Source organism: Falco biarmicus, chromosome 10 (assembly GCF_023638135.1).
Source record: "Falco biarmicus isolate bFalBia1 chromosome 10, bFalBia1.pri, whole genome shotgun sequence".
Lineage (NCBI taxonomy): Eukaryota > Metazoa > Chordata > Aves > Falconiformes > Falconidae > Falco > Falco biarmicus.
In genome coordinates, this window is record NC_079297.1 from 9197621 (window position 1) to 9269709 (window position 72089).

The 72089-nt window shown below is 40.6% G+C and overlaps 2 protein-coding genes and 2 long non-coding RNA genes across 6 annotated transcripts in view; 3 read left to right on the forward strand and 1 right to left on the reverse strand.

Annotated features, from left to right (window-relative positions):
* Positions 1-1309, forward strand: part of TSHZ2 (teashirt zinc finger homeobox 2) — a 232039-nt gene extending 230730 nt beyond the window's left edge. For both annotated transcript variants that reach the window (XM_056353791.1, XM_056353787.1), the window contains exon 3: positions 1-1309. This exon is cut by the window's left edge and continues 8205 nt beyond it. The gene's annotated coding sequence lies outside the window, so the exon portion shown is untranslated.
* A 9011-nt stretch (positions 1310-10320) lies between these two features.
* ZNF217 (zinc finger protein 217) lies at positions 10321-39124 on the reverse strand. 2 transcript variants are annotated; one of them, XM_056353879.1, is made up of 6 exons: positions 38968-39124; positions 22526-24282; positions 20196-20321; positions 17719-19317; positions 13723-13851; positions 10321-12452 (listed from the first exon to the last, which is right to left on the reverse strand). In XM_056353879.1, the coding sequence occupies exons 2-5, from the start codon at positions 24024-24026 to the stop codon at positions 13742-13744; spliced, it is 3336 nt and encodes a 1111-aa protein (XP_056209854.1). In that variant the 5' UTR covers positions 24027-24282; positions 38968-39124; the 3' UTR covers positions 10321-12452; positions 13723-13741. The 2 variants fall into 2 exon arrangements, with proteins under 2 accessions (XP_056209854.1, XP_056209856.1); XM_056353881.1 differs by lacking the exon at positions 38968-39124 and adding an exon at positions 38297-38478.
* A 13534-nt stretch (positions 39125-52658) lies between these two features.
* LOC130156590 (uncharacterized) lies at positions 52659-58307 on the forward strand. The gene is made up of 3 exons (XR_008824483.1): positions 52659-54084; positions 54753-54859; positions 54971-58307. It is a non-coding gene; the product is annotated as an uncharacterized LOC130156590 (long non-coding RNA).
* Positions 58308-68737: 10430 nt separating this feature from the next.
* LOC130156481 (uncharacterized) overlaps positions 68738-72089 on the forward strand; it is an 8862-nt gene continuing 5510 nt past the window's right edge. The window contains exon 1 of the long non-coding RNA XR_008824437.1: positions 68738-69379. This is a non-coding gene — a long non-coding RNA (uncharacterized LOC130156481). The remainder of the gene's footprint in view (positions 69380-72089) is intronic.

Sequence of the window (72089 nt, forward strand, 5' to 3'; positions counted from 1 at the left end):
AGGATGTTTTTAAAATTACTAAGATTATTGAGCCAACAGGCTGTTTTAATCAAAACCATGTTTCACTTGGTTTTGATGATTATGAATGGTCCTTACAGTGGAAGAGCCCTTTCTGCTGGGGGGACCATACCACCTAGCGGCCCCCAGGCTCAGCACAGCCAGCCGCCTGCCCAACAGTTACTGCCTTTCTCAAAGCCTAGCTGGCAATTTTGCTTCAAATTATTTGCTTGTTATAACTAACTTAAACTAAACAAATTGATAATGTTAATGGCATATTTTTTTTTCCTTTGGCTGATTGCTAAATAAATTCGTATAATTTATACTAGAGGAGATTACTGCTTTTATTGTTTTGGGTTCCCCCAAACCAATTATTAACAATCAGGACTATGTATCTCATTAAATTTAAATCAGGTCAAACCTATTTATCTAAGGCCTTTTCTGATTTACAAGAAGATGACTGTATTCCAGTGCATTTAAGATGTATTTCTGTGTATGATTTTGCAGCATTGAATTCTATTAATGGTGATTTTTTTTGTTCTGTATTTTTACCATGGTAAATACATTGTAAAAAAAAAAAATTCTCTCAACTTTGCCACAGAAAACATTACTTTTTATGCCCAGGGATTTTTTTTTTTAATAAAATCACTGCAGTTTTAGAACTGTAATTAAAGCCCTGAATAATAGATCACACATCTTTATCTGTTGTGTTTAAAAGAAAAAAAAATAGCCCAAACTGTTCACATAATCCTGAATGCCTCATTTCCATAAAAAAGGTTTCTATACATATATTATTTACATTTTTAAACATGGTAATTCTTTCCTTTGTGGCATAAAATGTCTCTTTTCCACTGCAGCTATTGGAAAGCGACTGCTCACATCTGAAATGTTATCGTAATTTGCATCAGGAAACCCAACTGCAGACATTAAGGACTTGGGTGTGTTCAATTATGATTTTGCTGGAGGCTGTCCCTCATTTTAATGCTGCACTCATTGAACTACCTTTCTGAAATCTAGCTGATATGGTTCACCATAGACATGCTTCACAACATCATTAGCTTTGCAAATGGCTTCATTTCAGTCAATGCAGACTTCAGTTTTGGCCAATTGTAAAATGGAAATTTGAAAAGGAAAAAAAAAAAAAAAACAGATGCACTTAAAACATGAAAAGAATTATTTATATGATAAAAATATATTTAGATTTTCAAAGCACAAGACTGAACAGAAGTGCTCTTTTTATGCTTTCTGAAGATGTTACTGTTAAAAGTCTTTCTACATCAGGCTTAATAAATCTGTAATGACATTTGATGGATTGATTTTTGTGTGGGTTTTTCTTTTCTTTCTTTCTTTTTTTTCCCCTTTCTTTCTCTGCAGAGAAAGAAAAAGACTGACCTGGAGAGGCTGTGGGAGTAAAAGAAAAAAACCACAGGAATGTGCCTGTTTCAGTAAAACTCACGAACGATTTCTAGCAGCCTCCTTTCCCTTAAATAATAATCACTTAGAGTAAGAAAAAGACAGGAAAAAAAATCCAACTACACCACCCTGCATTTGTTTCGACAGATCTTTTTCCTTCCCTCATCTGGCTCCTCTGACCACTCCATGCCTGGGTTATTTATGGTGTAATCTACAGCGAGGCATTGGGCTGCTGTCACACAAATTCAAGGCTCGCTAGCCATAAACCAGGCATGATTGAGATACCAAACACCCTTCTCTCCAGCGCTCCACCTCAGACGGATGGCTCTGCTTAACACTTAGTTTCCCTAAGCACTCCCTGGTCCCCCGTAAGGTCCCCCCGCGCGGGCTGGTGCCTCCCGCACCCCATCACCGCAGCACACGCCGCTGCCGCCTGGCCATGGCGCGTTATTTACTGTCGACGAGCCGAAGCTCCCCGTGGCAGAGGTGCCTGAGACTTGTACTCATCCAGCTTTGCTGGGTACAGTATCACCCGTGAGCCGTATTTAATTCCTGCTGCTGCTCCTTGCCGTGATGACATGTACGATGCTGGGCAGCGGAGCCCATCGCCAGCCAGCGCAGCCGTGCGGCTGCATCCCGGGGCAGAGCATCCTCCCACGCTGCTGCCAGCCCTTCTGTCCCACCCACACGCTCTCTGCTCACCGAGGAGAGGGCAGGTGTCCCCACTGGGGACTGTGCAGGGGAGGAAAGAGCTGAATGTCTCCCCCTCGCTGCCATCACCCTTCTCTGATCTGCTCCAAACGCCCTGCCTTTCCCATGCCCTCCTTGGGGTCTTTCCAGCCTGGCACGGAGGACACAGGCCCCCGGGGTATCACTCAGCCCTTCTTCAGCCGCCCATCCCCACTGTGCAGAGCCAAAGCCGATGAAAGGCTCTGCGCCCTCCTTGCCATGACCATCCCACACCCACGGCCGATCTGCAGGAGCCACCCTCCAACTTCTGCACGCCGGGCACTTCGTTAGCAAATGCACTTAGGAGACAGTGCCTTGGATCCTACAACACTGACTTTTTTTTTTTTAAGTGATTTTTTTTTAAAAAGGAATATATTGCACACATTTCAAGACACCCCTCTAGGGTAAAATAAAAAATATATATAGATGGCTAAAATAACAAATGAATCATAAAACTTAGAGATGGAAAAGGACTATTAGATCATCCAATTTATCTTGCTGTCTGCCAATACAGGTTTGTTCCCCGCAGACCGCTCCCCAGGGCTTTGTCTAGCCTTTCTGACTTAACTCCAGCACGCAGGGTCCTCTGCCACTTTCCTGGGAAGAATAGTTAATGGTTTAGGCATGTTTTATAGGTACAGGGCCAAATCCTGGCCTGAAGGGAGTCTCACCTGCAAGGCGCACGGGCGTTGACCCCAAATATTTTAGTTACTCCACGAGCAGCAGCACATGCACCACCGGAGCGTGTTCACCCCCTGCCCTCGCCCACGGCCACCGGCCCGTGCCACCCGCAGGGCTGCGAGGCCAGGAGCGCGGTCTGCAAGGAGCCCCGTCCCCTCCGTCCCGCAGCCCTGGGTCCAGCACCTGGCAGGATGAGCACCTCCCTACCCCCGCTGCAGCGTTCTCCTGTTGATGGAGACTGCCAAACCAGCTCTCAGCAGGCTTAAGAGACTGCTCTAATTTATTCCAAGGGTTTGAACTTGTATATATTTTTTTTTTTAATTATTGGTGATACACTTCAACAGAAGAACAAACAAACAAATAAAATCAACCCTTCAGCTTCTCAGATGGATGTTTTGGCTACGGGGCAACTTTGAAAGCTGGTTCAGTTGTTGGTTTTGCTTTCATTTTTTGCTGCTCCTTAAAACTGTCTTGATTTAATAGAAGTTAAATGTTTTCATAGGAAAATCAGGCTGGGTGGTTTGTGATTCTTTTATGTACAACACGAATATTACATTATTCAACAATTCAGGAATAAATTTAATTCTGTCTACCTTTGCTGAATGTTTTACAATTTAAATAGCTGGTCTGACAGTGAAGTCTGGGTACTAAGGAGAGATCGATTAGCTCCAGAAGGGCACCAAGGTCATGGTACAAAGGACTCCAGGTGGGACATCACCAGGTCTGCGCGAGGCAGGCAAGGAGAGCCTGGGACCAGGGGCTGGGGTTTGCCACGCCAGAAGTGGGATTGTCTGACTCACCTTCCTGAGACGGCACAAAACAGGAGGGACCCACAGTTTGCTCTGAAATTTAAAAGCCCAAAAGTGCCACTTGAGCTTGCTGCCCTACACAGACAGCCCCGCTCACCACCCCGATGCCCTCCGTTGGCAAGGGGTACCTGGCCGGGGACATCCCCCGCATGGGCCAAGCACGGGCTGAGCTTCCCCAGGAGCTGGCACATGCTGATGCCCCACGGTTCTGAGCCAGTTTGGGGCACTGCTGTGAGCACACCGCGCTCGGCACAGTGGTTCGAGAGGTTTATGTCACTCAGGGCAGCTTATTAGGAAGATTTATGGTTGGGAAAACAAAAGTTTAGAGGAACAAAAGGCAACACTACATGTCCTCAGCATCTGTTCCTGGCTCACACTGACTGCTCAGCCCCAGCTCAGAGGCAATTCTGGAGCAAATCAAGCTTTTAACTGGGCTCCAGGCTTCAGGTTGTCCTCACAGAAAGAGAAGTAACAAATTTTGCAAGAAAAACAATCCAAAAGGGAGTATAAAAGTTCAGGCTGTATCAAGTTGCTCCCTACTACCAGAAAGACCTTTCTTGGTCGTGGGAGGGAGTCAAGCTCCTGAGGATGATGATGGGATCCTCCCGGGACACAGCACACACAGACACCCAGCTGTGGGTGCTTACCCCATCCAGGGCAATCAGCTGAGAGACCCCCTCCTCCCCCACCCACCAGATCCCCCGGGGCAGCGATACAAGGCCCTCCTCAAGTGATGTCTGCTCATGTGCCTCGGTTTTGATGGTCAGCAGCACACTGGGCACCATGAATGAGCAAGCAGGAATGGGATTCAGTCCATATGACACTACAGTGGTCAGGTAAAGAAAGCACAAAACAGAGTGAGAGCTCTCCGCAGGTACCCAGCTCCCCACTGCCCCGGGACTGCGCAGTACCTTCGACACCAGCCACGTGCCCTAGAGGGGTGCTTAACCAAGCTGTGCTTTGCTAAAACACAGTTCAAATAGCGCCTTTATTTTTTCTCAGCACATCAGACCGCTGCAGTCTTGTGGAACGAGGTCCAGACCACTCTATTTTGTCAAATTTAGGACTTCGGCAGAGTTTCTGCAGTCCAAACAGCAACCCGGGCTAAGCCTTTTGATATCTCCTCTGGTTGTCCTGAAAAATATACCCCAGGCCTTGAAACATCAAGTGCACAGCGTGTCTACAGGGCCTTGGTGAGGAGGAGGAGGCTCCTTGCAGAGACAGATAAACCTCATCGCTAATGAGAGCGTTTGGGAAACAAAGACTGCCTACACACCAAAAATATTTACTGCAATGGTACTGTCACTGGAAAGGTATTTACAACGTCTTTAATAAAGAAAAGACATACCTTTGCTGGTGAAACGGTGCTTTTATGGCTGTAACACACTTAGGGACTTTGCATAGCTGTGGCGCTGAGCGCCGCCTTTGAGATGCTGGAGAGACTCTGGTCCAGTGTTCGCTCCTGCAGCTACCCAGACGGAGCAGCGCTGCAAGGCCAAAGTTGGACATTTCAGGTGCAAAGAAAACATTAAATTACATAAAACAGAGAAATGTACCTTAAATATGAAGTTTCTCTTTTTTAGAAATGGATGCCAGCTTTTTGTTAATACTCCACTTACAATGATGCAACAGAGCTCCGGTTCCTCGGCTGCCAGAGCTGGCTCTCCACCACAAAGTCCTTTTTGCTGGCAGACTCTCACCAACCTTCATTTTTAAACAATTGCAACAAAATTCATTGAACCTGGTTTTCTGAGCCTGCAGGTCAGTGGTGCAATTAGGGTGTGATTAGGGAGCCCCAAGACTGGGCTCCATAATTCCAGTGCCAAAAACCACTGACAAGTGAAAAAAACAGAGAGCCAGAACGAAACCCAAACCCAAAACATTCATTGTACCAGGACATTCAGATATTCCCATTTAGTTGACAAGAACTGAGCAGCATTACAAGTATTTAAGAATTTTGTTTGCTTGTTTTTCCAAACTAACTAATGGAATATCAATAGCACTGGATAAACTCATCCCAGAACACACTCAGGCTAAATTAACAAAATGAGAAGCCCCTGAGCTTGGGAAAACAGCAATAATGCTAGGTTAGAGGAGGGGGGGAAATCACATTTTTTTATATAAAAATCCATCTGTAAGCAATTGTGCTAATGCTTTAAAGATGATCAGCTCAGGCTTTTGGAGTCAAGCAGGAAAACAACCAAAACTCTTATCGGGAAAGAAATTTTTCAACCTGAAAACAGATTCTGTCAAAATGTCAAAGGCCCAGATTTAGGTTCTGCTAAAAGAGCCTTTTACAAGACCCAATTTGAATAGAAATGTTGATTTCGATTACCTTGTAACCTCAAGTAACAGTTGCAGAGGGAGCCAGACAAGAAACACAAACCCAAACGAAATGCTGAAGGTAAATCAAAAAGGAACAGAAGGATTTTTTAGGAAACATTTAGGAAATGCCCAACCCCCATCCTCAGCCGCCTGCGGGATGCGCAGCATGATGCTCGCAGCGAGGAAGGTGCTTCACTTAACGTGTTACTCGTGCTAAAGTTTACCAAAAAATTGAGCCTGGAAAATAACTTACCTGGGCGATACAGATAACTGAAGTGCAAAGCCATGTCTCCTCGTGTACCTGGGGACTGAAACCCACAAGCAGATGTAGAGGGCACCTTGGCCTGCCGGCTGGAAAGCTGGGGAGCACCCGGAGGGTTTGGGGAGAGGTAGCTGAGAGAACACAGGAGGAAAAAAAATGCAAGTTTGGTGAAAATGTATTTCAGAAGTAATTATAATTACACTCAGTTGTTCTCATCTTCTCTTTTCCCAAACTATTTATGCTCAACTTTGACATTAAAATCTCATTCAGTTTGCTCAGGATTACTTTATTTAGCAATGTTTAATTAGATTTTTGAGAACATATAGATATAGATATAAATATATCAATTCAGAACTACCCTAAACTTCATGACAAAATGCAAACTTTTTTTTTTAATGTATTTGATAGGAGTGGGTATTTTTTACTTTAAGTAAAAATTACTTCCTGATTTTCCAGGATTACCAGAAAACCATGAAACCTGTTGTTTCCTCTGTCTTGCACAAGTAACGGAGACTCCTCCAGTTCACTACTTACTGCTTGTTCCAATAAATGGCACCAAAGCTGGAGGGATGAAATCGCGGAAAGGTTCTTTGCAAGTAATTATTCAACAAGGCGAAAAATCTGTAATTAGGTCATGACTTTCAGAGAGGATTAATGAAAACATTTCATATGTGTAAAATGAGTTTTAAATGCCAAAGTGTTCTGTAATTATTTATTGGACCAGATTTGCTCATGCAAATAGTTCTGTACCTAAGATTCACACAGAGGAATGTCTGTCTCATAGTGATATGTACCACATTATAAAATGCATCATTTAATTAATCACAAAAATCTTGAGCAGTCAAAAATAATGGTAGCCAGCAGCTAAACTGCACACTAAATCTGCTCTCTAGCAACACATTTCAGTAAATATTGATAGGGTGAGAAGAGAAAATCGGAGATAACGTTTCTGTATCTACAGATTTCCTTTGGTTCATCTCACTTGTCGGTGAAGTTTGCTGGTGACGCTGTGATTTCTGCTGCACAGATTATTTAAATAGGTCAGCATCTCTCTGCGCGCACGGTCTGTTCGGGGGCAGCTCTGTGTTGGTTTTATTGTGTCTCTACTTTTATGCGATCGCTAATTAATTGAGGAACGTAAAGTCAACTTGGCCTTACGCTGCACGGCACCTCCAGCCAGCGGGGCTGTCTGGGGGGGCTGGTGGCTCCCCTTGGCTCACACTGCCATCTAACGCCCGGCGCTCCCTACAGCTTCCACCGCTAGTAAAAGCAAAGTAAAGTAAGCGGAGCAAAGTAAAGCAAGCGGAGCAATGAGGGGCCCTCCGTACAGACTGGGCATAACAGCCTCTCCCCATCTTACACCAGCGCAGAGGCTCCGTGTTGGAGGTTGGAGGTGAAGCCCCGACGGCTGCGGAGCCCAGGCAGGGGGAACCCCAGCGGAGACAACGGCTGAAAACTGCTGAAGAGGGAGCGGGACCACCGCCACCCGGAGTTCCCAGCTCCCAGCATCCTGCAGAGATCCAGCTGGGTCCAGAGCGTGGTGTGTTGCTTCGCTTTCGGACCAAGTGCACAGAAGGACGGGGAAGCTGCTGTGCCTGCCCGCGCAGAGCAGGCTCAGTTCAACCGCAGCCAATAATAAAATTAAGAATAGATGATCTGGGAAGATACTGCAACCTTACATTTCACTTTTTAAAGGCAGAGATGGCTTACCTACAGGTCTGTGGTCAGGACAGAGGCCAACGTGGCAGTTAAACCAGAGCGTTTGTTTTGTAAAGCCACGCTCAAGCCAGCAGCCTTCTCGCTGGAATTACGCTCCGAGCTTTGCAATGCTCCACACACGACCCAGTGCCGGGCTCGGCAGCTATCAATGATGGACTACAAAAGAAATAAAACTGCCAGTGCTCTGACCCTTGTCGCAGATAACAACGTATGTCAAAACAGCCATTCTTGCAATTAGCATGTACTCACTCAATCTGCATTATTACACGTGGTAATCATGCTGTAGCATGTTTGGAAATGCCAGATCTCACTTTAGCCAGTAATCCTAAATCATATGAGTATCTTCTGTAGAAACTACTACTTTCGATGTTATGAATTAATATTAAGATGAAATTGAATTAAATGTACTGATTTTAATGTCGTGAATGCACTCAACTATTTTTTCCCCTGAGAACCATCTGCAATTTAGAGACTTGCTAATCCTAATTAAATGCACTTTTCTCAAGTGCGTGCAAATGAACAGAGAAATCTGCTCAGTAACGCACTTGCATATTTTCCTCTTTCACAAAGGGGAAGAAACTGGTGATTTAATATTAGATCTTCCTCATAAGAGAAACCGAGCGTTCCTTCTCCATAGTTTCAAGACATACAGCAGTCCGTATCTTATCGGGTAAAGCACAGGAGGAAGCACCCTCAGACAAGCGTTTATAACGCTGCTCTGAACAGTCGAGAGACACTGTACCTTAGTTGTGCGTTCCTGCGTTTGGGACGGTCCTTGAGGCCTCTGCTGCTCTGCCTGGGGGCCACAGCAGAACCCACCCCCCGTGGGTTATTGTGCCAGCCAGCCTCACAGGGCGCCTGCACCGGGGGCAGCTGGCAGAGCAGCCCACGGGGGCGGCAGCACATCTCACCCACCCCTCACCTAGGGCAGCTCTACTGACACCAGCAGGGACAAGACACCCCAGCTTCAGCCACTGGCTCCGTTTCTTTTTGATTTTGGCCTTCCCCCCACAGAGAAAGTCCCAACCTTTCCATTCACCCAGGTTAGGCTGGGAATAACATCTCAGAGGAATAGAAGGAAAAAAGTTTTAGCAGCGTTAATGTAGCTCACCGCTGAGGAACCAAACCGCAGACGTGGCAGCACTGAAAGCCACCTCCAAAATGCCACGTTGTTTGAAGATGCAAGAAACCCGAAGACTTTTCCACCTTCTGTTGAATGTCCTTGTGCTGGTTCTGTATCTTTACTGCCTCCCCCTCAGTCAGACAGTGAGATTTGCCCTTTAATTTGACTTTTAATTGCACAGCTTGCAGAACGCACAAACTGGCATGGCAACGTCGGCAGCCGACACGCAGCCCCTGGAATGCACAGCTATCGTCAGTCTAACTTACCTCGGAACTAACAGCAGGCGGGAGGACCCTCAGCGCTCCCAAGAGGTGCTGAAGGGAAGCTGTGGTTAACAGTGGGCTTTAGTACCCCAACGACGCTGCCACCCAGCACCACGCAGAACAGTTACGCTAAGCCCAGCCAAATGCCTTCAGCAGCAAGACCCCAAGTCCCCTGGCCATGCTCCGCAGACACTCCAAGATCTTGCCCCTTCCAAAGCAAGTAACAGACCCACACACCACATCACTTTGTTCTTAAGCTCCCACACTTTGAGGGTTTTATCTTTCCCAACAGCATCACTTTTACTGAAGAAACTAGTCTAAACAACTTCTACAAGCCTTATCACAGCAGCAAGTGCCAGCCTAGCACAGGAATCAAAAGCTTAACCTGGGATGTCAACAAGGCTGCGGCCGCTCATACAAGTGCCCTTAAGCGTTGGGTTATATTGAGGATCTCATCGGATGAGCTCCCTTTCTCTCGAGGAGGAGTTGCCTTGGACAATTCTTCTCTAGCCATCTTCCAAGCTCATAATCTAGTTTTGAGACACAGCCAGAGGTGTTGGTGAGGTCTGACACCTCAGGTAAGCTCCAAGAACACATCAGAAATTTTTCAGAACGTATTTGGTTTCAAAAACAGTTTAAGCCCATACAAATTCTGAACTCAACCAAAAAAATAAAACCACTCCCCTCAGTTTTATTACCACAAAAAAAAAAAATGCATACAAATAACCCAATTTCCTTTTCTGAAGGAAAGTAACTGGAAGAAACAAAACAATGAGGAAACCTTTGAAGAGTTTTCCTTCTAAGCCTCACAGATGGATTTTCTGGGAAGTGACTCAGTATTTTCATATAACCAACTGAACACGGCATGAATTTGGTTTTGGGTATTGGCAGGTTCTCCTTCTCCCCCTCCCCCAGCAGCGCAAGCATGACAAAAGGTCAACTGAATATGAAATTCCACACAACTCACTTTGAGCTTTAAAAGCAAGACACAGAAACCAGTTTTGCAAAACACCAAGTCTATATTTACATCCACATGTAATAATATACTCAACTAAAGTGAAATACATCATAAATTAAATGAGTAATGTATGCCTACTGCTTAACAACTTCCGGTTTTGACAATTACAATAAACCAAAATGGAATGAAATAAATACATAAACAAAAAAAAAAAATCAACAATTTGTACCTCTATATATGCACTGTCATTTCCAAAGAAACATACAAAACCAGTAGTATCCCAATAGTTAATACTGATGGGCAAAGTGTATTCTGAAGCACAGGGCCGTGCTGTCACGAAATAAAGAGTCCTCATGTCCGTTTTTTCCATTCCAACCCCAAGATACCCACCAAAAAAGCACCTTGAGGGAAACTGTACCAGCTTGAAGGGAGATTAAAAACAAACAAGTCTTAGGTCTGTTCATTGAAACAACTTAAAAACCAGCCCGGCACATTTTTGTCACAGAACCCTGTAAGGTACACAGATGATAGTTACAGCATGCATTCTATAAGACTCATTGAAAGATCACGCAAAAAAATAGATTAACCATTTTCCAAGTGAATTCGTCTTCAAAAAATAGGCTATAAAAGTGCAAAACTAGGAAAACAAAAATCTAGATTATGTACATATGGCTCAGCTTATGAACAGGAAAAAAGGTAAATAGTGTACAATTTCCTGATACACAGCACTTCATTACATCGCCAGTTTACAGAGACATTAAAAATAGGTCCCATATACAGGAACTAAGACGTACAACTAGAACATCTCAAGTTGCATAATGAAAAAACAAGAGTTTCTAGGTCTTGCTATTTTACATTTGCTGTAGGAGGGAAGAGAGCAAAATGAACAGTGCAAAATTTCCCATTTTTTGTTTTACTAAAATATATGGAAGTCAAAGCCAGGTACAGAAGAAATTAACTCTTAACTACAGGCTTTATGAGAAGCAACTAGGAACACCAGTCAAAATATGCAACGATTCTGCTTACTGGCTGGTAACTGGCCATCTTCCCTTTACAAAAATTAAACTGCATGTGCATTAGAAAAAACCCTTGTTGTCTTTGCAAAAAAATAAAAGGAGATATTCTCCCATTTACAGGTTATTTCTCACTTATTTTAACCACCCAGTAGATGCTAAAACTCGACATCAAGAAGCTTCCAAGCACAGTCAAGCAGGCTACACCATAGCCACATCCCTTTTGAAGTCTGTAGATCCCATATTCATATTGCAAGTCTGTTTTGTTTCTGACTTTACAGTTTGGACAAAGGTGCAAAGTAGTTTTCCTCTAAATGTAACTGTATTGAGTTTAGTACAAAACTAAACATTTGAAACATTTAGATTAGTATCGTTTCTCATGCAAGTCCTAGGTGTTTTCTGCTGTAAGAGTTTGCATGTTGGTAGAGATGGTTAAGAGGCTTCTCTGAAGAACAGCAACCAATGCCAAGAGAAGGATCCAACCATATTTCAGGAACACCACACTGAAATCCAAATGTCAAGTATTGCCTCATCCTTGCATTTAAAAATATGCTGGAAACCACCCCAGGGAAACAGATCCCTCCAACATGTAATGGTCCTAACATACACAAGGCAGACCAGCATAATGTCAGCACCATCGCTTTGATGTTCACAGATGTTCACAACATTCATAAACTGGACAGTTTCAGACAGTTTATTTGGAAGTTGTTTAAAAAGACTAACACAGTTCAACAGAAAAAACAGATGAGAAACTTTCACCTTTATGAAAAAGGAGCATTAAGCCAACAGGATTTCAACTTCAGCATCTACAGTTTACCTGAGGTGCAATTATATATTCTTTCAAAGAGAAACTCTTCAGCAGCGCTCAAGTATGTAAAAATATAATTCCTACCTAATATTTGGTCAATTAATTCTAATGAAAAATATTCCAAAAAGTCAATGTCAAGATATACATTCTCCACACACCTTCATAACCCAATTATTTAGACTACTTTTATGGCTATTTGGTACAAAATGTTAACAGAACCAGTATTATAAAACTGTAGTGTTTTTATATACAGTACAATCACAGCTTAGTTCAGTAGCTTTCACCATTCATTTTTACTCAAGGGATGAACTGCACGTGTAACTCCATAGAAAATGCATTTGTTTCCTTAGACCTAGAGGGTGGAAAAAAAAAGAAAATATTTTAATGGTATACAACTATACAATAGTACAACATGTTTTTTGTTGCGAGGAGTATCTTTCAAACACAAAGGGAATTTCTTCTGCACCTTTACATAAGTGTATTTAGAAATTGATACTGCCATATAAGGTCTGTGTCTTCTACCTGCCAAATAAAACCTGGCAATCAAGTCTGCTTTTGAAGATACTCAAGCCCCAAGTAGAAATACAGGCAGGAAACCGAGTTAGCTTAAAAGCAGAACTAGACAAAAATACGCTTAGTAGGGGGACAATAAAAGCTGGAAGATTAGAAGAACATCAAGAAATAGTGAAGTATTTTTTAAAACTATCAACTTGATGTCAGATAGCTCTGCTCCCCAGATATATAAAATCTTTCCATAAAATAGTGTGTGCTGGTCCAGGTGCTACAGCATTCAAGACACATCTCCTTAAATTTGAATGAGGAAGATTATCTGTAGCTGTAGGTGTGAGAAAAGCATACACATTTATTTATAGCCTTAGTATTTATCTCCTTAGCAGCCAATAATGTTGCAAACACAATGGGGTGGTTAAGTTGAGAAACAGCTACAGGACTGAAGAGATGAAGCATGGGAATTCAGTATACCAGGCTGATTCTTCTCACTTGACCTGTTTCTTTAAGAAACTACACTCACCCCTCAGTCAAACAAAGGAAAAATTATTTGGAATAACCTCTCCAGTACAAAACTGTCGAGGTGGTATAAGGAAACCCTTACTTCTCCATGAAATAACCTACCAAATAAGAGTCTTGTCATTTGAGGCAATCCTCACAATCTTCAGTTGTAAAATGAGTAACGTCTACGTTTTCAGGAAGGACTAACCAACGTAACCTCTTAGAGGATTCATGAACTGTGATAACAGACACCCTCTCATTTCTAGTTCTCTGCAGGATGCTCCCCCACCTCCAAGTACTGACTTAAGGGGAAAGTCCTTTCCTTCAACTCTTCCACTGGCAACTAATTAATACATTCATCTATGGTTAGCCCTCCCGTTTCTTTTAGAAAAGGAGCGTCTGTGTACTTTTTATGCAAGCCTTTACCACCACCCTAATTAACTAATGCTGCTACACCAGTATTTGGTTGGCTTAGAAAAGAGAGGAGGAGTTTGTATTTTCAGCTATTCTGGTTCAGACTTTCACAACCTCTCATCACGCTGTGAGCAACCTTTGATGCCAGGAGTACATAATGCAACATTTAAGTAACAATTAGTTCAAAAGGTTTTGTTTACCGTTTCTTGAAGTAAATGATTAAGTCTTCTTGTCACTTGGTCGAAAGTGTGCATTACCAATGAAACTTTCATAGCTTCGCTTTTGTAGCACGCTGCTAGACAAGTGTTGGTATGACACCGATCTCTTTCCTGACAAAAATTTAGAGGAGTTAGAATTATTTCCTGCTAATCTAACTGGTCAGACATTCAGTTGCGAGCAGGTCTATGCTAGCATCCAGAATCCCAGAATACCAGACACTACTACAAATCACCTCGTGAGCAGGGCTGAAGACAACAGATATTCCTAGTCCCGGTAAAAGATTATACGAAATTTAGTATCCTTGTTAGTATGAGAACAAATACAAGGTGAATGAAAAGTATTAATTTAACAGCTTTGTTCTAAGCTGTATGCATGTGATGTCCATTTCCCACCTTTTGCTCATTTTATTTGCAAGAAAATTTTTTTGCTTAACTCATAAAACTTGCTTCACTTCAAGAAGGTTTAAGTGCTGCAGTAATGTATAGCATGATGCCTACATAATCCAGTTTCTGTATTTGTTTGAAAATTAAATTTTTGAATACAAGTATTTGAAAGGAAAACCAGGTATACTACATTATTGCCATCATGGATTATATGGCAATTGTGACACTTTAAAGGGTGTTAAAGAGCGTTAATACACATGTACTTGAAAACCTTTGTTAAGCAATTTTCAGTCTAGTATACAGGTACTTTCATGTTTATCTGAGACCATTAATTCAGATTTATATATGTGAAATCAATGCCTGTTCCATATTAAGTCTTATTAGCTTAAGCAAGCAGTCAAAAACACTTCATAAAATTAAGGAAAAAAGTCAAGAATCATTACTCCCACCGGATACAAAAAGCCCAACTGCCATCCATATTCTGTAAGAGCTTTAAATGCAGCATTGAAAAAAAACCTAGCAAGCTTTAATTAAATTAAAATGGCAAAGCTAAATTAATATTTCAACAGAATCTACAAAGCCATTGGAGTGTGTCATGAGCAATTGTCTTTAATTTGCAGCCTCTGCCAGATCAATCAGCCAACAGGTTATCCTTGATAGCATGTTGCCATTGCAAAGGCAACTAATTTGAAAATAACACAAACTGAGTGGTTTCAGAATGTTTCTGTCTCTTCAGGGCAACACAGAATGGCAGAGCTTACAAGCAGTAACGGAAGGCATCGTGCTTTAATCAAGTTTGCCAAGTGGAACATATTCTCATGACAACTTGATCCAGCTTTTAACATGCGACAGAACATGTTCATAGGACCTAAATAATGTTGCCACAAGGCACACAGGCCCTTAAAAAAGGTTTTGACATCATGTTTTATAGTATCACCAGAGTTCAACAAAAAGGCTACAGAAACCTGCAGGTGTAGACCTGCAGGATTTTACATAGGGTATCTTACAAAATTAATCTCTGAGGAGTTGCAACTCTTAAACAGCTGTACTTCAGCTTTTTAACAAAAAAAGGATTTGCAGAAAAACTTTCATCTCCACTGTCTCCACCCACATTAAAACTCTTAACACCGAGAAGTTTGCCTGTCTGCTACCCCATATCCTCTCAGCTATCAAGGTTTGGGTTGGGTATTTCCAGGCAGAATGGTTGGAAAACTAGGAAATTAACCTTTAAAACCTGTATTTTCATGCACTGAGCTTTTATTGAAGTTGCTAAGAAAACCCACAGATGGGGGGTCTTGTTTCATAAGTCTTTCCAATGTAGGTAACGTTCATAAAAAGTTGCTTTTCTTGCCTTAAGACAACACCACGTAACAATGAAATCTTTATTTCCGTGACAACAATGCTGTCAAACTAGCTGCAGCCAGTTTTGAGCCCTCTAAATAACAAGAAACAGTAGAAGTTCTTGACTATAGGCTACTGTCTCCAGGCTAGCACCAAAGAAGAGGAAGAAAAGCCTACCACAGAGTTTTCTGGCAGACAGGTGGAGCTTTCAAAAGAAGAACAAGGTGGATTCCAATGAAGTCACTGTTTAAAAATAGCATTGCATCAACTGCTACTTCAGCAGGCTAACCTCACTAAGACTACTGGCAAAATAAAATAATTCCCCTATCCCCAAAGTACACTAAGGGGGAATAAGGAAAGGAGCAAGGCATTACCCACCTTCTAGTCCTCAGGGTAGACTACTCATCTAGCTGGCTGACTTTTTAACCTTCCCCTTCTTGTTTTTGTGAAAATTAAAAAAGCATCCCCTCAAAATCCTGAACATGCTATCTGCTCAACAGGTAGCTATGTCATGAAGCACAAGTCCTCAGACACGTCAAATTAACATAGTTTAGTCCTTAAGGACAGTCAAATCCTCCACCAAATGTTGAGATCATACATGAAGTTCTTAGCTACCATCAACCACTAGTTTAAACAGAAGAAAAAGAGGAAAAAAAGAAAAAAAAAAAAAAGGGGGGGGGGGGGGAAGGGCAGGTAGTCTTGCAAAGCATTGTACATTCCACAACTGCATGAATGACTTCTGTACTCAGAAAAAACCCTGGACATATTTCATTCTCTCAGATCACTAGGAATCGGCACCATTTGTCCTTCTGCCCGTCCCTCTGCATTCTGTGCATAACCTAGTGCCCATTTTACATTCCTCACAGCAATTCATGGTACAGTTCATGGTACACAGACAACGCTCTTCATGAAACTAGGAATTAAGTCCATTTCACAACCACTTCAGTGAGTCAGCTGTGATGCTGTCTTTTCCTTTATCCACTCCCTACCCAGACTGGAAACAGCACCGTAACACTTGCCTTCATCCTTCCATAACCCACTAGCAAGCCTGAATATTTATGAAGCCCACAACCTTAAAACAAGCAAACACAAACCAAAAAAAGAGTTAGCAAACACATTTTTTGCTGCATAAGTAAATGCAGATTCACTATTTTACAAGTCACTGACCTAAGGTAACACCCCTGCTTATTAAAAACCCAAACTGCTTTAGAATAATCTTACTGCTTCCAGAGAATGGGAGTATTCACAGAGTTTAAGAACGTAGAAGAGTCTTTAAGACTACACAGCACATACGCACTATTCATTTTTATAATAGGATCTTCATTTCAAAATTCAAAGTCCTATATTTACAGCTAAGTCCATACTGACCTCAGCTTAGTCATAAATACCAACTTCTACAAATAGACAACTGCTTAAATATGACCTAGCACCTTTCAGTCTTGGCCTCCTGCTAAGTTTTGAAAATGTTGACTAAGGAAAAAAAAAAAAAAAACAAACAAAAAAAAACCAAAAACAAAAAGGGGTTTCATAGAAGTACCAAAGTTTTCCAAATGCATCACAAAACATTTCTCTCTGCTAGACCCAGAATTTTCCACAAAGCATTACTACATAGTCCAATGAGACACCATAATTAGAATAGCAGAAATATGTTGTCTTGATTTAATAAAGCATTCTGTTCCTACTAAAAACTACGCATTATTTTAAAAGCGTTGAAGAACAGGTATAAGATTTAAATCATAGCTTTATGATTTGTTTTAAAAATCTGCATTTTCTGCAACTGAAGGAAACAATTGTCCATGACTGCTTCCCCCCACCCCCACTTTTTTTTTTTTTTTTTTTTTTTTTTTTTTTTTTTTTTTTTTAGAAAGAGGTTTTTATTAACATTCCAGATGGTCTCAGACTTCTTGTATATTAAGCAGAAAGGCTCGTTCCATATCCTGGATTAGTAAGCATGTCTGGAGTGCTCTGATGAGCAAACAATACATGTTTGCTATCAGAGACCATGGCAGGGTGGAGGAGGGAACTTGAGGAACTTTAAATTAGAGTCTTTAAGACTTTCCATGCCTAATTCTCCAAGCCAGGACTTTGCTGAACCTGAATTTTAAATTTAAAATCCAAGCATTGCCCAGACTTCGTGAAATGCTAAATACAGCTTTATTTTCTCCCTTTCAAGGTGGGTACGCAATTATTTATGGTTCATTCACCTTTCTTTGTAATGGTGCAAGACATTTAACTAGGAAAGAGATACAATACCTTCTACTGTAGAGCTGGTTACTTGGCCATTGCTAGATCCACAAGAACTGTAAAGTGATCCAGAGCTATATGGCTCATAAGGTTTGAGAACAGTCAACATATTAGGAGGATCAACATCATCTGAATTCAGAAGCCCTTGTTTGGTTGGCAAAACAGAGGATGCAGGTTTGGTGCGAGAACATTCCTGAGGTAGCAGATTTGGGTATCTGTTTGCAACACGAGATCTGCTCATTTCGTATCTTCTGTAATTAGCCATTGGAGAGTCAGTATGTTCAACAGCTAATACATTAGGTTTCATTCGTTTAGAAGACGTTTCACCATAGTCTAGATTTACATTGCTCACAGATTTACTACAAAGATAGTCTCTTCCACGATGACAAGACCAGGCAGATTCATTCAGGTGAGAGTCGAGAGCTCCATTCATACTGCTGCTTACAAGACCAGATTGAGATTGAGACACTGGGATACTGGGAGCTTTTACTTTAGATTCAGATCTTTTTACTCTGTCCGATACTGGAGAGATACTGGAACTGGAGTGCATTTCTTGCTGAGGTTGTCTATAGTTAGTTGCCTGAGCTCCAATATTACTTTGCTGTTTATGAAACTTGAGGTTACTTGGGGCTGCGCTGCTTGAGTCAGTCACTGAAAAGACAGGGACTTTGTTCTGTGGAGGATGGCATTGTTTAGCTTTCCCTGTTGGCAACAGCTTTTGCTGTGTAGATGGGGAAGTCTTACTTCTTTTAGAATTAAAAGACAGAGGAAGCACATCTTTACCAAGCAGAGCTGGAGGGCATCCAGTGCGTCTGGCTTTAGCTGGAGCCTTGTTTCTACAGCCATTTTTGTTAACGGTGTCAGGATTGTACTTGTGCATCAGCCTCTGGTGCATCATTAGGACTTCTGGGTAAAATGTTCTGTAAGTACAAAATGAACAGGTGCTGGGTGCTAGCTGACCTCTAGTTGAAACCACTGAACATTCTTGTGAAGTCCCAATAGATAAGTTCAAGGGCTTTTCTTGAGAGTCCACCACAGGTTTGCATTTGTAGTTTTCAGTGCTCTCTCGCACATCATTCGTGGGTTTTCCATCCTTTAAAGCACCAACATACTGGACGTCATCTCCCTCTGATGCCACAGAGGCCTGCCTCTCTCTTTTATGAGGAACATTGCGCTGAGCTTCCTTTGTTTCCTTCTCAGCCTTCAGTTTTTCCAGGTAAAGAGTGGACACATTCTTATGTATTTGATTTGAATTGTTACAAACGGAACCTCTGTTCAATTCCCTAGAATTATTTTTACTTTTCAAAAAGACTGTGCTGCCTATTGCATTGTTCAGGGACAGAATTTCCTTTTGCTGCTTGGTAGGTGGGCGGCCCTCAGCATCTTTGGCACAATCAAAAAGCCTTTTTGAATTTTTGGTTTCTTGAGCACCATCAGCAACCAGCAAGAGCTCTGTCTCCTGACTCTGTGATGAAACTTTGCTCTCACTTTTCACATCTGCTGCACTATCGGCTTGCTTGTCCTTGTGATGCCTCTCTAAGTGATACCTCAGTGAAGTTTTCTGTGCTGCTGCGTACTCACAGAATTCACATTTGTACGGTTTTTCACCTGAAACACAGTTTTGTCAGTAAGTTTGATACAATTTTAAGTCTTGAATACAGTTAAACACAAGGGAATAATGTAGACCACGAAACAGTAAAATAGATTTTTCTTTTCCTTTCCACATACTCGTAACTCCCAAGCTCATCTAAATCATTTAAACCACTACACCTTACCGCTTTTACTAACTACAGTGACATCTTCTGGCTGCAATGAAGATATTTTCCACACGTTGGCTATGCATGGAGATGGTAGCTGACGGTATGTTTGGCAAAGATAAGCAAGAAGTACAACCATGGGTCAACAACAATTTACAGCCCTTGATCATACCACAGGTATGCTATTCAACAACACAAATGTTACAGTTCATCTATAAATAGAGTTGTTTCAAAAAAACAGGGACATACATTAACAGAAGAAGGAGGAGTTTGCCTGGCTACAGAAAACAAACAGAAAAAAGACACAGCTTTTTCCCAGGTAGCAGCAACTAGCAGACAATCAGTTTACTACTTGGGGAAAAAGGCTTTTTTAAACAAACAAACAAAACCAACACACACAAACAAGAAGTCAAACGAAACTAACAAAACAACACTAGAATTTTTGCTAGACTGCTAAACATAGACAGTTTTCAAAGATATTGTGTTCTTAACAGTAGTTAATATATTTAGCCTTATTCAACAAGATTTACACCTATGTAAATAATTAGTTCTTTCCAAGAAATGTGAATTGGAATGATTTAAATTTTTTTTGTAACATGAGCAAAAACTTTGTTCTTAATCTCAATAATTTGGAAGGCAAGTTCTGTTTTTCTTAAGCAAAACTAAACACACCATCCAACTGCATTCAGCAGACTTCCTTCCCCTCCCACAAAGGTGAAGCCCATTTACCTGTATGAGTTCTGAGATGAATATTGAGGTAATAATTTGAGCGAAAATACTTTCCACAATAGCTGCATTCTCTGGATGCTCCAAGGTTTTTAACTTTTGTTCTTTCCAAACCATCTTCATTTTTATCTTTGGGAGAAAATACAGCTGTATTATGAAGAGCAAATGCAAATTTGTAGTCCCATTTAAAACTCTACCTACCTATTTTAACTGCCTTTTTTAAGGAAAAACACAGAATGATAAACTGTTGTCAACTCCTACAGTCAACAAGCATCTTTTGTCCTGTACCGCTGCAGAGCGAAAGAGTTAAAAAGGTTTCTGCCTGTGTCAAGTAACACTGTGGTTAGTGACTGTAATGAAAACTTCCCAGAGAACAAGAACACAAAACTAGGTCTCAAAAAAAAAAAAAAAAAAGAGGGGGGGGGGAGGGTTGGCCTTTGTTACTGACCTACAGGAACTTGAATGAGAATCTCAAAAATTCAGGTTATAAACTGCATTCTTTAATAAAAGGCAGTGTCTGAATTCGTAAGGGTGAGCATGATTCAGACTGTAAAACCTCCTCTGCACACCATGGCAAAACACAGAATGGTGTTGTAGGGAAGGCAGGCGAGAAGAAACATTTTTCTTATTAATAATTATTGTTATTGTTTCTATGCTAATCGATGGAGTGTCATATCTGTATAACAACATCCTTAGATCTAACAAGTAATCTTTTTTCACTAGAAGCAGTAATGCTTAAGCTTTGACAAATATGGGAGTAGGAAAGTGACAGGCATTGCTAGTTCTCCGAAAGACTTAACTCAAGAAAAACTCAGATTAGAACCTGGTTCCACTCAAGTGTAGCCAGCTGCAGCTACCACTGGAGGGCGGCAAGTACAGCAAAATGTCTCACAAGAACTGGGAGAATGCTTGCACAACACACCACTCAATCAACGTGACTGCTCAGGCAGGTTGAATTGGGAAAGAAAAAAAAAAAAAAGATCAAGACAACTCCAGTAAAATATCCAGTCAAAACTGACTAAGAAAGCTACAGCGGGAAGAAATGGAAGGAGACGTTTCGCTTGGCTAAGATATGAGATACATAATAGATAGCTTAAAATGGTTCTCTGAAGTTCCTACATGTCAGAAAGCTTCTATACTGGAAATGCTAAGTATGGCTAAACTATGGCTAAGACAAGGCAGAGCTGTTTTAAACAGATAATGTCTCAATAAGCATGACTCAGCATCACGCAATGAAAGCTGCTGTAGTTTAGGATAAGACCCTGAGAAACAAAACAAGCAAGTTAACATTAGGTAATAATTCCATTCCTTTGTTACCGAGGGCAAAAATAAAGGGCTGCACATTACCAGAAATGGAAAAGTCAGCCGTGCCAGGACATTCTGTACGTTGCGTCTTTTCTTAAGATTATGCAAGTGTCTGTTCTTTAAATGCAGGCTCAAAGCATGTCACACACAAGTGCTAGATTAGCTAGAAGACTTCTTGCTATTCCTTTTTGTCCCCAGACATGCAATCTGTTTCAATTAAGGAATCGCTCAGTACCAGTTGTTTTTCTAAGACACTGCGAAATGCAGAATTAATCCTGGGTAACATACAGATTGAGCCCATCTACTTTGCCAAAGAGAACTGTTAGCAACCCTTTAAGGAGGAGGAGGTAACTATGTACCTCTAACATATATGATGTCCACATATTAATAGCCTGCCTGTATGCGCGTCCTTATGCAATTAATTTCAAATTGCTGGTTCTGACATTCAGGCTTTCAAGTTACATATTGTTCAAAAGAAACACAGAACCTGCAGTTTAATAGAAAAAGTTTGGAACTATTCTTTACTCCTCAGGCTCTTAACAACTGATGGTATCAGGCATTGGACATTTTTTGCCCTTTCTTGCAAGATGCAGGGAAAACAAGTGAAACCACAATGACTTCAAACATACTTCAAGTATTTGTAAAAACATGTGCTGAACAAGAAAAGATACGGAACACTCAAAAGCATCCAGTAAAACTAAGATTCTTGCTATTGCAGGTATGAGGGAGAAAGAGAAGGGGTAAGTAAACAGTGACTCCTCCTATTTCAATGATTCCAGTAACCCAAATCGTAACAAATCATAACTGCAAGGCCCAACAGAACTCCAAAGATATCAAAATGGCAGTGCTGGAACCTTTCTTTCCTCTCATTTTTTCTATTTTCCCCTTCTCCCACCATAACATTTCATGTCTGGCCAAGTTTTGAAAAACTAACTAAGAAAGGCAAGATGTATTCTTTGGGTCTAAAGAGTTCCTGCAAAAATACACTAACAGCTATTTCAATCCGAAGTGCTCAAAACGCTACTCACCTAAATGAAGTGTTTCTGGAAGCCCATCTTCAAATCCATCTTCAGAGCCTCCTTCTATTCGTTCTCCTGATCCATTTTCATCCAGACTTGCCATTATATCAGTACAGCATGTCCTTGAAGCAGCTGAAGTCTCTCCATCAGTCCGCCTGTCTCTCTTATGTACTCTGGAGTGAAGAACAAGCTGGTGGTATGTTCTGAAGGCTTTACCACACTCCGAACAGTGTGTTGGTTTCTCTTTGTTCTGGGACAATTTAGAATCCATCTCCATAGAAGGCACTTCACCACCGGGATGTTTCAGTTTGTCTTGGGATAAATTACCATTCCCTGTGTAACCGCTGTTTTTATTTACTTTTGACTTCCCTGTAGTTTCAGTCTGGCTACCTTTATTTGCATTCCAAATTTCACCAAGTTCTTCTTTATCAGAACATGAATCATCATTGTCCGTACTTCCTTCTTGTCCCGATTCTTTGACTTGACCATGGCCTACTGCAATTTTACCTTTGGTAGCCAGCTGCCAGGCTTGATATGTGTTGAAAGGATCTAGTTCAGCTATCCATTTCACAGGTTTTTGTGATTTGTCATTTGCTGGACCCAAGTTTGGTCTTAAGTTCAAGAGCCGCATAAATTCCTCTCTTTGAGACATTTCTTCTGCATTAGATTCACCAGTCACTTGGGGGCTTTCACCACTGGGTACTGATTCTTTGGTGTGCACTTTACTGTGCTCAATTAGAGTCTCTTTATTGAGAAATAGGAAACCACAAACCATACAAATTTTGTAAGGTGACGTTACATTTTCAGTTACATGCTCCTGCACCACCTCATTTATTGTTACGGGGATTTCAGAACCTTGTTGGTGCTTGTTTCTAGAACCAGGCTTTCCAGTATGTGTTCGCATGTGATTTTTGAGGAACCATGGCTCTTTAAATCTTCTTCCACATACATTACACCAATACGTAAAAGAATCTTTATGCTTTTTCATGTGTGCCTCAACATCAAAAGCCTCATCAAATGTTTGTCCACAAACTTCACAACTAAGTTCTTCACTGTCCTTTCCATTGTTCGGTGAAGGCAAGTTTGTTCTTACTTGGCATTTATCTAAAGGACTAAGATACTCTGCTTCAACACGCAGGACAGCTGGTTCACAAAGAGTGGGCCTATGCTGAGTTAAAACGTGCTTACCAAGTTCTTCAGGATGTTTAAAAGTCTCATCACAAAACATGCAGTCCAGAGGCATGCAACCCTCAGCTTGCATGAGAAACTTTTCTTGCAAGCTTTTGTAAGAAATTGTGTTTGTTCCTTTTATTGTCATTGAGGCATCACTATTCTCCATCTGTGCACCAACAGTACTGGCTATTCCATCCGGTCCATCCATGTATGCCAAGAGAGGCTGAGTTGGCATGTTTCCTACGTTCTGTTCCCTATTACGTGTTTTAATGTAAGTTTCAGTTCTTTGGGGATGCTCGCTGATCTCAATAAGGACACTTGTAAAGTTCTCCAACATGTGCTTACAAGTCTGCTAAGCTAAAAAAACCTCTGCCAGGAAAATGCAAAAATTACTTCTTTTTCATTTTTATCTGTGTTCACACGTCACTGCAAGTGTATTATTCGGTTCTCTCAGTGACAGAAGGAAGTTTTCTTCCAATTTTTCAAGTCTATAGAAACAGCCAGTTGCACTTTTTCTGTATAAGCATTTCAAATAGTTGCATTGGCCAAAATACACTCACAGACAAGTTCAGTGCCACAAAGAACTCCAGCACCTGGAGAAGAGAAAAAAAAATAGTCAGACTTCTCAAAAGAAAATGAAAATACAGTATACCAAGTAACAAACATTAGGGCTAAAGAACCATCAAATACTTTTGAACACAGAAGGCATGCTTTTAATAGTCTATGAGGAACAGCTAGAAGGCACTCTGGTCACTTTTCTACCTGCTGCAGTTGAAATAGTATGGTCTTGAACATCCCTTAAGCTGGGCTTCTGTATTAAGATCACTATACAAAAGCAACACTTTGTCTACTATCTATTCTAAACCTACTCTTAGCCAGTTACGCAAAGCTGCTGAAACTGTATTTCAATACATGCACTACTGAATTCTTAACAAGCAAACGCAGCAAGCCAAAGTAACCTTTCCTCAAATCTGTGAAACCAGTATTGAGAGGCACAATAAAACTTTACTTGTTTGCTCCCTAAAGGCTGTTGAGCAGAAGACTTCACACACACACCCCCAAGACTAGACAGCTTGGAATTAGTTTTCATAGTTCCGGTGCACAGTAAGAATCAGTATAAACTGTTGCATTAAGAACTATTCATTGATACCACTCCTGATGCTTTTACTATCATTTTACAATCTGTGACAGCTTTGGGCTGGTACAATTGGATCATCTCAAAGTTCAAAATAAATGAATGATAGTTCCCTGAACAGCAGTTTACTTCAAGGAAATGTTTCTCATTTCAAACTGCATGCAACAAAAAAGTGTGCTTTATCAATTATACTCAAAAGGGAAAGTTTAAGGTTTCACAAGAATAAAAAGGTTTATAATATAGTTAAGTCTAAAGGAGTTATAATGTCTGCTAGCAGCAATTAATGGCCACCACTCTTCAAGCTGGCAAATTATAGTATTGTAGAGCTCAGGACTCCACTTGATCAAGTTTTTGAATAAAGGAAAAGTCTACCAAACTAACACAAAACTATATAAACTGAAGATAAATAATTCTGAAATGAGGCACATTTCCAAATAAATTAGTATCTAATGAAAAGAATGCATTCAAAATTGGCTGAAACGTAAAACTTTCAGAAAATTATTTCATAAAGGACAGCTGGCCAGCAATTCACGTTACTTGAATTACTATGCCTTAAAATACAATAGGCTTCACAGCTCTTATAGCAGGAGACAGTACAGGCAAAGTAGGGTTTTAAAATTCATCTCAACTTCCACCTCTGCCTTGCTTTTTTTTTTTTTGGGGGGGGGGGGGTTGGAAATATTTTGCTTTACTTAAGCCAAAGAAAGGGTTGCAATCCAACCACAACCCTGTAATAGTTCAGGCTACAGAGATTTCCGTAACAACTAATTATAGCAGGTAAAGATGTGGTTATCTATGCAGCTGAGGTTACCTTCTCCTGCCTTTTCCCATCAGCAGTGCTAGCTGGAGAGAAAAAGGTGGTCTTAAGCCCTTAAATCTTAAACCATTTCACTAGAAATCAGCCACCAGGACTTGAACTGTTTATATAGTTTGGTGGCCCAAACACATCTGCAGAGAAGGCTCCTGTAAAGCCGCCTGCTAGCGGAACCAGAACATCTAACAGCCATAGGAGGTTGATGGGACAGGATCTTCAACCAGCTGAAGTGAAAAGGCGACTATAAGGTTGTGATACAATGCCTTCAACTATATTGGATACCTTCACCTACCACAGAACAGTCAAGTCCAGGCAAGATAACCACCTGGGAAAGGAAACATGACAACACATTGCCAGGAGTCACAGATCTAACGTCTTAAAACACTTTATCCACTCCCTGCACTACAGCCTTGCCCCGAGAATACTCTTTGGTTTTAATTTGAAAAGTTAGCAGCTCCTTCTCCACCATCATGAAGATGGGTTTAAGGGGAAGGGAAAGAAGAAAAAAAAAAAAAGCCACCACAACACACACAAACCCACAACCACACCAGACCACCAATACAGAATAAAATTATTGTTGCCAGTTGCTTGTCTTCCATTTTTTTCTGTACCTTCAGAGCTTTGTGTCTTCACTGTACAGTCCTCTAATCCAGGTCTAAACAACAATCAGGTCTAATACCAAGAAGCTTCTAGCTTTTTTTAAACCCAAGTTGTTTCAGGCCTGGGCCAAAAACTCATCATAAGCCAAGTTAAGCGTGAACAGAGGGATCTTGCAGGGCAGGGTAGAAAGTCTAAGAGGGAACAAGCCACTGGCTGACCGGTTGATGGTAACAGAAGCTAGATTTTCTGCAGCCAGTCTCCTTTCTAACTACACCCTTTACCCCCATGTTCAGTTTTATCACTGCCATGATTAACACTTCCTCTCTGCATCATGACTCAAGAATCTCTTGTAACAGGCAGGTAGGTTCAGTCTATGGTGTGACACTTCGGAATTGCTTCTATTGCAGCCTTTGTGTTTGCCTTTCTACCTTCCCTACTCAGTTTCGACTTTCTGGCTTTCACTCACCCCCTACAGGCAGGTGAGGAAGCTATAACACAAGTTTGAAGCTGAAGTAATTCAAAAAGCTTTCCCTTTTGTAAAACATAAGGAAAAACATATCAAAGGGTGCTGGTTAGCATGTTTTACTTCATGTTTCAACTTGCTGTTTTGTTCTATTTCTACTGTAGTTTTAAGAGGCGTTTTTTACACAACAGGGTAACATGCTGCAGCAAAACTCATGTGCATAAACAGTGACTATCTGCCTGAAAATAAAGTATTTGCAAACCAAAAATGAACTTCAACTTTGAAAGACTCCTGAACACCTAACAATGAATATCTATCTAGGCAAGATAAAAAAAATTGAACTTAAGAGTTTAATGCATTTACTTTGAGACACACAGGTAAGCGCTCTGCAGTAGTAGGTATAAGAATCATCCTACAAAAAGGCCAGAGGCATTTCTGGGGTATGAAGTCAGAGACAAATGCCAGCGTCTTAAGTCCCACATACTGAACTGCTGAGATTTGCACCAACTATTTCCTTGCTAGTGTCTACAAATACAGAAAAAGCCAATTATGCTTATTACGCTCCCCACGTTGTGGCATTACAACATATACAAACAGAGAAACAGAAATTAAGTCACTGTAGAGACAAAACAGATGAAAAGCAGCAGAAATCCACACTCAGTCCCCTACCCTCTACAGCATACTGGGATGAGGTGAGGGTAGAAGAGACATCCTTGTAACACGGACCACCACACATGGTTCTACTCAAACCTAACCTAGGATAATACAAACATTTTGTAAAAACCATATGCTTCGAGATTTATTAGAATTTAAGGGACGGGCATAGATCAAACCTAGGGAAGGCCCTAGGTTGGTCACTGATGTGTGAAAAATCCACCTCAATCAATCAATAACATTTTCTCTGGTAAGCCCTTTGAAAATGGGTCTGTTTCAATCTTATTGCAGCTGTCCAAAAAACTAAACCTGTCCTCACAACTGCACATACAAATACAGAGCATATAACTAACACATGGATCATGAAGAGTTTAACAGGAGTTTGGAAGCAAATTTTAGTGGATATCAATAGGTTTGAACAAGCCATTCAGAGACTTCTTCCATAGCTCTTCTATGCACTTTACGCACCTCCACCAACCTATGTCAGCTGCTGAATGCTTTTCAAGCTTTCACTGTTTTTAACAGGAGGCTCTGAACACTTTGGAAGAACTGGCCACAAGCTCATGCTCTAGGCAGCATTGCAAAGGAGGGCAAGATATTCCTGTTTTAGGAGTCTGAAATGCCTATTTGCAGTTCAGGCAACTATTTTTCTTGGATATGCCATCACATACAGGAGATAGTACTTACAGACTGAATAAAAACTGCAGGTAGCATTTCTGAAGAGAACTGCAGATGGCAACTAGAATTATCTTTAAAATGAGAGGAAAAAAGACTACTACTAGCGTCAGGAGTTGAGCTACAAAGTTCTAGTCTTATTTTTGTATTTGGTGATTACACACCACTGATTAGATATATGGCTTTTATAAGTAGGCATGATTTTACATTCTTACTGTTTAGACAAGCTAACACATGCTAAAGCTACAAACCAAGTATCTACACTAGGACTTTATCCATTATTAACAAAGCCTTTCTTCCTAGTGAAGATGTTATGTCTTGGATTTAAGAACCAAAAATGCTGATTAATTACATTCCTGTTATTCAAAACCCTGTAGGCAGCAGCAAAACTGTCAAGAGTTGCCTTAATTCTGTACTATTGCTTTCTTGAGCAAGTGGACAACCTGCAGTTTTGATGAGCACGGTAACTATTTGTGGCTGATGCTCTGTATATTAGCTTAAAACAAACACACAGCCAGCAGTACCTGGGGTTTCTTCTGTTGTCTTTCACTTTCAGAAAACAAAAGAAGAGACACAACACACCAGTATTAAGAGATACTGAGTAAAGGAACAGAACAAAACAGGAAATCCTTCCTTCCAATAGCTGAAAAGCGATAAATTAGCTACAGATTATCTCAAGGTTGAAAATAAAGAATTACTATCCTTTCCCACAATAAAGTGAAGTCAAGAAACCCTGACTTCCGACTCCCCTACCCATTTGTAAATGTCAATATGCACGTCACCCCAGAGTCCAGTGCCCACATGTTCCAGTGATTGCTGCAACTGCCTTGCGGTGAATGAGACTGGCAGAGGAACCCGTCTTGCTCAGCACACGTGGACATTTCCTGGACTAATCTGTCCAGAAGTAGCAAATTCTTAACTGCAGGATGCCATCTATTGTACTTTATTCTTCCAACAGTCCAGAGCCTGAGCATTTAGCAAACTTCAGTTCACAACTGATTTATATTTGGCTATATGGCCTTTAGTCAAATATTTCAACAGGTTTGCAGCGATACCCATTATATTTATAAACACCACAAAACATATATAAAGATTGAACTGGACAGATGAGAACATCTTGTTTTCATTGCACTTGCCACACAACCAAAGAACCACACCAAAAAGCTGCTGCATATAAATGGATTATTAAAACAGAGAAAGTTTTAATTAAATGCCTGTAGAGAAGTTTAATTTCTTTTTATTAAATTACACAACCAAAGACAACATATTACATTCTCTCTAAGATTTCTTTGGGAAATGACCCATCAGTAGTAATTTTATTGCATTTCTACTTCCTGCATTTCAAAATGTCCATGAATATGTAATAAAAACTCTAGACACACCTTTCAGAGAACAGCAAAGTCTAACCATTGAATTTCTCATCTTAAAACACTACAAAGCACTGGGAATAAAAGTTGCACAGCTAGTACCAGGAAAAAAAAACCCTATAGCTGGCTAATTCTATGCTAGCAAAACTATCGTTAAGCCATAAAAAGCAAGCTGGAACAATTACAGAAGTTACCTAGTTGCTGCAACACTTCCTTAAAAATAGAAGCCAGAAAACTAGAAAAGCTACAACTAACTATATGATAATTAGTTACTTTTCTGTGTACAAGAAGTACTCAGACATAACTACCTGAACAAACTCTTAACAGATCCAGCATTTAAAAGACACCCAGAGCTTCTTTCACTACCCTAAGGTTCCACAAAGTTTCAAAGTCCTACATAATCCAGCGCCAAAGAACAAGAAACCCATACTCAAAAACCCACCAGAGCACCAGCTGCTGCAGATTAACCACCTTCATTTTTACTGTCTATTTGACTTGAGAAATTTTTAGGTAACTCTCAATTCTCCTTTAAAACAAAAAACCCCTAACTCCTCATGTTTAAAGATGTTTCAGGATATAAAGAGTCATTTTACATGAAACATTCTTTTCTCTTTTTTGTTTATACCTCAGAACAGGTTGCTGCTCTTTGGCATTGCTAATGAAATACATTTTATACTGCTGGTTGCTTATTGGAAACCACAAGTTATTTAAGCACTTTTCTTTATTTCAGTCTAAAAGTTTTGCTTTTTCAGAATAGTGGTTCCAGTTCTGTCTAATGAACATAAATAAAATGAACCAGTTAACATCACTTTTTCCTCATTGAGACCGCAAATAAAAAACTACCTTATGGGTATTATCTATTTTGTCGGGGTACATCTATATCCAGGTATAATACTGATCATAGGCAGAGTGGCTCATGCATAAATAGATATAACTTCAAATTCTCAAATAAAAGCCTGAGCAGAGGCTGAACTTAGTTTATGTAGTGCATTTTTTTATATATACATATGTATCATTGCATAAAGTTAAACCAGTTGTACCACACCTAGTGTACACACAGACTATTAAGCAGAAATACCATCCCTAAGTAGTCGCTCACAATATTCAAGAGCTCCAAACTTTTCAGATAGTACCTATAGTGTCCCAGGTTATAGCGTAGTGTTTGCAGAACCCATGGGTGACAATGGTTCCATTGTACAAGCACGTCGGGTGTGCTGTGGCCTTCATAGGCTCCTGTGTTTAGTCAGAAAGGGAAGCAAAGTGTTATTGCGAGGTTCTAATTTACCAACTGCTCCAAAACATTAGTCAGATTTCCAAACATCCACAGCATGAAATTTCAAGTTTGTCACTACAGGTATTAGGGAGTTTATGGGAACCACATAACTTCCTTTCTCCATTTAAGAAGAAACATATACACATCACACCTCACGCAATAAGATGTTTTCCTTTGTTAGACAGAAACGTCCTTTCTACCCCAATCTGAAGGAAGGATAGTCCCTAAATCTAGGGAAGATGACACACTATTTGCTGCACAGCCTGTGGCCTTATTTCTGAGAGTACAACTGTCCATCTGCCTATGACTTAAGTTAAAACAGTGGAAAGCTATAAAAGTCAGCACAGATAAAACATTATTTTGCAGAGTAGCAGAAGAATCTGCTTTTCTTCCTAACACTACATGAAGCCAATAACTTACTCTTCATTACTGTGTGTTCTATTGCTTTCTAGGGAAGGGAAGAGAGCTACTCCCTTCTAGCTTTTAACAGTATATCATTTTAACACAACTTCCCAGTGTATTTCTTTGTTAATGGAGCAGCACCTGAGTACACCTAAAATTCTCATCCACACACAGATTTTTACACCAAGTGCTCAAGAACAAAAATGTTTTTAAATAGTTTGTTAACAGTTCAGTCTGATAAAGAACTAACATGAATACTTTTAAAGGAAATGGAGATTTAGGGGGAGGAGGGGAGGAAGAGAGTTGTTTGTTTCAGTTGCAGAAAGATCAGAACGGAAGACTTACAGGTTGAAAAGAGAGCATAAAAGATGACCCCAAATTGGAATTCGCACTCCCTAAATCTGCAAACTTAAGTCCCCTTGTTAGTCTTCATCCTCAAGGCTTGAAGTTTTCGAAGTTATCCTGAACTTAAACTCTTAAGAGGGTTTTTTATGGCTTATCTTTTATCCTCTCCAAGAGAGAGGCTACTCTGTTTTCCTCAGTTACACACCCTTCTAACACCACTGCAAAGCTTTCCAATGCAATGATACTAAGACAATTCATAAAAACAAAGTGAAGAGACAGAGACATATGCACCAGAATGCAAGAATGTTATTATCCAGGCATTTCTCCACAAACACTTTAGAAACTAGATTTTGTGCTGAAAGCTCTTTTACAGTCAGATAAAACAGACATACATGCAAGTAATTTTCCTCCTGAAGTCTAGCAAACAGGATTTTAATCACCAGTGGAAAATAACTAGTAGTTAATAATGAACAATATTAGGAAAACTTCCTCCCCCACATTTCAGACATCTATACTAATAGAAACAAAGGATATCCTTTCTCTAAAAAACCTTTTCCTGTGGAGTCCCTTTTTCTTTAAGGCTATATGTCTAACAGTGTTTTGGCAGAGGATGGATGAGCTGAATGTGTCTCCTCATTGAGCTGAATGCCTCTTCTATCAAAAGATGTAATTATTCCTTTTAAAGCAGAGAACATATAAGCTCACATCATTTTGCACATGTTTTTCCTCCACTGAGCAAGAGCAAATATAAAAGAGACTAATTCTTGGCATTAAAGGAGGAAGTGCTACAAATAAGTATTGACTTCTAAAGTTCAGGAGGACTGCTCTAACAGCCAGATTTTTTTTTTCCTTTTTTTCCCCTCTGATTAGAAGGGAATTTCTCAGCAACCACAAAACCAAAGTGTACTTTAGACAACATGAAGCAGCCAATACCTGTTGTAGAAAGGCTGAAAGACACAAGAGTGATCCTATTTTAAACAAGTCTGGGACACATTTCACCACTGCTATAAGATGATGCAACTTCATTAAATCAAGAAGTTACATGCACTTAAACTGGCAATGACCCCTTACCTTACAAAACAGTTTATTGTTCTCTCCACAGCAGGTAAAGACTCTCTTGGTGGAATGAGTGATACATTTTTACTGTTGAGTCAGTCTCACCTTACATAGACTGCCTTATGTGTTTAGTCTTGGTTCTCATCTGAAAGAAGGCATTTTCAGAGACCTTAAAAGCACAATCAACTTTCTTACTTCTTGGCAGAAGGATGTTAGGTCTCTCCAGTAGCCACAACTACAAAGAAGTGGTAAATTCAGAGTTTACCAAATTAGACTTTAATTCCTTATTACTCAAGAGCCAGGAGTTCCTCCATAGCAATTATAGGTAAGTTGCATCCCTTTGGGCACCATAGGTGAAATAACAGGAAAAGAGATACTCTCCTACTATTCCTGAATTTGAGACAAGGAGTCACTTCCAAAGAGTTCACTTTGCTAAGGCCATTAAACTTCCCTAGTGCTCTCACCTGATTTCAACTCTGAATCTCTTGCCCAACACTGCTAAAACCCTGTACCTTGGAAGAAAAAGCAGTAACTTCTTACCCCTCCCCTCTGCAAAGCACTTTGAAGTTGTCACTTTCAAACATACCCACAATTATTTATTTACAAAAATCAGTCTTGAAATATGGAAAAAGGTACGCAGTCCTAGGGAAAGACATTTACTTCTACTTAAGTCATCCCCTGGACTAGCATCTGAAGATACTAAAATAGAAAAGTGCTAGAAATAGACACTTCAAATAGCTGCCTCCTTTCTTCCATGCAGGTGGGAGACCTTCAGACTCGAATAGACTGATGGAGACTAAACTTTTAATTGCCTAGCATTACATTACCTCCCACTGGAGGACTGAAGGGATGTATGGGATGATGTACTCCAACCTACAGGGCTTCACAGTGCCAAACTGACCTAGAAAGGGCAGTTAGCGTCCTCAAGAAACCGATCTTTCAAACAGGCAGTTTCACATACAAATTCTACTAGCATAAGAAAAAAAGGTTAGAAAACCAGTAAAGATAAACAGAAATTGTGGCTTCTCTGGACCATCTTTACATCTGTTTTCCTTACAGTGTACTTAATCATCATGGTCTTTGGAGTACATCTAATTTGCTTCTTCCTACCTGTGTACCAGAACAAAGAGAGGCTGACATAACCCCAAGGATTTCACAAAACCAGTTCTCAACTATCATGATAAAGCGTAAGCACAATACAAGTGCCTTTAACTTCCCGTATGTAGTTTATGGCAGAGGTAAACTGCACTCACTTTATTACACTGAAAAATGCAAGTGTACCCATTGCGCATAAACAAACTCAGACTTTGATACTTTTAGTTACATAAAATCTTTAGCACATAGAAAATCCCTATCCAGTCAATTATTCACTTATATTTGGAAGGGTTTCTGCTCAAATCTTTAAGTCATGCTGATCTACATAATTTTCCTGCATGTTCTAACCACATTTCCTCTTGTACTTTCTTTTGAAATTCTCAAGGCAGGCCAATAACTAATTCAATCTTCTGCAATGAACTCAAAGGCATTGTATTTTGAAAGAAGTATGTCACCTGTATTTTTGATTTATAACTCATTTTTTCCCAGCACATACATTGTTACACTTTGAAATTGAAAGTCTGTTCTTATCATACCACTTAAAGTACTGCTCCCCCTTAAAAAAAAAAAGTTAAGGAAGAAAAATCAAGAGCTAGATTTATGATAAACTATAAGCTATGCTCTGACCAAAATCATATGACTACAACAATAGAAATTTTAATATTTTTTCCCCCCACTGACATATAACCAGGTTTGCCATAAACAAGTTTTCATCAGCAACAAAACAAGATTATTTGGGAATTTCATTGAAAAAAAGTTGATTTCTAAAAGCAAATAGTTTTGAGAGTAGCTTTCTGTTTGGAGGTGCACAAAAACCTAGGTAAATTCAGGCTGGAGAAGTGTGTTTGTTTTTTTTAATCCTAAAATACAACGCATATTGAGAATCTTACATAGCTTGGTCATATCCTTTTCCTTACTTTTGTATTCAGTTGCAAATCTCTTGTGGTATGAGTCACATCTCTCTAAAAGCATGCATACAGTAGTCAGCAGAATCCCCTGATCGTATTAATGCACCAGAAAGAAAAACTTTTTTGTTACTGAAGTCACCTTTAAAAAAGGGGGGTCAGGGGTCATCAGAAATTACTCAAAGTCCATTAAAAGTAAATAGCAGTTTGAAATTAATGTAGTTATGAGATGTGGAAAGAATATCTGATTGGAACGCTGATGTTCTAAATCAAGAGTCTCAGAAATAAGAGGGCTGAGCTGGCAAATGGCAGCCCTGCTGTAACTGAAATGTACTGTCTTGCTATATTTAAAGACAATACCTCAACAGTTAAGTATTAGAACATTTTAAGTGAGATAAATAAGCATAAGACACGGGCAAATATCCTTGGTTATTTAATCATCCTGAAAGCAGTGTGGAAGTGTGAGGGTGAGTTCAAAGGTCAAACTCTTCTTTCAGCTTCTTGCAAAGAAAAGCAAGCTTAGCCCATTTTACCTTAAGGAAAGGGGGGGTGACTGTTCTTTCCATATGCCAGCAGTAGTTACAGCATTTCATAACACAGGAAAGAGGGAGTGTATTTACATATACAGTGTATGGAATCTTTTACTAGGACAATGAATTCCAAACCAAGATTCAGGTTAGAAAGAGTTGAGACAACAAAAAGTCCCAAAGAACAAAGGGAAGTTAAAATGTACTTAACATTTCCCCAGAGCTTAATTACAAACTCTCAAATTTTTGTAACTAAAAGCTTATTGTAATCACAGTTTTGAAAGTCTAAGTGAAACACACAGTTCCCTTTTAAAATTATTTCCCCCTGATTACAGTAATAATTTAGCACTTTGTTCAGATAAAATATGATATTAATCTATCAACATAGTTCTAAAAGAAAATATAGTAAGGAGAAGATAGATTCTGAAGATTAGAAATAAGTGCTCAAAAAGGAATTTTTTGAGAGATCTAATGAAAGGGGAAACCAAAATGAAGTAACCTTTTGTGTAAGACAGCCTGATAAAAGGTGCTAAAGTTTATTATCTTCCTCTTTCTAGCCTCTACCCTAAATCTTGCTCTCCCCACCCCTACCAAAACAAAGCAAAACAAAAAAAACATTATTCACTTAAAACGAAGAAAAAAAAAAAAAAAAGAAAGAAAATTCTCTAATCCAAAGCCTGGAAGCCATTCTCTAAAGACTACTTAATATGAAACTTTGTTTACAAGATACAAATATAGCCTTCTTACCACATTCAAAACCAGAAAACATCCACTTATTTAAAGAAATGTTTTTTCTATTTTGATCAAGAAGGATGTAAGTATTCATTTTAAATTTAAATTCAGCCCCAATAGTGCCATATGAATGTTTTAAATTCGTATATGATATGCACTGTTTAAGAATGTTTAAACAAAGGAAGTAGGAGAAAAGCCTCAAAATACACAGCAAAACTTAATGGCTTCAATTTTAAAATATATATTGATTGCAGCATGGCAAAATCATTCTCTTATGCTTACAGCCAGTCTTCAGAAAGAATAAGTGCAGTCAGTGTAGTAATTTGTCCCACTGGAAATTCTGTATAAAACATCTACCTAAAATAAACAAGGCTTCGCAGCAAGAATCGTCAGTTGCCATTAAGGACACACCTTAAAGTTCTTACCACACAGTAACTAAACAAGTACAAACTAGTGGTGACTGTTTGCTACTTTTGTCTTAAAAGTTAAGAGATCAATTCACTCAGTATAAGATCTTAAGATAATTTTCTTACAAATGCAAGAGACAAACAACGCCAAAACACGAATAACCAGGATTTGAGTGTCTGATGTTTTATCAGAATGCTCAAGATTCTTGTAAAGACAAATATAAATATTAACATTTAAACCTGACACCACGTAATACTAAAAGGTAGAATGCTTAACTGCTCAGAATACTAGTGCTCTGGTACTGGAAGGCAGCTGTTGTTCCCCTGCCTTTTCTTTTGTTGTGCTTAATCTCATGTCAAGTCATTCAACCAACTCCAAAGCGATGAAGACGTAATTGAACAACCTTAACTAAAAACTGATCTACTGATCTTAAATTAGCTATACGTACTGTTTAATGATTCAAAAAGGCCAACATATGAAAAAGAATTTATAGGATTTAAATCAGCAACTCTGGTGCATGCAGAAGAGTTTGCTTGGCTGTAGGCCAAGCCAATCAATAATCACTATAATAACATGTTTCTAAAGTTATTTGTTTTTCATATTCATCATCCTAAAAACTTAAAAAAAACAAAACTTGATAACTCATACTGATTTCAAGAACGAACTTGATACAAAATCCAAATATTTTGCACAGAATTACAATATTGCTCATGAAAAACATGTTACAGAAAAATTAGTGATCACAAAGCCACATTCCTGCTACAGATCTTAAAATATTGTCTCAGTTACAGAACTAGTAAGAGGAAGAAAAAAGAAAAAAACCTCCACCCTTTCCCTCTTCCCTCCCCCTCTGCCAAAGAATGCAGTTTATCCTACTTATTTGAAAATGTCCTTTTATATTATCCATGGAAACGCTTAAACCTTAGTGTGGACATCACTAATTTAAGTATTAGTCTTATTCCCAAACCTACAGTTAGTAAGAGCTCTTAAGAGCAATAAAACATGGCGTTAAAGCATTTGCAAGCCATTGTCATAGCACTGTGCTCTGATACCTTTGCAGACACAAAACCAGCCCCCACCAACCACCAAGCATGTAAGCATTGGTCAGCAAGTCAATGCCTGCTATTCAACTTGTAGTTAGGCGTTTTATTTCTGTGTCTTCCAGATCATATCACTCTTGCATTTCAGGGCCTAATAAAATGTGAAGAATGATATGCTCCCTCTCTCTCCTTGTATCTGAAACTGCGTTATTTCCCTCTCTCCTTTTTCACACATTCTTACAAAAACTTCCCTTTTCACATACTTCTATAAGAAAATATTTCACTGCATCTACTTCAGTTCCTATTTCTATTTTCGATTTTCACTAGATCCTTCTGCTACGGCCTCCCCCTCAAACCCACTGGTAGAAACTGATGTAGTTTTAAAGCTCAAGGTCATTTCAGAAATGGAAAAAAAAATGTTATTGCCTTAAAAAAACCTTTAAACACACAAAACCCCTAAACCAAGCCCTTTTCAAATTCAAACGCCTTTCATCAGCGGATCAATAACCCAACATAAAGATTTTTGTTCACCGCCACTTCAAAACTATTACACTTCAATTCAAATACTTACTGGGAGTCACACAGCACATTTTATGGGATGGCTCATTAGAGTACATACAGACCTTACTTTGGCTGCAGGTCTTCTGTGTGGGAAACAAACAAAACCTCACACCCAGAAAGTCCAGTGGGTATCACGGAACAGGAATGAAATCCAATCTCTAGATATTCTAGAATTTTATTGTCCTCGCCTGGCAACCTCTTTTGTTGTTTAAGAAGTCAGTTGAGGCTTATTTATTTATTTTCTAAACTTCCTACTCCCTTAAAAAAAAAAAAAAAAACCACGATGCCTAAGAAATTACCGGGAAGGGTTTAGTCTTTTGAAGACAAAGGTAAATGAAACAAACCCTGGCAATGCGGATCAATAAACTTTTCACTCACAAGCCCCCCCCTCCATGAGCCACTTACTACAAATCCTTCTTCCAGGAACATCTTTGACTCACAAAGAAATAAGTCTCTTCCCGCTCCAGCCCCCCCCCCCCCCCCGCAGCCCAGGCTCGAGGCCCGGAGTATTTAAGAGCAAATCCCCAGGTATACAATGCAAGTTTGGACACCTACTTGCGGGGGGCAGCAGGGGCGGGGGAGGCGATCCCGGGCAGGAGAAGGAAACCGGGGACAGCGAGAAGTTTGCGGGTGGGAGGGAGCAGGGGAAGGGCTTCTCCCTCCCTCTCTCCGCGCCCGCCGCTGCCGCTGGCTCCCCTGCCCGCCCGCGGGCGCTGCGGGCCGGCCCCCGGGGGTGACGGGAGGGGCTCGTTACCTGCCGCCGCTCCGCCGCGTGAGGGGGCGAGGCCGAGCCGGGGTGGGCCGGCTGCCACACACCTGGCCCCCTCCCCGGCCCCCCGCCCCCGGGAGCGCCCCCCCCACACCTGCCCTTCCTCCTCCTCTCCCCGGGGGCGGTCAGTGCGCCTCACCAGCCTCCCAGGCGCCGGGACAGCACGGGGATGGGCGGCCCTGCTCTGCGGGGGTGGGGGGGGGCCCGTACCCTGGAGCTCCCCCCTCACAAAGAGGGGGTATACCCACCCCCCCCCAGCCCCCTTAAAACGTCCCGGAAGGCAGCTGCCCCCCCTCCCCTCCCCTCCCCCCCGGTCAGTCACACAACCGGCCCCTCACGGCAGAGGCCGCCCCGAGGGGAAGGGGGCTGCGCCTCCCTCAGGTGCCCCCTGTGAGGGGGAGGAGGACGGGAGCGGGGGCCGGAGCCTCCTGGAAGTTGACCCCCAGCCCTCCCTCACCTGTGCCTGAGCCGCCTCCCCGGCCGGCATCCTGAGGTGGGGGCAGAGGGAGGAGGGGAGCGGGGGTGGCCGCCCGCCCGCCAGCCCGCCCGCGGTGCCGCCGGAGCCCGGACTCGGCGGCGCTGGCGCTCGGGGCACTGTTTGTAAACCGCTCGCGCGGCAGCTGTTGCTCGGGCAGCCCCAGCGCCCGGCCCCGCCCACCCCGATTGTCACGAAGCCACGCCCCCGCTCGAGGAGGGCGGGGCTCCGGCGCCGGGCAGCGCGCGGCGGCGCGGGGTGCCCGCCGGGCCGTGAGGCGGCCATCGCCGCCTTTGTGCCGTCGCCGCGGCGTTGAGGGGGAGCGCGGGAGGCGGCGGCGGTGCGCGGCCCCGCAACGGCGGCGGGTCGGGGCCCCATTGTGTTTTGTGATTCAGGGCGATGGCTATCTTGCCTGAATAACAAAACGCAGCGGAGGGCGGTTGTATAAAGCCCCGTATCGCCCCGGCATAAAGCAGCACCCCGGCGGGGGCCATTACGGGCCGGATCGGCCTGGGCCGCGCCTATAGCCCCCTCTTTGCACATGTAAATAACAACAATGCGCGTCGTAAGCGGTGGCCGTCGGTGGGTCGTTGAGGGGTGAAAAGGCCCGAGCCACCGTTCTGTCGTGCATGTCACGATGAGGCGCCCCGCGTGGCGGAGCGGCCTCTGGAGGGGGTAAACCTGCATACCCCACGGCGTTACCCAAAAACATGAGGAAAAACATAGCCAAAACCCCCAGGATGGCCGTATTCTGCGTTTGTTCCGCCAGCCGGCAGCGCCCAGCTTTTCGGCGGGCCTAGTGCTGCTGCTCGGGAGATGCCAGGCTGCAGCGCAGTTACATGCAGCAAACAAAGCCTTAAAATATCTTTTTTTTCCCAAGTATTCCGCTTGGAACTGAGGAGCTTTTTAGGGCTTAAAAGCAACTTGTACCCCTGCTAGCAAAGTGCTTAATCTCTGCTAGACTCCGAGGTTAGCACCTTCCCCAAGCCAGCGGGATCGGAGAGGTGAGCTTCCCTGTGCTCCGTCCTGGTTTTCCCCCAAAGCCACACCGAGACCTGTTAAAGTCAGTTCAGTTTACATCAGTAGCTTTACATCACACCCAGGGGCTTATTTGCTCCAATATAAAAATCATCCTGCCTGAATGGAGGGCATTCCTAAAATAATTGCAACTAAAATGACATGGGTTTCTTCTCTTTTTTTTAATGTTTTTTTAAAGTTTTCTCAAAATGTTCTCCCAGTCTAAAATAAGCAACGCTACACGCGTTGGAATTTAGGTCACTTACATGGCAAATGAAGATTAATCAAAAACATTACAGAATGTGGTAATATACTCACCAGGTAATTCTGGAAGATGAAATATTTTCATTGGCAGATTTGAATTCTGTTTCTAATTCGTGTGAGGCAAGATTCTTTTCATAAAAGGAAGGTCAAAACTGGTAAGGCCAAACTTTTAAAACATCTGTGTTTAAGACCTGGCCTTTTAACTAGTCATATAGGTAGATGGTGCACCCTTACGAGCTTCTTGAAAGATAAAAAACCTCTGCGTGAATCAGCTGTGTGAACCAAAACCACAGGTTTTTGCCTTAGTCTGCTGCTTTACAGGTTTTATGGCATTAGGTCTTGGTCCTCCCACGAATCTGAATGGTCCAAGAGTTTTGAATTGATACAGGAAGAAACTGATGTAGAGCTTGCCCCCCGTGCAACAATTTCAGTTGGTTTTTTTAAGTTGATTTTTTTTTTCCCCAGTATGATGTATCCAGCAAGGTGTTTATACATGCATGCAAAATATTTCACTGTATTGCAAGAGCTTCACATTTATTTGTAACTTGCTGCACACTAATTTGTACTATGTGACCAAACCTGATCCCACAAACACTCCCAAGTTTAAGCATAGGAGTAGGCCAGTACACTTCAGTGGGACTTGCTATGTAAGTTTGAAGTATCGATTACCTACAAACCACAGCATGGCAAGAAGAACAAAGGAGAATTTTGCTGGAAATGGGTGTGGGAGGTACCAATGTCCTGAGTCACATGACTCTCTCAAAAATCATGACTGTTAAAAAATTAAGTCTTCAGATTTTAGTATTTTGAGAGTCCTTATATTGAAAGGTTACAAACAAGTTCAGGGCCCACAAACTTTTAAAAATAGTAAACTTCTGCTTTTGCTTTTAACTATGTCTCCTAGAAGACTCACACAGTCAGGTTTTGCAATATTTCTTGTTCTCATGACATACCAAAACCCATTACTTTTCCCCCCTTTTCATTTTTTTACCCTTTTTTAAAGGTTGTACTTCTCCAGGTGAAATATACTGACCTTCTTGATCACAAGAGGAGTTTCACTGGAGCCAGGACTCTGGGTGACTGTAAACATGATTTAACAGAGAACATAGAAGCTGTATGTTTTTTATCCACTTAAGATGTGGTACCTCTGTAGAAAGCATAAGAAAATATTTTTAAAAAGTTTCAGGAAAAAATAAAAGGCTCAGAATATTTTAAAACTTTTCTTTTTCCTTTTTGCGGAAAACGCATCATATAATATCACATTACATGACTGAAATGAAAACATCCAATTTATTTTTACAGATTAGCCACAATGACCTCTGTGATTTATGTTCATGGCACTGGAAATGTTTGATATGAGGCAAGGGCCAACTTGTAAAAATAAATCTTAGATTTTCTTCTCCCTCTGTTTTGCCTTGTGTTGAGGACATTTGCTGCCTTTCTGGAGAAGCTTCAGCAATCCATACATATAAAGTAAAAACTTCTACAACAAATGTACTGACAGACCTGTGTTTACTGTTCTGCACTATATGTTACTACACAGTCTTGCAATATTAAACCTAGCCCCAAACTAGACTTTGGAACCAGGCAGCATGCCCAAAATTGTGATAATCTCCTCCATAACAACAGAAGAAAATAAAATAACATTGCTGAAAGCTGAAAAGTTTAATTTCAGTCCCCAAACTCCTAATGTACTTAAATTTATAAGTTCTTTTAAATTGCATGCTGTACATTTACATTATGTAAAAAAACCATACTAAAAGTCTCTCGCAAACTGGCTCAAGTCCTGCTGTTCTGCATAGTGCACATGAGAAAACCCTCGTGGCGTGGCAGAGAGAATGAAAACAGAGCTGATCAGGCAACAAGGAAGCCTTTACCTAAATTTAAAGTCTTTCAGGATTACTGTGAACGTTTGTCTCAAACAACTGACCTGAGTAGCAAAATACCCGCTCCATACCTGGCAGCAGCAGATCAGCTAAGTTCTGTTCTTTCGCACAGGGACCCTCTCATTTTAGATTCATATTTAGGCAGCTATTCAGTCTGGCCCATCGTGTGGTTAAGGCACAAATGGGATTTAGGGGATCTGGGCTCAGACCCAGCTCTGCCACAGACTGTCTGTATGATCTCGGGCAAGTCTTCTCACAGGGCTCTCAAAATTGAGCAGGTTTCTTTTTTTAAGCCCCTGCTCTAGCAATCAAGTAATTACACGAAATTTTTCCGTTCAATGGCAGGAACAGATACACAGTGTTTTCAGCTTTTAAGGAGATAAGCTTGAAACCATGATAGAGTGTAACCTAATGGTTCAAAGTCAGGGAGCAAATTTTAGAAGGACTTTTTAAAATTATTTCAGGCATCTGGGTCGTGAGTTGGAATATAAAATTCTACAGTCTTCATTTGTACACAACAATTTCTATCTGTAAAATCAGGATCATTTTCCTTCCTTGCTTACAAAGTTGTTCCTAAGTTGCACAATGTTCAGATGAGACCCGAGACTAGAGAAAAGACAGAATCTCTTATGAGAAGGCTTTATCAGTGTTTTGTGGCTTGTTTTTTTGAATTTCCCCTTTGCACAAATTACTTCTTTCAGCATTATTTCAGCAGCAAGAAAAGAAAATCCCATCGTGTCAGATGATTCTCCTGTTTTTGCCTCTGCAGAAGCAGAGGCAGTAGTATGTTTACAGGAAACGCTTGCTGCGGAGGCACTCTGGTAGTTAGACACGGTCTCAGATTTGACTAACATGCTCACATGATTAGATTTACTAAATGAAGACACAGATGAGACAGTGATGAGAAAGCTGCAAGCAATCAGGTTCTTGCAACATCAGATAATCCATGAAGCGACTTTGTGCAGTAACCATGCAGAAGGCTCTCTGAGCCCTCCCCCCCAAGAATGTGCCTGGCTGTTGCATTAGTAACTATCTCCTCAGCCCATATTCAGTTACCAGGCTCCCTCTCAGCAGCAGCAGCGCCCCCCCCCCCCCCCCCCCCCCCCCCGCCCTTTGCATTCTAGACCAAAGTGCTGCATTCTTTAAAAACGCATTCGTAGGTATTTTTATGCTCAGCTACAATTTGAAGGTTTAGTTACTTTCTAAGCAGCACATTTAATGCAGAACATCTTATTTTTATAATGAGAAAGAAATTGCAGGGTTTTTCTTTCACTGTTTCATACATCCTGTCTGTATAAACCCATAGATTTCAAATCCTGCGAGGCACGTTGACAGTACAGCTATTAAAGATTTTCTATTTGACCTTGATTTTGTTTTGTTTTTGCTGCGTATGAACTTTAACAGACTTGAAGCATGACATGTCTTTTCTTTTCACTTATCACAGTACATGCAGGGTAGGAAAAGACATGTAAACAGGAGCTTGTTAATAGCGTGTAGATTGCTGAAAGAAAATACATCACTTTCCTGAAGCTCGTTTTGCTCAACCTACAGTTTTGTTCCTGTACTTTGCTCTGCAAATGGATCCTTTTCGAAATGATGGCACACCACGATGTGTATGTTCTCTTTTCTTATAACTCATGGGGTGAAAGATCTCCAGGATCTTACTGTTCTTTATTAAAGCACACATTAGCTGTTTGATAGGGTATATCACAATAGCAATAACAGCAACAGTTGCTACTGTGATAGAAAGAGAATAAAGATTTGCATGGAGAAGCAATACCTTTTATTAGATGTAGTTGGAAGAGAGAAGGGCTTTCAGTCATGCAAGCCTTTCCTCAGGACTGAAAACAGAAACAAACTTTGAGCATGCATACATTTGTGCTGTGCAGTGAATGAAGACAGATACATGTATTTGAAATACAAATAATGTAAAAATAAAAGGCTGCTTGAGCAGATAAACAAACTGAAGGTAATGAAGTCATACCCTCTGCCCCGAATGGCTGTTATCAGCACCAGAGGCCCTAAACTTTTGCTGTAACTTTCCAAATTGTCCTTCCCGGTATCACATGGCCTTTACTCTGAATATCAAGAGTGGGATCTACAGACTGGCTGTTAATCCTCTCCCTTCCTTGATTAGTTTGAGCTTCCAGCCTTCTCACTCTCAGTTTATAAACTACATCTTCCCATTGCTTGGATATAGCAAAAAAAAAGCATATTCACCCATGCTAATTAGCACCTGACACCGTTCTTCAATTAAAAAAAAAGTTTAATATTAAAAGCCCAACCCTGAGCTGACTACTCACACATACAGATGTAGGTATACACTGAACTCATTCTATAATCAAAGCCCAAATATATTGTTTTGAAACAATTACATGCTTAAATTCTGTATTTGGTAATACAACTTTCCTCACTCAAATAGTGTGCTCTGTTCATGCTTGGTACAAAATAAGTTGACCTACACCAAAAATCCAAGATCTTACAGAGCTCACAAGTCTGTAAAACAAAGAGTTTTACAGCCACATTTCAATTCTGACATTCATGCTGTGCTGTAGGTGTAATTCAAATGTCTTTTTCCCCTCACTTCTCCTTTTGGTGGTCATTTTCCGTTTTGCCTTCCATTAAAGAAGTTTGCCTCCTCTTTGTTTTGATCTAAAATGAATCAAAATTTCAGGCACACCAGTAATATCTGGAGCAGGGTATATCATCAAAATAATGGAAGTAGCCTCTCAGTGTTTGACAAGACATTCCCAGATTGAGGAAGGCATCTCTACATTAATTCCTTTCCTTTCCATAGCATATTCCACATGCATTCAAAGACCAAAACTGCCTTAAAGGGTGGCAGTTACTGCTGCTTGTAATTGCGATGTGAGGCAGACCCCTAAGAGCTGACCCATGGGCAAGGAAACAAAATTATCTGCCTTAAGACAGCGGAGAGCCTGAAGACATCTATGCATATTAATTTAGAATTAAGGAAGTATTTATTTTGTAAAGCTTTTTATGTAAGATTACCCCAGGTGTGAGCCCCAGCAACAAGGTGGTGAGTTCGGTTAATTTGAGTTGTATTTTTGCAAAAGTGCTTTAGAGTATGTCCTCAGAGTCAGCTGCAGTGCTACTGCAGCACTTAAATGCCTAACTGTAGGGCAGAGAGGATGGGATACAAAAAAACAATTTTGTGATTCTTTCCAAAACTTTCATTATGTTAAAAATAATAATTATCTCTCAAACTGAAAGTGCTGATACATTAATAATGGATGATAGAATTCTTGCACATGTGTTTATTAATTTATAAACACTGCACAGCTTCAGAATGAAAGGTGCTCTATAAATAGAAAGCTAATATTGATCAATCCTGAAGTGGTATTACCATTCTTGGAGGGTTGCAACGTTTTTTTCTTCTTCCTAATCTGATAGCAGAAAGAATTCCCTGAGCTTGGTTCTTTGTTATCATTATTTGTTTCTTCCCATTGTACTTTCATCAACACTTCCTCCTTGTATCAGAAAGGTAGGAAGAAAAATTTGAGGCTTCTTAACTTTGTGAATGCCATAGAGCTGGTATGACAAAAATGTGCATTTGAAAGGTTATAAAAAAAAAGACAAGCAACTGTTTAAAATGAGGTATTAGCATGACAGTTGACAAAGGGTGGTACGTTGCCAGATCTCACTGGTTTCTAATGCTGGTTAAGGAGAACGAGTATTCCTTGATCCAAGGGAGCGGGAGTTGCCTTGCGTGTTCTTACACAGTGAATGTGCTTCCCCATTTTGAGAATTATTGTTCTGACACTTTAAGAAGATATCATTTTACTTCAAAACACATTAGCTTTTTTTTCCCCTTTCATGACTGACTAGTAACCTGATCCCTGTCCTTACATTTGTTATGTTTATTTGATTTACATTTTTCTGCTTCCTTCTTCTTGCAAAAATAACGTTCTTGCAACTGTGCGAGACGAGGCAGTCGGTGCTCTCATAAACAGGTGATGAGCATTTGCCATTTATGTTCTGGGTTAAAGGAGGAGGGGGAACAGAAAAACCCACACTTCCCAGATCTAAGAAGCTTTCAAGAAACTTTCAAAACCAAGCCCAAAACACAGCCTTTTTGCACGGCTTCCACAACTCCTGCAGCACTGACTTGCGCCAAAATTTCCCAAACAATCCCACAAGGGAAGTTTTGTCAATACGCTGCCAATACTCCGGCTCAGGCACAGACAACTCTCGAGAGCCAGCCAGTATCAGAAAACCCTGCCAAATTGTAAGACATGTAAGAAAATACTGAGTTCCTGCTTACCTGGTGTGCCTTCCCTGCCAGCCTTCAGTCACTGCTGGGATGCAGTTGGAGGCTGGGACTGGGGCTCTCTCTGCTAATGGTGCCAGCCAGGATCTGCTCCGAGCATGGCTTCAGCTGGTGCATATCAATATCACACTATTGCCTTTAATGGAGCTACAATAATTTCCAGCAGCTGTGACTTCACCGCAGCATTTTAGCATGCTTAAGAGGAGTTTTGATTTTAAAACCTTAGCTACTCTGTGAGGCCTAATCCTGCGGTGATGGGCAGGCGGTCGTGGCAGACCCCTGAAGTCTGATCATCAACAAGCAGGATTTCCATTCGCATGTGGAAATTCAAAATTTGACATTGGTGTTTTGCTGCAATGGTAGTATTGTGTATGGGACAGAGTGATATCTTCTCTGCAGTCTGTGTCAGGATATTATTCAAAGCAAATCATCAGATTTTGCTTCATTTTTGCCATTGTTACATTATTTCCTGTATGACCTTTTTTTTATTTCCTCAAAAGAAATCAGCTATTACTTCGTATTGAAGTTTTTGAGAGGACTTTATAAAAAGAAATTATGAACATAGCTGGAAATGTTTCTACAGTTAAAAAGCCTCTTTTCAAACAAGACACTCTGAAGCCTCACAGGAACATGTGAAACTGAGGACATTTAAAATTTAAACTACTGACATTAGGCAAAGAGGAGGGTGATTTGTTCTGTGGAAGCAAATGCAAAACCTAAACCACCAGAAATGAAATGACAAGTAGAATTGAAATGTAAACTCCTTTCAGTTTATTCATCTGAGATGGTGTCACTGCAGATTAACTAGGAGAAAAATTTTCTATGGGACTTCTTAAACATGGAAGCGTTCTTGCAAAGTTACATAGTAATTAAGTTTCTATCAGCAGTTTGGGAGAAGACAGCTTGTTTCTGTGATTAAGAAAGCAGGACATTTGGTATAGACTATATATAATAATTGGAAAGTATGTGTACATGCATCTTTACAGCAAAAAAGAAGTATATTTGCCTGAAGCATACTGCAATAGCTAGCTATTAATATTGCTGAGAAGCAGACCTCTCTCCCAGGTCTCCTAATAACAGCTTTTGGTGCTGACAAAATCCTTGCCCAACAGATGCAACCATAGCTTTATCAAGGACTTCTGGTGACACTATAAACCATGAGAGTGAAAAAATGCTTCCTACTGCAGACTTCCTGCTTCTGCTGCTGGAACAGCACAGACCAGTTTGTGTCAGACGTTAGGTTTTTATCAGGCTGCGTGGTGAATTAAAGCCTTTAATACAGCACACAGAAGTTTAGAAAAATGTGTAAACCACTGATGCTCCATCCTCTGGTGTTGTACGTAGATTTAGATAAATACCTTAAGCAAATGTTGAAAGGTAATAGTGAATGTGATCATTTTATAGTGTGAGAAAAGCTCCAAATCTATTCTAGAGTTAGAGACCAAAATGGCTTTAGACATTCGTCGTCAAAAGTGGATTTTCAACAGAAATTAGGAACTTGATGGAGTATTGCAAATGTGCGCAAAGTTGGATGGCTGCTTTAGGCATGTAATTATTTTAATTCAGGTATGTAAACCAGATAATTGTACATGGAAACAGCTAATTGGGCAAATTTTCATTTTCCTTTACCCGTACAGGCACTCAGGAGAAATCGGCAGAGGTTGCTATGAATACGTACCCTCTGCATTTCCTACCTGCACCAATACCAAACAGATCTAGAGTTCTGTATCCTGCTATGGGTCCCCGTACCGGAGTATCTTTGAAGTAACCGTACAGTTCTCTGTGCCCCCAGCCATGTCAGCTCGCTGACACCCCCCCCCCCCCTTCTCCTTTCACGCTGCCTGCCAGGAGCACAGCTTTGCTGCGCTCTTCCTCCATCCCAGGACTCTCTTCTGACTTTTTTGCAGAGTCGTTTTCTGTGCTGCCCCTCATTCTGGTGCTTTTTAGACCTGTGCACAGAGGCAAAGAGAAGAAAGGAAACGCAGGATGTGTCTTTCTGGGTTTGTCAAAAGGATATTTTTTTTTCTTTTCGAAGTTGCAGTGAATATAGATAGACGAGGGAAAGAGCGAGTGTGCATATGTACCATGAGATACAGGAATATCTCAATAGGCATTTTACTATAGTCTCAGTTTCCCTACCCCTAGCAACATGCTGACAAATCAAGAACTGCCATCCTATATACAGTACTCCAGCTGTCAGCCTTAAGCAGTGCATCTCCTTGCCAGAGCACAGCCTTTCCTTTGTTTCAGCTTTGAAAATAAAATCACAATTTGTAAAATAAAGGGAAAAGAATTCTTTTCTCAGGCAGGAAAGTCACTAATCCCTTTTAAAGGTTCATAACTGCATTAACTGCTTTGAACAAGAAGCCACACAGTGAATGATAATGGATATGTTGTAACAGTATGCCTTGTATTTAATATAATAATGAGTTACACAAAGTCAAAAGACTCACTATACTCACCTACTACTTAATTTTGTAAATATTTTCATTGATTTAAATTATTCTCAGTAAGAAGTATTTGTCATCTTAACAGACTTTGTTTCTACTTGATCATTTTTCAAGGGAGGAAAAAGACTTTTTGAAGATAACTGTGACTATATGAGATTTCTGAAGGTAGCTCAGAGAGGGTCATGTACTATGTTAACATCCTAGACTTTCATGTCTCGCGTCTTAGAAACAAGATAGGTCAAAGGTAACATGAGTTTTGTGGAGCTTTCAAAAAATCTTTTGTGTAGGAGTGAGTGACTTACAGAGGCACAATCTGCATAGGTAGCACAAGTCTTACTTAAAACCGCCCACAATTTAATTAAAAGTCATAGATGGCTGTAAGAACAAGAGAACCACTGATGCGTACTGGTACAAATACTTTACAAATAGTGGAAAGCATCACCGTACCCATATTATACATGGAGAAACAGAGGCTTGGAAAGGCAGAGTGTTTCCCCCAAGATATTACAAGTATGAGACACAGCCAAGTGTATAAAACCTTTAAAGAATACTACACAACAGCCATATGACATCTTCTAATGAACCAAAACCATGGATCTGTCAGTAATTAGCCAAAGGAGGAACAGAACGGGAAGATGCAGTACAGTGGGATTAGCTGGGGCTACTCCATGCTTAGATATTTGCGTGCATGTCCTTTTCTGTCACCAACAAGGGAAAAGTAATTTTTGTCCTTTTCTTCTTTGTTCAAGAAAAATTCAAGGGCTGGATTTGCCCTTCTGGAATTTCTGGCTAAAAGGGCAGCACAGTTAGAATTTTTGTGCAGTAGCGTCAGGTGAATGTTCACATAACCCAAATTCCCAGTATCTGTGTGGCAGATACGTAGATGTTGTACCATTTTCTTGGAAATGTTGGATTTATTGAGCATGCGATGCATGGTTGATTCACACACATGCAGTGTGTTTGGTGCATCCCAGATCTACCAGGTTTATTCTACATGCCATTACACAGCGCATGTCTATGTCTTTCTGTCCAGGATGTCCCAGACAGAAAAGTGTCAGCCCCAGATTAGCTCTTCATGGCCAAGGAAGGGCTGAGTGGATTAGGGAGCCACTGGCTGTGAGGAATTTATCAGCTCATGGCTTCGGAGACAGTACCTATCATCCCCAATGCAAAATCCCAAGGGGAAATATGGGAAATTTCCATTAATGAGTCAGCTTCATTTCCCCCCATTCATTGTGTAGGTTTATTTTAGGATGGAATCAATCCAAACCCCCTTTCATCCCACAGTATTCAGGAAGTACCAGCCAGGCTCTGTCTTCTAGAGAAAGGCTGCACAGTGTCACTGAGAGCACGGTTTGGGCCACTGCAGTCAGATGCAGGCAGCCTTAATCCAAGATTTTTTACAAAAGGAAACAAAGGCATCCTAATCAGATTGCGTATTAGAGATTCACGTCTGGGACTCCCTCATTGTCTACAAGCCAAAATTGATTAGAAAAAGTCCATGATTTAAAGAAAAATCCCTGAAACTGCTCCTTTAGTTTGCAGGAACCACTCATTTATAACAGAAGAGGACAAAATAATGTGTAATATTTCCAAAGTCTGCTCTAAGGGTGGTGTCTTGAACGGAAGTATTTGTTAATACAAGAGTAAAGCCAGTTTGCACATGAAATGAATCCTAATGAAATGAATAAACTCAACTATTATTAATATAATATCATGCAAAGCAATAAAAAATAGTAAGTACTGCAAAAGCAGGAAATCACTAGGGAAAATATCTGTTGCCCCAAGACTTAAGTTGGAATGAATGCCTAGGATCTTAAATGCTAATTTGAAACTGCTTCATTGCAGATTTATTTTGAATATCATATCCTGTCAATAGACAAAGGGTAAGCAACACTAAAGCACTGTGTTAAAAAGCAGTTGTAATCAAGGTCAGATGTCTCCATAAGCTGAGAAGTAGTTGCATGTACTGTATTTCTCTGGTTCACTTGTAGAATTTTCTTCTCCTGTATCTTTTAATTTGCTAAATGATTTGAGAGAAATCAAACCACCTACATTTAATTAGCTTTATAAATCAAAGGTGACAATTCTTTAGTAACCTGTATTATTTCCCAGCACGGCAAGCTAGAAAAATGCTGACAAATTTATTTATTGACCTGTTGTGTTTTGCAAGGACAGCCAATGTTATATTGATCCAGCTATCCAAAATACTGTAGCAGGGGCAATAACATGCAAGTGCCAGTGTCTCCACATAATCGCTATTCTGTACTCTCCCTACCTCAGTGATATCCCCCACTCTTACGAAAATGCAAATGCACCCATCCCCCAGAGCGACCCTCCTCTTGCTTTCAGGAAGGATCCTTATTGTTAGAAATTAAACTGAGAAGAGAGCAGAGACCTTCAAATTTACTTGGCAAATAGTTTGCCTCTTTCATCGGAACTGATCATTAGTAACTACTGTTGCAACTTTAATTATATTTTCAATAACAGCTCCCCCACCCCCAGCACTTTCAGTAAACCTCCCTTTGTAACACCCAGGAATCCGATCCTACAATCCTTCATGGGAAAACCTCCGTTGAAGTCAATGAGGATGACTTCTGATTTCCTTAGGTCTCGCTTCTGTAACATATATACTTGCAGCGTAGGCTTTTCTTCCTAATGCTTAAAAGTATGAATGTGTGGCAGGCTTTAGGAGATCAGAATTTCCATTTTTAGTTCATGATAAAATGAGAAAAATAAATGAAGACTTCAGTATTTGACCTATTGGGATACCTCACTTGACAATCACTCATGAGTTAGGGTGACAAGGTCACGTTCCTTATTCTTTATTCATTTAACCGTTTTATAATTATAAGTAGCAGTGGAAAGCAAGCAATCTTCCCAGTTAATAATACTCCCAGACCCCAGGGTACAGATCTGGAAAATGGAGGAAACAATAGGGAAAAGTTAAAAATTGTTTTCCATAATTTATTACCATCAGGTAAAGAAAAAAAGTGTCTTTGGAAATGCACGTTCATTTACATTTCGAGCAAAACCCATCCTGAACATCCCAGTCAGCTAAAAAGACACTGAAAATAGATCTGGAATATTATTACCCAGTTGATGTTCTCTTTTTCCCATGTGCATTTTTATGCAAATATTGTTAGTTTCACCACCTCCGATGATCCTTAATTCCCACTGAAACCTCTGAAAGCTGAAGGTCTTCATCATCACGCAATTATTTTATATATTAAAACATGACTGAGGACAGGAGGTTAGGCTGTCTTAATTGCGTGTGCGGCTGGCGTTCCCCATGCATATTTTTTGTGTTGCAATGACAAAGGCCACAAGTCAAGAAATCACTTTCGCACATGCTCAAATCCTGCCCTCCTCGAGACCACATTTAAGTGCGTGACCAACTTTAAGTACTACCTTGTGCGTGTTGTTAACCACATGCTTAAGTGTGGGCTCAAACAAGGATGCATTCCTGAATCCAAATCAATCTATCAAAATAGCTGCAGGTGAAAATTCTTCATACGTGCTTTCTGTGTACGTAATGAAATATGCGTGGTCATACAAGTACAGGCCTGTATTGTATTGCCACTTATTTAAGAAAAAAAAGAAAGTATTTAGTTTTACGTGCTATGCAGTTTAAAAGCTACCTCTGGAAAAGGCTTTTTTCCTGAGTGTTAAATTGGTTAGATATTTCATGCTTAGAAAGAAGGCCAGTAATTAAAAAAAAAACAGCGTTTCAAAAATACATATAGTTTTTGTATTTCAGACTCTGATATTTTTTCTGTAACATTTCCTTATGAAGCCTGCTTCAGACAAATATGTAAATTTTAAAAAAAGTAAAGTGTTTGTATAACCTTGTAGTTTGAAAATAATCAAAGTGATATGAGATACATGCTGAGTACCCAGATGGATAATATTTTGTTTTTCTTTGTGAACGTCTTTTGTCTTAAAGCTGGTGTGAAAATCTAGAAGAGGGCCCCACATGATTGATCACCACAAGCATCAGAAGGAAATGATTCACCACAACACTGTAACTGAAACTGCTTCAACACCTGATTGCAAACTTCACACTAGGGGACTAATTAACTGCTGTACCTGCTCAGAGATTGCTGTAACGAACAGGACCCCTCATCTAGTATAATTCCAGCTGTGAATACCCACTGCTCTGAGTCATTATTATCAGTAGAAAGGTACACTGCATTCAGAAGTGAATGGAGAACTTTTTTCTTTTTTTTAACAATAAAAAGACAGTAAATTATAATTCCATCAAAACATTGTTTCAAGAAAAATTAAGTGCAACAGGACTTCAATAGATACTTAAAGATAAGTATACAGATTTTTTTTGTCTCATGATAGGACTGTTTTCAGCTTCATGGTTTTCCTGCTTTTTCCATGAACTGCATTTCAGGTACAATATTAACATTTGTGAAAGCTTTTCAGAATTGGCAATATTAGGAACATAAGGGTCATATTGTCTGAATTTAGATATAAAACAGTACATGAAATATCATCCAGCTACCCATGCATTGTGCTCATAACTAAGCCAATGTCTCAGCAGATTTATCATCAGAAATACAAGCCTGCAGTCTGCAAACAGAGATAAAGTATTCCTAGCGAAGCACTTATACGTAGTGACTAGAAATAATGGAAGAATAGCTGGCTGTGGGTTTTTTTTCAGGGGAAAAAAAAAAAGACAAATACTATTAAATTATTTCTTTAGCCTGACAATAGTTACATGGCAGCAAATTAATCTACTAAAATACAGGTTTTATAACCAGAGTCCAGCATTATGCTGTACTTTTTCACTACATGGACAACGTCAGATGTTTTGACAAAATCTTTCTTCCCTTCCCCCTTTTCTCCCGTCTCCTCTGCTCAATTTAAATCAAAAAATATTTTTGAATACTGTGTCAAGCAATTAAATAAAAAGAAGTCCTACAGTTTGGCAACAGCGTAGAACAATTTGGCAATAGCAGAGAGCAATTTATCCTTTGTTCCGTTTTTCTAAATGATTCCAGTAGTTTGTCTTGATGAGAGGAAGGAATTGGTGAGCTCTTCAGGAAAGAAACACAAGAACCTGTGAGTGCAGCGTCACAGTGCCATCACTTTGATGCTTCTAAAACTAACTGTGCACAACTCTCCATTAAAGTCACCTGTGTCACCATGAGCAAAGTTCATTAAGCAGCTGTAATAACAGGTACACTTCTTGTTCATCAGGTGTTACTTTTCCTTTAAAACCCTGCTAATTGTGTGCATACAAAGCTCCAGTCCCTTCCATTAGTATGTTTCTGAGGGAGGGTTTAGGTAAAGCATTTTTTTAACCTGCCCTATGAAGTTAAAATGTCTATAAACCCCATAGTCCCAATGTCTGTGCAGTATTTGAAAAAAATTTTTTTAAAAAATTAAAAAATTGCTATTTGTTCCCTGTGTGGCCGGGCCAGGCAGAACTGCGGGGTCTTCCCTTCCGTTTTTCCATACGCCTTTCTTATCTCCCTGCTCAGAGCACGGCTGGAGAAGGAGTGCGGGAACACATCAATACACAGCTGCGCGATTTAAACATACGATGGCCAGTCATCTCGCAGCCGGCTAAGATAAATTACATATTGCATTGCAAATTTGCCCTAAACTGCCGACTTCTGAAGATGTTTCCCAATAGGCATGCATATGCATATTTTTAATGTAAATGAGTTTGAGGACTAAACCAAGGTTTGCTGTGTATTTTGCCTTCTGAATCCGCAGCAACCCTGAGCTCAGTAGCAAACTGCTAATTTCATAGTTAGCAAATTCATTTTATGTGTGTAGACAGTTGGTAATTTCATCTATACGTGCTTCCAATATTAATCAGAAATATACTTCTGTTCACAGTGTTTTGCCAAGAAGACAAAGTATACATTTGAGGTGGGACTGCTCCAAATTTTACTGGCAATCAAGCTCAAGATTTTGGGTCACACTTTCCAGTCATCTGTAATCAGGTATTAGATTACTGCTTGAGTTAACACTAATCCTCAGGGAAGAAAAGTAAGAATCTAGTATTTATTAAAACTTCACAACCCTGAGAAATAAAGGTCTTTCTCTTAAAACAGAGCAAGGAGGAAACGTCTCCTAAGATACCCTGACCATTCAAACACAGCCAGAAGCTCAGTTTTGAGCTGAAAACAACAGCTCTGGAGAGAGAGACTGAATCACCATATCCCCCCAGCTCACCTCCATGGGATTCACTCATCGCCACTACCACTGAGGGCTCTCAGGTGTAGAGACTCATGCAGCTGGAGCCACTAAATTAATAGGCCAGTCTCATCAATAGGCAACAATTTTCAATCAGAATTAATCTGTGTTGGATTCACATGCAATTGGTTTTCACTAGTAGGCTCTGTGGCTGTTATTGCATAAACATTATGACTCAGATTGAACAAAATAAAATCAAACACACACCAAATGCAATAGCTTAGTGGTTAATAAAATTATGAAGATAGGACGCTTGGAGAAAAGTTTTCTGACAAGGTCATATGATCATTTTGCAGAATGTGTTTTTCCCTTTTTTTTATTTGGCTGAAAAACGCCCACTATTTTGAATAATGTGCAGTTACTAGAAAAAAAATAATTAGTGAGGATATGCAAAGTTACTGATTATTAGTCTTCCTTACAATAAATTCTAACTCGTGGAAAAATATGCACAAGTTCATAGAAACATACAAAAAACTACTCACTGCTGTGATTTGGCCCCTGCGGAGATTGCAGGGGTAAGGGCACAGGTTAAACATGGCATCAGTGTCACGAATGGGTTTCAGTGCCTGTTTCACTGCAAGTTTTTAATGGACTTGCTGTAATTTGAACATCCCCAAATCAGCAGATAAAATCTATGGCTTCTGGCAGAAGAGCAGTATGGAATAGGTTTTTGTGTGTGTGGAGCTGAGAACACCGAATCTCTTACCTGGGAAGCAGAGCGAGTCATGTCAATAACTATCGGAGGAACAGGTCCATAAACCAGAACAGCTGCAAGAAGCACTATGATCCGCCTGGGAAGGGGCTGGGTGACCAGCAAGGCAGAGACCAGCACGCACAGCACGAACCTGGGCAATGCCAAGAGGACCAGGCTGGGGCTGCACGTGGCCTACAAGCAAGCAAGGGGGATACTGATAACATGCTAAAACTTTATACCCAGGTGAGGGGGAAGATTTGGCCTGCAGAACAGAAGCAGGCTGCTGGAGAGAAAGTGGTGTGTGTCTTTTCATCTCGCCACCTTCCTCAAAAAGCTCCGGTGATGCCATCAGGCACCACCCAGCTTCCTGCTGGCAGCACTGGCCATCTCCTGCTCTCCTGGCTCCTTCTGCAGGTTTACAGCAGCAGCTGATATACCTCCTGCAAGCACAATGCCCCATCATCAAACAGAAACACCTCTGGACTCTTTATTCAGTCCATCAGATCATTCTTCTCACCTGTGGTCCATTCCCCGCTGTGCCAGCCACATTTAACGCTTCCCCCGCAGCCGGCTCTCTAGGACACATGATTTTATGTTAACCGACAGGCATCACCACAAAGAGCCTTTTCTCGGTTTACACAGGCATTTTTCATGACAAAGCCACACTTCACACTTTGCAGATATTGGGCTAACTCTTCAACTCCTCCCTTGCTTTTTACACCCAGTCAAACTCTGCCCAAAGATTAAATTAAACGTGAGCTAACTTAATGAGTTTTTAAAAAACTGTACAGTTAATTTTTTATCGAGGGAAGTGTAGCCACTTCGGGAGTCAAATGCAACAGCTCGTAAATAACATGCAAAAATTTAATGCAATAGCAGAGGGAATTTTAGGTGACTGCAATGTAATTTGTCAGTTGTGGACTAATGGAGATTGCATTGTAACACGCTTTTGCTTTTCTGCCTGGGTTTGAATGAGCATCTTTGTTTTCCAAGCATCCTCCTGTCTAAAATTATTGTATGCTGTAACGGAGGGTGATCACAGGAAAATACAAAAGAAAAAATATGAAAATAGAAACCACGAAAGGACACGACTCTGTATGAAAATGCTGTTCCAAATATACACAGGCAAAATAAAGAAAGATTGAACAAAATTTCAAAAAGACGATGGAGCAAACAGATGTAAAATTATTTGTGCTGCTTAGCTGATAGGTATGCCAGGGTCAATAATTTTTATTGGTGATTTATGAATAAGTGAATAAAGAATTATTTTATCAGTCCATTTCTCATATGAATATTTCATTGGTACTAATGTTTAACTGTGATCACGGTGACTTAAATGCTCAACATTTCCCAAATCAGAAGAAAAGCATTTCCGGAAAGAATAGGAGGAATTAGTATTCCTTATTCATTTTTGAGCAAACTATCAGCATCAGATATAATTTAGCCCAAAATGAGAAAATAAATCAGTGGCATAGTTAGAAATAATTCCCCTGCTGGAGAGATGCCTATAATAGGCTATATACATACTGTCCAGTTATGTTTCCACATTCTAATTATGCATGCTTCTTAGTCATAGCATTAATAATACGCATTAATACTCTACACATGTATATGACTTCCACCCAAGAATTTCAGAGCACTTTTATAAGGATTCATTTGTTAAGCATTACAAGTCAACTTCGTATATGCAGAAACTGAAGATGCAAAGGACTGATGAAATTGAGTCATACGTAAATGCAGTGGCTGAGCTAGTAATGTAGCCAGGTCTCCTAATTCTCAGCACAAGTTTTCCTATAAAATTTTAAATATATTATACAACTTCTTTTTAATATTTTCATTGCAGAACTGTTTGTACGTTTCTTTATTTTATAAATAATAATTCAAGGACAACAGAAGTGATGTTTTGCATAGTGTGTCAACTCTAGCAACATCACTAAGCCTTACAGTAATTGGTTTTGGTTTTTTTTAAGATTCAGTTCTGGGAGGCAAAAACATTCTTATGTGTTTCCATGAGAACTGTAAGTACTTTCTCAAAGTTATTCCTTTATTGCTTTTAGTCTTTCTGAATGAAAACAAAAACTTGAAAATATGAACTGAGAATACATAAAGTCTCAAAAATCACAAACAAATAAAATGAAAACTAGTTTTAAAACTTAAGGCTTTGGAAAGTCAATCTTATGACTTTGTTTCTAACGCTGTTGTTGGGCGACAGTCTTGGTAGTATTGTACAAGTAGTGCAGATAGGCGGTAACTTTTTTAAATCTCGCCACTTGTGTTTTGTCAGTTACAGAGTCTGCAGGTGTGTACATTTGAACAGAGAAACTCATCTCCCTGAAGCTCATGTATCAAGATGAGAGTGCGTAATCAAAGATGGAGCCCTTAGAACAGGCAGACACAAAATTGCAAAGGGTTTTGATTTGAGGTATCAAGTGTTATACATATTTTTTTACTGTCTGAATATAATTATCCACTGGAAAACTGATTTAAAAAAAAAAAAGCTTGTGTAGACAAGTTTGCAGAGCATCTGTTCTTTTTATTTTCTAAATAAAACAGAGCAAAACTCTTACTTAGTATCTTGACATAACGCACTTCATCTTTGTATATGCAGAGAGGTCTTTCCTCTTATAAACAAACCTCTTCCTGTCTCCTTCATTTTCTTCCAGTATCATCTATATATCAGCATATTTGTATTACGTACTTTTGAATTTTCTTTTCCTCCTCTGCCATATGCTCCGCTGACTTCAAATTGAAATGAACTTCAATGCTTCTCAATAATAAATTAGTAGCAACTGGGGCTGTTTTAGACTATCCATAATAACAATTTTTATGGACATACATAGGTGAGTGTATACGGGTACGTTTCTGGGTGTATACTGCCATCAGATTTAGTAAAACTGTATTTGATCAAGGCTTAGGAGTCAATTGTAAAATTCCAATTGACTTCACTGGGGTTTGGATTGCATCCACACTATTCAAGGAATGAAAAACCTCACTAGCAAGGCCAAACCTAAGAGCTACTGCCCACCTGCAATGCAGGGGTAAACGCATGCAAGAGGACATGCAATTAAGCAGGAGTTTAGTTAAGCATAACCCAGAGCTGTTATGAAAACAAGTAGAGATAAAAGCGATCATGATAGGTATATTTAAGGAGAAATAAAAAAGCTTGTAGCCATTAGGGCCACCTGGAAAACCGTCCAAGGGAAGCTGTGAGGTGCCTTCATAGGACACCTGCTGCTGAGGGGCTGATTCTGCCTCTCCACCCCATCCCACTCCGGCCTGGCTGGTACCAGCCTGGCCCTGTGCTCCTACCTAGGGCAAAACAGACCTTAGCCTTCATTCTCCAAGCATTTCTATAGCCGTGAGATGAAGCCCGGATTAACAGGGACTTTCAGACCCTGACAAGAGTCTACCACCACCAGGGACTCGCAGACCTTTGCGGGAATTGCAGCCAGAGCTCAGTGCTACCCAGAGCCTTTCCCATGGAGCAGTCTCCAAAAAGGGCAGGCAGGAGCTCGGCGTTGCTTGCGTTGAGTAGGGAAAAGGCAAAGGCCTCACTCACCTTCCCCCAGTCCCCTGTTACTCTGACACAGACTTTCACTCCTCTTATACAGCAGAGCTCCTCTCTTATAGGGAGGTTTCAGTCCACTGTAATTAGATTCCACGGATTTAATCCCCTGGGAATGTAGCAATTACCATATACCTGACAAGTGCTAAATGCTGCATTCCGTAGGGATTATCACCTCCGGCTGAACAGAGAGAAAAGGGGAGGGGAAGAGAAATTTCCACTTCCCCATGGGGTGGGGAGCATGATGAAAACTGCCTGATTTGCCGCAGCTGCTGGCTCTGCGCAGGGCAGGAGAGAGCAGGGCATCCAGGAGGAGGCATTCCTGAGAGGGACCAGACAAAATGTTTCTAATAAAAAGAATATGGTTAATGCTGCACATGTGGGTCACCCTTCTCAGTTCTTGTGTTGCTTGCTCCAGCTGGCATGTGTTTATAGAGGGATTTTTTTTAATACTGTTGCTACACAGAGTAAATAGACTGCAGAATAAGTGAGATTAAGACAATTGGTTTAATAGACTTCAGAAATAAGTGACATTAAATCAGAATCATATGCACAAAATATAGCATTAGCAAAGAAGGGGCATTTATGTAGTGTTTTTGCACCCAGTGATGCACAATTTATTACAGCTTGTTAAAAAGCATGGAGTTGGTGTAAAGCTCCTTCTATTCTCTTGCATTCTCTTATCTCGGTTATTTATGAGATTACAGTGATGTTGTGAGGCCTCCTTCTTTGTTGATAAAATACTTGGGATCATCAGGTAAAAGGCATAATTTAACAGTAATAATGGTAGCATTTATGTATACCAGCATTCACTCTGGCTGATTCTGAAGCGTTTTGGAGGTTTAGCAAATTGGAATTAAGGGACAGATTCTCTACTGGTCTAACCAGCACTCTTCCTAGTGAGATTACACCAGGCCAGACCCAACTGGAGGTAAAGATCATCAAAGTAATTTGATTTTGATATGAACACCCTGTTGTTGCAAAAACTGTTGCTGGGACTCTGACAAGCAGAGTAAGGTAGGATCAGCTTGATATTTCATGGCAATGACAGCGTTTTGTGGCCGGGAGCATGCAGTGTGCTGGCTGGATGCAGCTGGGGAGGCAGCACCCGCTGAGCTACTTCTGCTTCCTGCCACACCTTGGACCAAGTCCGTACGATGGAGACATGGTCTGCCGTGTCACTGTACTGCGCCACTTAGAGCAGTGAACCCCTCCCAGGACAAATACAGCTTGTCTGGGCAGTACCACACTCTTCTCTTGTCCTAGAAGTGAAAAAGTACTGCTGTATTTAAATACAAAATATATATAATGCATATGTGTATACATTATTGTGGAGAAGCGAGAACAAAGAAAGAAAAGGAAAATGAAAAACATTTTAACAGTGTGTGAGAGTCGATCAGGTCAGAGGGTGAGCAAGCACTGGAGTCCTGATACAGCCTGAACAGGAAAACCTTCGCTGCCTGTGAAACCATTCCTGCATAAATCAGTTTATGACACTGATTTAATGTCACTTATTTCTGAAGTCTATTAAACCAATTGTCTTAATCTCACTTGTTCTGCAGTCTGTTTGCTCTGTGTAAGCAACAGTATTAACAAAAAGTTAGTCCCATATTCCTACTAAGGGTTTACCTATTTTATCGCACAAAGTGAAATTCATTAACGTAGTTGTATTAAAACTGTACTAGTATTAAAATTTATGCACACCACTGCAAACGTACAGCTCTATCTGAGGCACAGCAGCGGCTGACCCCAGCACAAACGACCTGATCTGCTGGGTTTGCAGTGGCATCAGTGGGAACTGAGGAGGGCTGCAGTCCGCACCCACCTGCTGCACTGGCAGGAGCCCTGCCATATAGACAGCAATACTGGGAGGACTGTGACATCCTTCTGGAATATTTTTGTGCTATATGGGAGAAAACCCAGCTCTGCATATACAGATGCTTGCATGCCAAGAGCGTATATGGATGCTGAAATCGTATTTTGAAGATTTCAGGATCAGAGAGCCAAGCTTTTTGTTGGTCTTTCCTGAGGGCCAAGGTCACATATATATGTTTACTGCTGCCTAGATCCATAAAGGGTTTGTCATATGACACCATCTGTGTTCTTCATCATGCACCAAACCATTGTATGGCTGAAGTCAATCAAGTACAGGGCGTGGTGCTTCTGCATTTCCTAATTTATTAGCAAGACTTTTAAGATTACTCCTGTCTTTCAGTAGCATGATAAACGTGCTTAAACAAACACAAAGTAAACAATTATTAATTGGCCAACAATAATAGGTCACTTGGATTTCTTGAAAATCTCACCTAAGACAAATCCCTTGAGAGCAACAGCAGTGTGTGCTTCTAGTTCTCATAGCTCATCTGAAAATCGGATTCAGATGTGCTAATATAGTTTCTATTAATGTTCCCAGTGATGTCTCCCTGTTTCATGTGCTCTGGGACACAACCTGCTAATTCTGTTAGACCTCTTACCAAGTCACGCCGCTTAGGACCAATACCAGCATCAATAAGGCACACAGTTGCCAACGGTGATAGGAAGGAATGCGATGCAAAACAGGGAAAATAGTCTGTAGGACTGCACCTGTGCCAGACCAAAGGGAAAGAAGGCACTTCGATGCCGCTCAACCCCAGGAGGGACTGGGGTGTGAATGTGCTGACATTTCTGCTGGCAGTGTCATTCCTATCTGTTTTAGGCACCCGGGAGTATAGCAAGCCAAATCATTCGCTGCTCTCCCCTTGTCTCCTCAAACTAGTTCCACCCTTATTTGTGAGAAAAGCAGCCTGGCCTTGGCCAGACTGTGGTCCTTAATTCCTGAAGCAACAAATTTCAGACTGGCCCGTAGCTGAACAGCTTTGAGGCAATTTTGGTTCTTTTGAACTTTTCATAGTCATCCCAGAACAGAAGCCTGAGAGTTATGTACCTCCTTACCCAAGAGGGCATGGCTCCCTGTCCCCGGTCACCTCCCTGCAGTCAGCAGGGCATGTCAAACCCATCTGCCCTTTTGAAACCTCAGCTGTGTCTCTGACTGCATGTGAAATCTTGTCCCTGTTGGAATCAGTCTGAAACCTTCCACTGACTTCAATAAAGTGAGGATTCGCTTCTTGGCTAAGACAAAGAAAAAAAAGAAGAAAAAAAAAAAGGTAGGAAGAGCCTATTGACAAGTTAATCCTCTCAGTGGCTCTGGGCTGACATTAAAACTGTTGCAACCAAACCCAACCAGCTAATGATACCAAGTTAAAAACCTGTTCTTGTCTTTGCAAGCTGTCACAGGGCTTTGTCTTCAAATGGGGGGAAGAAACTATATGCTCCGCAAGTGAATGAGACACATGCATGTGATCAGGGTGATCAGAGCATGCAAAACACATGGGAACAAAACATACACTGAGGTCAAAGCAACATAAAAATGAAAGCGTTTTGTGTTCCTTATTTGCTTGACTCATTGAATATATGGTTATGTACGTGCCTGAACCAGACTTGGCTTATTTGCCTTACATACTATGAAGTTGCATGTTCTAATCGGCACCTGTTCTGCAGTAATTCTGAATTAATGTATTAGCCAAAGCCTCAAAGGGATGAACAAGAATGTTAGCTGAAAACTAGTTGCTTCTAATTGTCATGAAAACAAATGTCAAAAGAACATGTGTTTCTACTTAGCTAACTCTGCTTACTAGGTTTGAAGCTGTTTTGTGTTAGTTTCTACCATTTAAATTAAATGTTTTGTCTCTAACGTACTTGATGTGGCTTTAAGAAGCTGTGCTTTCCCCCCCATCCCCCTTATGAATCTTAATGTTTGGCTGGATTTGTTTGTAACATCAGACAAAAGAGTGGCAGGCTGCGCTGGAGTGACATAGATTTTATGCTGAAACAAAGCAAAGCCAAAAAAAAAATCAGTTAGGGGTCATTAAAACCCAAACTTTTCAATGAAAGAAATACTGTAATGGAATAGTAATACTTTGGGGTTTAGGAGTTCTTTTAATTCCTGAAAGAGCTATTTTGCACTGCCCCTCCTCCACTTCATCTCTGTGAATCTGCTGTGTTGCAGAATGAGTCAGCTCTGGAATATCCAAACTCCACAGCTGTGCATTAGCATTTGGGAAGAGTATCACTGGGAGTTCATATTTTACATGTGGATGCAGTGACGCTCTTTTTCAAGCCGCAGAGAAAGAATGGTTCAAAACATAACACGGATAGGTACAGCACTTGCCCTTCAGCAGCACTAAAGCAACTTTCTAATGGGAGTTTTCTACAGATTTCCTTGGGGCAACAACATGGCCCATCATGGAGATAGAACAAGCATAGCAGGAGCTGTTAAAAGATTTTCTGTACAGCACAATTTAGTGCTTGATGTCTTAAAAAGTGGATGTCTGCTTTTCTTTTTTTCCCCTCTTACCCATTCCTCCAGGCCATCTCATTACAAAAGGAACAGTGCATCTTTGTTTCCTAAGGAATGGAAGATCAACTTCAGTTCTTTCCATAACAAATGTATTATTAGAAAAGAAAAATAAATCCTACTAATCGCAGCACTTCACTGAAGCTTGGCAGCAGGAGTTCTGTGGATACCTTAAATCAGCAGTTCCCAAAGATGAGCTTGTGACCCAGCTGGGTTCACGACCTGGAAGTGCAGAAGGAAATAGGCATGCAAACCCAGAACAGGAATCGCAAGCTGAAAGCTTGGAAATTACCGTTTTGCATAAAAACCACAGCAGTGACAATTACACTTTGTATTTCAAGGCGAATTCAGTCACCAGCACAGACCTGGGAATGGGAGCAGGACTGTGGATAGGGGCAGGTCTCTGGGAAAGGAGTGGGATGCAGAGCTACCAGGGAAGCCTGAAGACTCACTCGGTGGTGGCGGTGGTGGTGGTGGGACAGGGCTGTCTCCTGGCCAAGGCACAGCTGGGTCGGGCTCCGGTGAGCCCTGGCTGGAGCAGCCCCTTCGGGAGCCACAGCCACTGCTGGCCCAGGGCACGGTGGTGAGGAGCATGTGTCTCCTGGCCCCATGAGCTGCGGTGACTGCGGGCAAGGAAGGGAGGAACGATGCTTAAATGTCCAGCTCACATCTGGACTGCATCTGTCCCTGCTTACAGAAGCATATTTTGGAAATTTAGGCTCACAAAAATGACTCCATTTATGAAACCTGCGTTGTGTCCACAGAAGCACAAGTCCTCTTTTATGTGCTGATGGGATGTGCTTTTTTTATGAGTTTCAAAGTAGATCGTCATGTTGGCTTAAAATCACGCTGCACTTAATGGGTGAATGTTGATTTACACCAGTGGAGAACATGGCAAATCCACTTTCGTGTAAGATCATTAAGGTCTCCAAATATATTAAAATGTTCTGCACCCAGTTTGCGTTTGGGAGTGAAGAACCCGCTTCTCGCTGAGCGGTGAGCTGCCAGAGTGCTCCTGGCAAACGCACATTTTCATTTCAGTTCGCCTAATAGATGTATTTGTGCATAAGTCCCCCCCCAAGTAAACCCACAGGATGGTAGGGAAAATCACATTTTGAACATGAGAGGACAGAACAATACAAGCTACAATCGTTAGGCTGGTGTATAATTAAATCTCTTAAAGACTGCCCTGTACCACCATCCTTCAAGGACTGACACCGTCTTGCCCAGCACAGTAATTCTGCTGCACTGGAGATCTTAGTTCAGCAGGCATTTCATACCTTTAATTTGAACCATGTTAAGTGTTCATTAGTATAGCACAAAACTGAATACAAAACACTTCATTTACTGGATAACCACACTGTAAACATGTTTTGCCTGGATTGTGATGGGTGATAAGATCTATTCACAACATTATTTACAACAGGATGCCCAGTGAGTAATCCTTAATCTGTAACATCCTGCACACAGCCAAGGTAAGTCAATTCTTAAGCTAATATATTTGACATATGTCAGTTTAAAGAATGGCAAGTGAAAAGGGAAGACTTGGTGTCTGAGGACGCAGAAAAGCCACCTTCTATTAAATTACATGGGTGAGAACAGCAATTTTCTGTACACCTTAGATGGCATGAGTAATACTGCAAATGTCAGTTGGATTTATAGAGATCTGCAGAGAATATATTTGTCTTACAAAGGGAATGGGATTTAACTTACACATCTAATTTTTCATGAAGGTTTGGAAGACATTTTAAAAGTGGAACAAGTATCTCTGTAGTCTTTTTCCAGTCTCTTCTTTTTATACTCCTCCTCCCTCCTTGAATCTGGCACTTATCCCAAAATGCACACCATGTTCAAGAGAGGGAAAACACTAACCCTGTATAATTTGAATAAATGAGCTCTACACATATTGCCACTTTTAGTTCAAATTATGCAAAAATCCAAGATAAATGAGGCTGAGCATAAAAGCCCCTTAGTGTGTAATTATAAATACTAAAATGGTGTATTTTTCCAAAACAAGAACCTTTTTTTAAAAAAATTTGCATACTCTGTCGACTTTTGACCTGCAATAAAAATGTAACACAAGTTGGTAAGTGACTGAGTCAGAACAGGACCTTCTGTTTGCATCATTCCTCCTGCCTTCTGGAGTTTCAGTCTTTAGCAATTTGCTTAGATTTATAGTCATCGACTGAGCAGCTACAATGTGTAACCAAAAGCTCTTGTCTTTAAACATGTAAACTGTTAGATTAAAATTCCTGGGCTTCAGGATATACAGAAATTCCATGGGTCAAACTATAGATAATAAGTATGGATCAAACCCGGCTATCCTTTTGGCTTGAATGTGTTTTTCAAGCACAGCTGTAATAAACAAGCAGGATGCCTCCTGCAGCTCTCAGCTTCCATATGTGTGCCCAATGCAGTCCCTGTTCGGGGATGAAGCTCACTCACAGCTCTGATGTGCAGCATGAGGACAGAGAAAACAATAGTGGGATAAAATCAGGACTGAAATTTTTACTTAGCCTGTATTCAAGCTGATTTCTATTCCCTTCTATTTCTGTTTCTATTATAATTTCTAAACTGTATGGATTATTGTTAGAGAAATGAGATACAGAAATTTCAGTGTTTCAGGGTAGTTGATTGGAATACAGACTTTTCCAGTGATTAATTCGCACAGACAAAAGTGCTAAAACCTATGTTTTCAAAGCATCGTACAACTGTTCATAACTTTTACAGGCAGTAAGTTAGAAAAATACTTTGAAGATCAAACCCTAGTCCTTTTTGCCTGAATTGTGTTTGTTGAACAACACTGGAATTGTCAGTCTGGCATTTACAGCAGAGAGTCCCTTCACTTGACTTTACTGCACACTCAGAGACTGAAGGTGAGCAAGGAAGACTGAGCCTGGACGGGCAGATCCAGCCATCGCTTCCAGCCCTCTGCCTGACCACTGCCACGTGGAAATCTCAGCACCTGTTAATTCCTGGTCCACCCTGGTGTTCAGAAGGTTGTTTTACAGAAAATTGTATTTGCTAATGAAAATAGTGTGGTAAATTCAGCAATCGGAGCAGACAGGAGGTGGTAAGGTCTGGCTGGACCAGGAAGCAAATGTATTTTATCTCTTTATGCCAAGGAGAAACAGCAGCAGTGTTGGGAATGGAGCTATTGCAGAACTCGCTCCCATCTCACTGTTCTGTAATCATCCAGTTAATTTCAACACATTTACCCAACTCCTGACACATTTACCCACATTAATGCTGAAATATGAAGGCTACATTTAACACAGTTCTCTTTACGTTTCTCCAATCTCTCTCCCTTGTTTCATGCAAATAGCTCTGGTATTGGCCTCAGCGGGACATTTTCAGTAGTAAAAGTCCCTGTGGGCCCAAAAGTAGCAATAGTGGACCTGCTTCCGGTACATATTAAAAAAAAAATAATAATTATATCTCTCATTCAGCCAGACCCTGGGAACCACAGAAATGGGAGGTGGAAGGGGAGATGGTGCTGCCACAGTAGCTGATCACTGCTTAGCATATTTTCAATCTAGCCACTGAGTCAATCCCGTTTCAGTCCTAACAAGGCCATTTTGCTTGTCCAGGCTGTTTAGCTTTTGGGCCACAGAACTGTCCCAACAGACCTGCCCAGGGGCTCTGCCTTTGAGCAGCCACCTGGCCATCAGCAAGTCACTGGTCCTGGGGCCAGAAATCCCTGTCGTGAGGCTACAAGCTGGACAAGCTCCCATGTCTACCCTTCCGATGTGTCCATCACCTCTGAAAACAAGGGATGGAGCATGGCAGAAAGCAAGGGGAGGCTGTGGTGCTCCACAGCTGGGTGTGTGTCAGCTTGCTCCTTCCCGTGCAGATAAACCACAGGAAAACGCGAGTGAAGCAGGAGTCAGCACTCAGCGCGTTCACTCTGCTACAAGAACAGATTCCTTGATAAGGCAAGCTTAGCATGGAGCAACCCATGAAGTTATTGGACTAATCATATTTCTGGTTCATTTCCACAATTACAGAAGAGGTCAAGTGGATCCTTCATTTTAATGAGTTGACTAAAATCTGGCAGCATGTTGTTATGAGGCAGATAATTTGTAAAAGCGGTGTGTGTTTTAGATCACATCTTCATTCCGTGTTGAACCGTAATAAACAAGTACCTTTCTGTGGAAATACTGTCTCTTTTAAAATGTCTGTTAATTTTACTTCTGTTATTATACATTTTGGTTGTTGTCTGGCCTGGCAGTTTACAGGCAGACTGGTTTCCTTCTCTGTATTCTAATTTTAACTGATTATAACTGAGTGGGAAAGTGCAAGACCTCTAGTTGAAATTCAAAAGAAAATAAATGGATTTTTTATGGCCTGAAGAATCTATTCATTACTAAATCATTTATCTTTGCAGAAGGAGTGCCTATATTCAATATGCCTTCCTATTTCCCTGATTTTATTTCTCTGTAAGAACGCTTTGTGCTTGCAAATAAATCTCCATTGAACTTCCATTGATAGGCTTTGCTCTTTAAAGTCTGATCAAGAGCATAATTAACAATATTAAATGCATATCAAAGGTTGCATATAAAGCTTAGACGTTGCTGTGTCTTCCCTAAAAATGAAACTTGGATGAAAACGTAAAACAACAGTGTATACTCCTGGGATTATCAAAGGCATATTGCACCAAGGGGAAACGGAGCAGATACACATGACCTTTAAACAGACTCGCTCGTGCTTTTTGGCTTACTTCAAAGGTTTCTTAAGGGGACGAGAGTCATTAAGAAGGAGGGGAGGGAGGAGAGGCATTAAGATTGTTTAAATTGCTTTTTCTTAATTCCAAATTGTCTTTCTCTAGTGAATCCTAACTTTATTACTTCTATTGCATTTCAGGCCATGTAATTACATTCTTACCTTAAACAAAGAATGAACTTTGGACAGTATTTGGAAGGGTTTACAAATAAAGTAAACAGCTCTGTTGCATAAAGCGTATGTATCTGAGGCAGAACTTCCTTCTTCCCAGATTAGACACATTCATGCAATTTAATTTGTAAGCTTCTTCAGTTTTTCTGTTTGTGATAAAGGGAAAGTTAAAATTCACAAACAAATCCCACACAAATTGTTAAACTTTTGTGATCCTGTTAAAGTTATATCAAATGCTGTCTTTACCAGTTCATATATTAAATACTGGCTTTCAGTTTCAACTTGAACTGCTGTCTTTGTGCAGGCTGGATTAAACCCAGATAGGTTATCCAGTTTAGTTATTACTGTATTGTTCAAGTGGTGCTTATCTGTGTGTTTTACATTCAAGTGTAGAAATGGGGAGGGGAGGGGGGAGGTTTGCTACTTTTACATCTTAATTGAAAAAAATCAGAACATTTTCACATACCCAGGTTAAAAATTAACAAATGTGAATGTTGGACTTTTAACTCACTGGTCAGAGAGAATGTAAGGTTGGAATATATTCTAAGTACAAGATTGAAAATGTATGTGAAAATATGCTGGCCACTTCCAGATGTAATACTTCAAAGGTGCCACATTTATTCTAGTTGACTTATATTCTACTGCAAACACTGCTGAGATAGCTGTCACCTTCACATCCCCAGGTATTGTGCGTGGCCAACAGAATTATTGGATTGTACAAGGTAGGATTTGCAAACATTTGCAAAGAGCATTTGCTTTTTACAATCAATGTTGTGCTCCCTTTCATTTGCTATTTGTGAGCATTGGCATGAATGAGTTTTTATTAGCAGAGATATTCGAGAATGTGGAGAAAGGGTGGCTGTGTGTATAACTGACTTCTGCTGAGTAAATTTGTTATTTACTATTTATTATACTTTCACATTCTAATTATCCAGGCCCCCCAAAAAAGGCATGTCATATGACCTAGGTCCTAGGGAACTGATTGTACGTACCAAGTAATGAATAGTGAAGGGAAAAGCTTGGGAACAATTAGTTGGTTGAATTTGGTTTGAATAAATAGTTGGTTAATTTCTAGATGGTGATTTGGATTCTGCATCTGCATATGACCGAAGGAAAGAAGCAAGAACAGCGCTCTTCTGTGGTGCAGCCTCTGGGAGCCAAGGCAGAGGACCAAACAACCTCCTGCCTTATGTTTTAATGTGCAGTATTTGTATTAGTCTAAACAATTGGGATTGCCGTTCCCAAGTGTTCAGAAGTCAAGACATCCCTTACCCATACACCCCCAGCTGGCCTAGGATTCATAAGGTTCTTAGAAAACACAACAACTATTCATTTGTTTTTAAGCTGTTTGGCTGCATATAGATCTTAATTTTAACTTCCCTCTGAAATAACAAATGCAGACAACCTTTTTTTTTATTATTAGGAACGAAAAATTTTACACTGAATCATGGGAGTCTGATAGATGGGGCTTGGGAAAAAAAAATAAAATCCAGGAATTCATCAAGCATTGCAAAATTAACAGGTGGAGGGAGAGCATCTCCTGGCAGCTTCCCCCAGCCTCTGCCAGGACCGTGCTGGATGCTGACGCCTGCCTGTGCGCCTGCCGGTCAGCATGATTATTATCTGTATTGTACAAGATAAGCAAACTGAGTCACTGAGTTAAGATCAGAATACAGGAGTTTTGGCTTACTGCTACATCTGCAGTCTCCTAGACTACACTGACTATCTACTGCTTCCTATAATTACATATATAAATAACATTAGACTTTGGCACAACTCAAAACCACTTCTGGACTTACTGCTTGGGTCTGGGTGTGAATTTTGCAGTTTGTCCTATACCAAGTTGAAAGAATCCCCTGTGCCTGATGACATCTGAGGCTGGACAAAGGTCCAAGTGGTAAAGTTATTGTGCTGTGATACCAAACTTCTCCAAAATGGGCTGAGTTCCCTTTCCAGAGATTTCTGAGAGCCAGACTTTTGCAGAAGTTAGCTTTTGATGTTGTAGTGACAGGTACTGTATAAAATCCTGAGAAAGTTCGAAGTGGGCACAGGATTTTAGGGCACTGTTTAACCTCACAGTGCAAATGGTTTATGCTTCTGGCAGAAATAATCATATGGTGTGCAGAGGGCAGGCTGGAATGTTGGCCAGCATTGATGCTATTTTAGGCATATTAAAGCCCAATCGTTTGCCACCAAAATTAATGGAAGACATCACGAGTGCCCCACCATGCCCAGAGATCAAAAGCAGCTCTGGGTTTGCTTCAGAAAGGTCCACCCTTTCTCCCTCCCCCCAAGTCGTAATTAGGTCTCTCTCTTTCTCCTCCAGTTGCGGTTGTTCCCAAATTTGCTGACCTCATGTAATTCCTAATTTGACAAGCTGGCTTTTTTTTTTTTTTTTTTTTTGGCTATTTTTGTCATAACAAGTTCAAAACAGAACAGCCTGTCTTTAGAAGCCTCCATTCATAGGAATGCTGGGACATTTCACGCAACACAACACCGCCACAGAGGAAACCCAGCTTTGTCTCCATGAAAATAAATGCTTGCAAAGGCAGCAAAACAACAGGAGGGGAAGCTGCTTTCTTTTTGTTCCAAACAATTTTGCCAAGAGCACACACAGGGAGGAAAAAAAAAAAAAAAAAGGCACCTTGGGAAAACAAAAGATGAACTTGTTAATAAGAGATAAGTTATTGGCCTTGTATTTCAGAAGAAAACAAAGATTCTTGGATGCCTCTTATTTATATAGCTCAAGTATTTCCTCCTAAAATATGTGCTGTTTAAAAGTCAGATATTCAATGGTAGGAATTACTAGAATGCTGATGTGTTGTTTTGGACTTTTTAAGCGAAAAGTGTTGTTTTGGAAATTTTTTGTAAGTGATTTTTTTTGGAACAACCAGAACTAGCTGGCGTCCTGATTTTTTATGCTTCTGCTTTGCTTGGCTTTACTAATATCCTTGTTTTCCTACTAACATTCATCCTTTTTCCCAAGTTAGTTGCTTGGTGACTAGTATTAATCTTCATGTAGCTCAGAGTTCAATAGCATTTTTATTACCATCCTATTACAGAAACAAAATTTAGTCAGAAAATCTCTGGGAATCCTTTTTTTCCCTTTTCTTTCTTTTTTTTTCTTTTTCCTTTTTCTCCCTTACTATATCAAAATTAATCAAAATGCTTGACCTAGCCAACAAAATTTATGGCTGGAGACCCAGCCCTGCTTGGGCAAGGGCTACCAGCAAAATGTTTTGTTTTTCTTGCTAAAGCTTACTGGGAAAAAAAAATGCAAGTCATATTCAGACAAAGACCTAGTTGACTAGAAGAAACTACATCCATCTTGCTGTCCTCTGTCAGCACGGTTACATCACTGATGAGTCAGTGACTATAATAGCTATATTAGCAAAAGTCAGCAGTTGTAGCAGCACACACTTATAGTAACAT

Excerpts from the sequence above, each read along its gene's own strand:
- ZNF217 (XM_056353879.1), bottom strand. The coding sequence starts at position 24,026 with ATGTTGGAGAACTTTACAAGTGTCCTTATTGAGATCAGCGAGCATCCC. Across the intron at positions 20,322-22,525 it reads TCCAGAAACACTTCATTTAG|ATAAAAATGAAGATGGTTTG; the intron begins GTGAGTAGCGTT and ends TTTCTCCCAAAG. Across the intron at positions 19,318-20,195 it reads TCATCTCAGAACTCATACAG|GTGAAAAACCGTACAAATGT; the intron begins GTAAATGGGCTT and ends ACTGTGTTTCAG.